This window comes from Suncus etruscus, chromosome 3 (genome assembly GCF_024139225.1).
Source record: "Suncus etruscus isolate mSunEtr1 chromosome 3, mSunEtr1.pri.cur, whole genome shotgun sequence".
In the NCBI taxonomy this organism is placed as follows: Eukaryota; Metazoa; Chordata; class Mammalia; order Eulipotyphla; family Soricidae; genus Suncus; species Suncus etruscus.
Window position 1 is genome coordinate 159,453,442 of NC_064850.1, and position 68,182 is coordinate 159,521,623.

The window sequence follows — 68,182 nt, forward strand, 5'->3', positions numbered from 1 at the left end:
TCTGAGGTACAATTTTTCAGTTTCTGTCAAAAAGAAAATCTATGGCAAGAGAGATAATAAATACACCTGGTAAGTAGTCTTGCACACTGCAAATCCGGGTTCAATCTACAGCCCCACATGATTCCTGAATGTAGAGTCAGGAGCAAAAAAAATTAAAATAAATAAAAGTAAAAAGAAAAAAAAATCTCGAAGATGAGGTATGCGAATTTAATCTCCTTCAAGAGAGCAAAATCAAGCCACCAAGAGTTAGGCAGTCTGTGTGAGGCCAAAAAGAAACGAATGGCATGAACCAAGCCCAGTTCGTGGCCAGAAGTAATTAAAAGTCTCTGCAGAAACAAGGACAATCAACAGCCACTTATAATACTAGGAATATATTTTCTTTGGTCTTTTAATACTGTTTCCTGTCCTCTAAGCATTCACCTGCTACATCTAGGTGTGTTTAGAAGGTGTGTTGTTTCTCTTCTAATGTGCAAGGTCAGAACCCTCAGACAACACAGATTAATCAGGGATGACTCTCTGGACTTTAATCATCCCACCCAAGTCACCCCACAAACTCCTATTCAAGGCCAGGTGATTCCCCGTAGTCTAAGGCTTCATTGAAACTCAGAGATTTTATCACTCAAACACTAATTTCCCACTCCCGTTGGTGACACTTTTAAACCACTCGATAGAAAATCTGTCTCAGCTCTGCAGGTCTATCTGCCTGGAAGAGTTCATCAGTATCAAAAAAAAAGTCCTCCTGACTTGAGGCATTCCTATTATTCCACCTGCCTTCTTCCAAGTCTTCACCCTCATCTAGTCCCTTGGCAAAGGATTCTAAGTCTTTAGGCATGGAAGCACAGTGGATCCTGGCATTTTCTTAACATTGACTATTCTAAGAGCTGAATTGCATTTCATCAAATTTCATATGTTGAAGGCTCACACTCCCAATATGATTATGATGGCATTGGAACAGATAATATCCAATGATCACAATCCTTGACTTTGGGCTACATAACTATGAATATAAAGCAGAATGAGATGAAGAGGCAGATTAAAGTCACTTAGGAACATTAAGGGAGGAGCTTGGGCAAGTTGGTGGCATGAGTATGGCAACTGTACATTAAAATAATAAACTTTAACATTATTTTAAAACAGATCCCTCAAACTACAAAGACACTACTAAAAGCAAATGCACAAGAGTGGGAAATAAAGTTGCTTTGCCTTGGTTATACTGTTAACATGATGGGTATGAGGAACAGTAACAAAGAATAGAAAACGGAAAGTGTTGTTAAGCTAATGTACATCCTTCACGAATATGGGTATTTCCCTAAAGACTTGGAAAATTTACAAAAGTAATTTAAAATCATTAAGAAAAAAAATTCTCTCTTCCAGGAAGACTGATGTTCATAGAGAGTGGAGAGAGTCACGAATGGCTGGAGGAGGTGGGACTGACTCTGACCTACTGAGAAAGTAGCCTTGCACAAAGCAGGCTATGCAGGTGCTCCTCTCACACGCCTACACACTTCAGTGGCTTCCCTGGGTAGAGGCCTGGCAAGTGTAGAGCTCCTTACACAGGCATATTAAATACAAGCTCTAAGGAAAGAGGAACTTAGAAAAAGAAGTTTAAACTAAAACTACAGGGGGAAAAAAAACATTGGTTCTGAAGAGTTAATTCTTGTTTCACAGAATGATTTCTACCCTTTTAAATGTTATTTAAGAACTATTGTTACAGTCATAAACAGTAAGAGAATAAATGTTTGAATCATCAGCGAAGAATAACAAGTAAACATGTCCACACATGCCTAGAGTTCTCTCAGAAAATAGTTTTAGTGTAGTTGCTGGTTTGAATGTATCCACTTGCTCTTTTTGAGACTTGCTCTTTCAGGACTGGGAGTCTGGTGGGCAGATTCTCTCACCACAACTACCATTTTCCAACCTGGTCATTCATTTCTGCTATGTCCACTCTGGCCAAAGAAGGACACTGCTCTTCCCAAATGCCCTTCCCAACCCATGACTAGAGATCTTCCACTCATTTCCCAGAGTTACTCTGAGACAGGAATTTATTTATTGTTCACTTAGAAAGGCTACATGGGATCTGGAAATAATCGAGTTGAAAAATATATATAGCAGTGCACAGCTGCACAGAACAAGAGCCACACACAAAATCTCTACCTATTTTTTTCTCCAGTCTTCTGCAGGCAGCATGGAGGAATTCTCTACTTCCACACCCATTGAAATGTTCCAAAGATAAAAGAGTGCCACAAGTCTGGACCAAGACAACTTCAGAACTCCTCAAAAAAATTATCTTTCCCTCTATCTCCATTCTCACCCTAGCATTAAGTTTAATTTAGAAAGATTAGCAGGAGGACCACCCAAGCTCCTCAAAAGAATAATTACTCTCACTTATAAAGGTGTAATCTGTATTTAGTGTGGCAATGACCATACAAACTTCTACTTGTGTACTTTTCCAAATCCAGAATGGTCAATGTTAAATAACAACATAATAATATTCCCAATCCAGACTGAAAAACTCAACTCAGGTGTTGATTCCAACACCTTTTATTTCTTATTACGATACAGGGATTATAAGTTTTAATATAGTTACACTAAAATATTCATCTGCTCTTATAAATATACATTTTTGCAACTTCACCTCTTAAGGAGTAAAGAATGTAATTATAGGAATGCTTAAAAGTTAGAGGAATAGTAATTTCTACACAGAAAACAAAATCCCATTGTGTGAGTAATCATACCTTACAATAACTGGGGGTGGGGGGAAAGCAGTATAACAAAACCCTGATACAGTATGAACTTTTAGTCCCTCTCATTTTGAAACTATACCATAATCTTTCACACAATTTCCTCCCACTGGGTGAGACAGTAGCTTCTTTGAATGTTCTCATGTCCCCAGTAACTCATTGTGTATATCTGTCTATTCCAAAAGCATTGCTCAAGCTGAACGTTACAGGTGTTGAGTAGGCTGATTTCCAGATTCCATGTGTCATTTAGTCTGTCAGTCTGATTCACCATCCCATCAAACTTCCTCTTTCCCGGAATTTTAAAGGACCACCCTTCAGCTTCAGGTTTTGGTACCACACATTATCCCCTGACGACCTCCAGAAGTGATCCTTGAGCACAGACAGTAAGTAAGAAGCATTAATCAATGCTGGGTTGACCCAAACAAAGCCCTTCTCCGTCCCACTCTTCCTCCCACAAATGACCTGAGGCTTTTTTAAAAAAAGGAACTTGTAAGTAATTGAAGGTCAGATACATACACAGACAAAAAATACAAAGGAATACATCATAAGTACCATGGGTGTGACAGAGACCTGTGCATTCATCTCTGTGTCATGTTTTCAAGACTGCTTACCAGTTTCCTATAGGTATGAAACTGACTTTAATTCAATGACCTTTGTCCTGCACTTGAGATGCAACCCTATGCACCACTGACAGTTTAGGCACATAACTTTGAAAACTTAAGAAAACTTGGAAGTCAAGTAAGATTGTTTAATCTTACTAATACTAAATTACTATTAAATTCGCACTTACAATATATAATCATGGACAATTATAACAGAAAGTGACTCTATACTCAATCTGATCTAACTCCTCTTTTGAATTGGTGAAGGGGGGGTGTTCTTTTTATGATTGAAACTCAACTACAATCATGTTTGTAATCACAGTGTTAAAATAAAGGTATTATTTTTTTAAAAAATTCCACAATCTCAAAAATAATGTTGACAGAAGTATACATCATTAAATAAAATATATTTTGAAAAGAAAGAAAAGTTTACACTCAAATTAGAAATTTGGTATATTTAAAAGGCAGAACTGAGTTATAAGAAAGTTGAAATAAACCCCAAACTTTTATACCCCTTTCTCTCTTAAAAACTTAGGAGGTACATTGGGGCCGGGCGGTGGCGCTGGAGGTAAGGTGCCTGCCTTACAAGCGCTAGCCAAGGAACGGACAGCAGTTCGACCCCCCGGCGTCCCATATGGTTCCCCCAAGCCAGGGGCGATTTCTGAGCACATAGCCAGGAGTAACCCCTGAGCGTCAAACGGGTGTGGCCCAAAAACCAAAAAAAAAAAAAAAAAATAGGAGGTACATTAATCTGTTAGAAACAAAATGGTTAAATTAAATAAGGCTGGTGCTTTTCTTCCCTGCTGAAACCAAATTATACTGAGAGGATTTAAATTCTCCTTTGAAGAACTATCACACAGATTTGTAATCATATTAAACAAAACTGTGCCTACAAGTTAATTAATCCTATTATGATTTATAGGAAATTATCCAAATTCTTTCATTGTCCTGCCCGAGTTCTTTTATTGCAAAGACTCAATGAACAATATAGAAAGTTTTAGAAATACTTTTATTATGTATTAATTTAAAAATATTTCATATTTATGATAGCTGATGAACTAAAATTAATATTTTAGTTCATATAAAATCTTCATTAGATAAAGGATACATTAAAATTAGAAAATGATTATCTTTATTTTTAAAAAAATTCAGATTTTAGGGGCCATAGTAATAGTACATTGAGGAATATGCTTCCCTTGCACATGGCCAAACCAGATTGGATCCATTGGCATCTCAAGTGATCCCATCAGCATCACCAGGAGTGATCCATAAGCACAGAGTCTGGAGTAAGTCCTGAGCACCTGCTGGGTGTGGCCCAAAAAACAAACAAATAAAAGTTTCAGCACTCAGACAAGACTACAATGTCACTACAGTGACATTGGAAAGAGAAATAATGGAGGCTGGGCACAGCATTCAACAATGGTAGACTCGCTTTGATTGTGTCTGACAGGAAATATAAACAGAAAGGTTTGGTTTTCTGCAAAGTGAACAATTCACTTGGCTCGAATCATGAAGATATAGTTTGAAATGTTTAATTTGGTATTTCTAAAAGTTTTTTTTTATCTAGAGCAATACAAATATTTACTGATAAAAATTTGTGTTAAAGTAAAAAAAAATCTAAGAAAAGTACGACTACACTCAAATAAAGATTGATAAAATATATTTTCTATTATTTTGCTCCAAGTTAATAATTTACTATAAATATCATGTGATCATTAATTTAACTTATATAAAGCTTAATATTTTTCTCATAAGTCTTTGGGAGGCTTAATTTACATAAATTATTTAACTTACAAAAAATTCCATGTTTTTTTCTTCACAGGTATGTTTTTTGTTTGTTTGGTGGCTACACTCAGCAGTGCTCAGGAATTACTCTGGGCTCTTGAGTCTAGGGATCACACCTACCAAGTTCTGGAGACCTCATGATGTGTGAAGGTTGAACCCCGGTTAGCTTCATGAAAGGCAAGCTTCTTATCCATTATACTATCCCCACCCAACCCTGACAGTTTAAACATCTTCTTACTCTTTATTTTACTTCATTGATTTCCTCCTAATTTTATAAGTGAAGGTTCATCACAAAATAAAACCATTAAAACACATAAAGAAAAAATATTTTCATCATCAGATATTACTACTTCATATTTTACTATATAATTCATACTATACTATATAACTATATATAATATATAACTTCATATTTTACTATATAAGTTTGCTACATAAACTATAAGTTTACTATGTAAACTACATTTACTTATATTTCCATACTTTTGAGTTTATAATGAGTAGGAACATTTTCTAATAACAAACTGAATATTCTATACCTCTTCTTAATTAATTTTCAAAGTAAGATGATGCACAATATTCCATGATCATTCGTACAATAACAGTAGCTGCTACCATGACATGTTTATGTGACAGGCACTCCACTGAGATTTTATATGCATGATCTCATTTATTCCTATTTTGTTTATATTTTTTTTTTTTTTTTTTGGTTTTTGGGCCACACCCGGTGACGCTCAGGGGTTACTCCTGGCTATGCGCTCAGAAGTCGCTCCTGGCTTGGGGGACCATATGGGACGCCGGGGAATCGAACCGCGGTCCGTCTCCTAGGCTAGCGCAGGTAAGGCAGGCACCTTACCTCCAGCGCCACCACCCGGCCCCTTTGTTTATATTTTTATAGATGCCTCCCCAAGAGTGGGGATCACTATCTGTGTGTCTTTCTTTGTGGTCCTTTGCCCACTCCTGCATGTGAACCTGACTTTAGGCTTCAGATCCAGAGTCCTTTTGTTACCCTAGAGTTTCTGACACTTTCTTGACGTGACTACCCTCTGACCTTAAGTCTCATGCCATACTCTCAACCCTCAGCCCTTTTTATAATTTTCACATACCCCACTTTGTATCTCCCAGAAACCCACCAAGGTCTGTAACTAGAACTGAGGTCAGGAGCATCTCTGCCAGATAAAGAACTATGGTGTCACGCTTTATGCTTAAATTCCTTCACCCTGACACTATTTGTAGGAAAGAAATTTGAGGCTTATGTGATTTGACAAGGTTACTTTGTAAGAATAAAACTACAATTTGAAAATAAATATGCATCTTTCAGATTACCAAATGAAGTCCATAATCATTATATCTATTATCCTCAATTATGTATCATGATTATGAATAATTAAGTGACTGTTCTACCATAGAATACTTAATTTACACTAGTTATATTTATATTTTTGGGGTCACACTTGATTGTGCTCAGGAATAATTCCTGGTTGGACTCCCCAAAGAGTTATATAAAGTATAGGTGATCAAACACATGTAGCCTGCTAGCATAAGCATCTACATGAGTAGAGTCTTTGCACCTTTCCTTTGGATAAAACATGGGTAATTTCTTGCACTTTACTTAATATTTCTTACATAAAGTAAGCTTAAAATACTTGTTTTAAAACATGCAAGTAACCATATAATAATCATACAATTCCTATAATTCCTATCAGTGGTTCTCAAACTAGAGAACATAAAAGTGGCCAAGGACGATTAAAACTGAAGACACAACACTTTTCGCTGTAGCCTGTCCTTCCCAAGCTTCAGTCAATGTTATCTTTATTTTATGCAAATTATCTGCAAACAATACACTAAAAATTATTGCAAACAAATCTCAGCAATTTTAAATGTACATTTTAGTAATATTTGCAATATAAGTTCTGAACCATTAGATGCTTTCTGTTCAACTTTATATAGATATATTTTCTCAATTGACAACTTTCTGATAACAACTTTTCATTAACCTGTTTCCATAATTAAATTTTGTTAATAAGAAGGGGTTGTAGGTGTTGTTTAGTTAAATGTAAATTTTATTATTACTAAAATTATCTTCAGTGTATGACTATAATTTTCATGTTTAAAAAATTGTATTCAAATGTTTTACAGCCACATTTAAAGAGCAGTTCTGTCATGCACCACTTTATGATAAAAAGAGAAAGTATGAAACTTTAACAATATCCCATAGCTTCACAATACTTAGAATAATACAAGTATATACAAATGTGATAAAAGCAATAGTGGTTTAATGATCTTAGTCAAACTAGAAAATAGTCAAATATGTAGGACAGGATTCTGAAGAGAATCACTTCTTCTAGTAAGAAAAATATATTCCCATTAGCTCAAACCAGGAGCTTGATCAATAAAGAGATTTCATTTTTAAAAATATTAATTTTCTTTATCATAACTAGCAATATACAAGGATTCTGTACATAATGTATTAAAAATAACTTTGAAATAGATTTTTGAACAGTAATGAAACTATGAAAATGTTCGTTTTAAGTAATTTTCCAATGCTAATTCTTAATAATTGTTACAAACCAACCTCTAAATTAAGATAAGCATATTAATAACAAATTAATAATAAATATTAAAATATTTAAATATGAATATAGTTGTATATGCAGAAAATAAAATCATTGATTATATTTAATTATTATTAAATTCAGGAATTAGGCTGGCTATTATGTTGAAATTTTTTATTGTTTCAAAATGTAAAGAGTAAGGCCCACCTCTATATTTGTTAATATATATAAACATAAAAATAATTTACTATCTAAAGTAAAGTTACAAATACAAATGAGTAGCCATCTCATTTCATTTCTTGTTCTTGTTTTTTGATTTTGGGACCATGCCTGGTAATGTTCAAAGCCAACTCCTGTCTCTGCATTCAGAAATCATGCCTGGCAGTGCAAAGGCATTGGGAGAATGCAAGATAAGACCATTACTAACTGGACTATGTCTCCATAGTCTGTAGCCATCTCCTTTTAAAAGTTACATAATAATGGGACCAGAGTGAAAGAACAGTGGTAGGGCATTTGCCTTGCACGAAACTGACCCAAGATGGAACTGAGTTTGATCCCTGGTGTCCCATATGGTCCCCGAAGCCAGGAGCAATTTCCTAGCACAGAGCCAGGAGTAACCACTGAATGTCACTGGGTATGACCCCAAAACAAAACAAAACAAAAAGTTACTCTATAGTTAATTCTAGGATACTCCTATAATCTCTGTTTCCAAGCTAATATATATAAAAACATTATAATTTTGCCTTTATAAACTGCACTAAAGATCTGATTTATGAATTTGTATGTAGTAAATATCTAGACTCCAACTTCAGTTCACAATTTCTTTTGCTAAAAATGTGTTCCTGTACAGTCATAAAGCCAAAGTTACATTGTGTCACCAAAATTTTAAAATAAAATATTGCATTGATCTTATGAAAAACTAGAAATATATATAGTTACATGAAGCAAAAAGAAAATAAACTCACTTTAAGGGAAAAATACAGTATTTAGATACACAAGAGTATTTAGATTCTCAAATCCAAATAGGAATGTTAAGAGGAGAGAAAAAGAAAAGAAGAGGGGAAATAGTGAAAATAAGAGGAGAGAAAAATAAGGAAGAGGGAAGGAGAAGGTGGGAGAGAAAAATAAAAAGGAGACACTAAAACCCAAAATTCTGCAGGAGTAGCACATTCTCAGAGAATTATTTGATCCTAAATTACATCAACACGAAAGCTAAAAGAGGAAATACAGATTCAGTGCAGGACTTAATACAGGGTATAACCTAGAAACTATACAAGACCAAATGGAATTGTAATAATAGACAATACTTGTTCGGCAATCCATCTCTTTGCATTAAGAATAAAGGTAATTTATAGGAATATGACAATATTAATATGAACATCTTAAAAAGTTTAGAACAACAGTTTTCAAGCACCACTTCATCAACTGATTGGGTAATTGGCAAAAATGTTTAAGCATGTTAATGTTCTACAGTTTTCTCATGTGTTGCACTTCAAGTTTGTATAATATAGACTCAAACATTTTCATTGCATTACAAATTGGCTGTTACCATCATACCCAATACAAACAATAATGCAGATTAACCTAATTTTCTTTTTTTTTTTTTTTTTGGTTTTTGGGCCACAGCCGGCAGTGCTCAGGGTTACTCCTGGCTGTCTGCTCAGAAATAGCTCCTGGCAGGCACGAGGGACCATATGGGACACCGGGATTTGAACCAACCACCTTTGGTCCTGGATCGGCTGCTTGCAAGGCAAACGCCGCTGTGCTATCTCTCCGGGCCCTAACCTAATTTTCTATTTGTAGAAGTAGAAGGCAAGTTATTAAAAAATAGGTTGAAATTGGGGGAAATTGTTTAATTACTTAAAACATCTCCTTTTACATATGCATTTTTGACTAAGAGATCTTATCAAATTTCTGGGGGGATCCCTAAGTATAACATTTTCTTTATAAAAACAAAGCAAAAAAATACTAGATTGTCGTTTAATAAAAACAGAAGGCAGAAAAGTCACTTGTTTTTGTAGACTTAGTCTAGCATGCACTCATCTTTTTATGCATACTTGTGCTAGTGTACTAAATTTGGGCTCCAAATGATCCAAAAATTCAAGTCCTTCTTCTTCTTGTCGTTCATTGCAACAATCTACAGAACCAGCAACCGATCCACCTCCTTCGTAGTTGTACTTGAGCACATAGTCTTGAGCAGGTTGTTGGTTGGCATCTTGATTGCAGAGCTGCACCTTCTGCCAGGAAAAACACACATATTTTATTCTTATTTAAACACCAAGACTTACTAACATAAAAGTAATGGCTTTCATTTACCTTTCATTGTTTAATTTTTAATCAGTGTGTCCTCTAATGGATTCCTACATATAAAAAATGCACATGATTGGTCTGATCACAAATCACACTATAAAATCACTATACAGCATATTTCCAAATGTCACACATGGGGCAGCATATATACACATGTTTCAGTGTTTCCTTTCAAAATGATGGCTGAAGTGAAATGAAGTCAAACTGAAGTGCCCTCATCCTTCACGTAAGCCATCAGAATTGTGTGACTAGAATTACCTATTCCATACATTTGGTTTCAGACTGACAGGATTTGTCATATCAGATAGGAAATATTTAAAAAGTCAGATTAAAGATAATTTATATATCAGATTTTATTAAGAATTTAAAAACCATACAATATATGAGGAAGAGTAAATGTCTACTTAAGATCTAAAAAGAATGAAGTCAAAATTAAGGAAAACAATGTTCTTGTTAGAATACTAATAATGAATTTGAAATAAAGATCTGATTACTAAACTTAATTAAATTGTTTAGAAAGTTAAAATAAAATAAAAATAGATTTGTATGCCACTTAGTAAACTCACCTCACCAAGACGGTGCTCAGTGAAATTGTGCCACTCGGAATAATTGTATCTGCAGTTGTCTCTCTCCACGTGTCCTCCCCTGCAGGAATCCAGGTTCTGCTGCCCCCCAACCCTACAGGAATCTAGGGTATGATGATGTCCAAGACCCTGGCAAGATTCCAGGGTCGGATGTCTTCCTTTCACCATTTCAATTGTCTCCTGTCCTCCATTTTTCACACCTGATCCTAAGGTGCCACCCATTCCTTGAGCTGAACTGCCCAAAGTATGAGTTGTACAAACAAAGCCATTTGCTGAAAACTGAAATAAGAGGAATGCATTGGGTAAATACAGAAAGAAAAAGCAACAACACAATAATTAAAGGACAATGCCATACAAAAAATATCAACAATTTTTGAGCTAAAATGTTGTTTTCTGAGAGTAGGAACTAAATGAGTATTAGCAATCCTGTGTTTCTAACCTAGATAATCACAGTACTTCATGCAGTATCATTAAGAGAAAATTCCAGAAATTGCGTGTGTTGTATTTTGAGACAAATCAGAGAGATTAATGTGCATTCCTTCTTTAAAAACATCTTAGACTACTGGGAACTAGAGAGATAGCACAGTAGGGAAGGTCTTTGCCTTGAGTGTCATGAGCCCATGTTTGATCCTCAGCTCCCAATCTGGGAGCTAGAGCCCTACTGGGAGTGAGCCATGAGAACAACATGGTATGGCTCAAAATCAAAAAATCAAATAAAAGGAAAACTACACAACTTCATTCACTATGACTTTCCAGTCATCTCAAACTTCAACATGGTATTATTGTTCCACATTATTTACTCTGCTCAAAATTGAGTTCTCTCACCTGACTGGAGTGAAAATAGAAACAAATCAGTTATTTTATTAATGTCTAATAAAATAAATAAAAATTTAAAAATTTAAAAGAATTAAATATATTATCTGCAATAAAATATTTAAAATGTGAATAACTATAAATATCAGGCTGAGAAACTAAGAACACTAAAGATTTGATCCCCCATTTTTAATTTCATGTTTTTTAATAACTTTGCTTTTCCCAATACCTTCCTAAATGCCAGATAATATTGTTTTCTAAATCATTCCTTCCTAATCCTTCATTGTGGCTTTTGTTTGTTTGTTTGTTTTGTTTTTGGGGGTCACATTCGGCGGTGCTCAGGGTTTACTCCTGGCTCTATGCTTAGAAATCGCTCCTGGCAGGCACGGGGGACCATATGGGATGCCGGCATTCGAACCACCGTCCTTCTGCATGCAAGGCAAACACCTTACCTCCATGCTATCTCTCCGACCCCATTTGTGTTTTATATATATATATATATATATATATATATATATATATATATATATATATATATACACATATATACATATGCCTATATTTTGAGACAGGCATTCTACTTCTCTCACTCAAGGAAGTCAATTCTTATATATATATAATATATGATATATAAGATATATATAAGTGAGAGAAGTAGAATGCCTGTATCAAATATAGGCAGGGGGTGGGGGAGAAGGAAGATGGGGGGCATTGGGGGTGGGAATGTTGCACTGGTAAAGGAGTGTTCTTTTTATGACTGAAACCCAACTACAATCATGTTTGTAATCATGGTCTTTAGATAAAGATATTATTTTTAAAAAGAATTGACTTCGTTTTCATCTATACACTGAATTTGAACTCCAAGTTAGAGTAATACCTTCACATGTTAGCCTTGTAGTTTCATACAGTTGACCACAGGCTTCTTTCTACTCCATATATATTAACTAAGGAACTTCATGAAAGTTCGTTGCACACTGATTAAAGCTTGCAGACATTTCATTGCTAACTTCAGGGAAAAATTAAAATAATTATGTTGATGACAGATGAGTAGTTAAATGGAATATTTTTTTAATATAATTTTTATTTTGATCATAGTGGCTTGCATATTGTTGACAATAATATTTTAGGTACATATTTACATAAAATCAGGGGGGATTCCCATCGCCAAATTGTCCTCCCTACATCTCCGTTTCTGTCCTACCTCCCATTTCCTTTTCCCTCCCCCCAGGGCGGCTAGAATATGTGGTCCCCTCTGTATCCAACCCACTACTTAGTAATGTCTTGCACCTGTTTGGTCTTGATGCCTCCCTTATTTCCCCCTCTAACTGGAGGCAGGACTAGCTAGTTCAAGTTGCGTGGTTTTGTTTGAAAAAGAGAAAAGTGATAAACTGGGGTAAGAGTCTAATACCCCGAAAATGGGCGGAGTCCTTCTAAAGGCTCTCATCATCAATTTGGGAGATGGAGAAAAAGAAGGTGAAACACTCCACTAAATGGAATATTTTTATAGCACAAAGAGTAATTTTAGCATGCATAAAGACCTCAACTTGAAGCTAAGAAACATTTGAAGTACAGAATGATATGCTGAAGCTCTTTGACTATTATAATACTATATCACTAGCATGCAATGCCGTCTATATCACCATGCAAGCTAATGCCACTTCATGTGTTCCATGGAATTGATGACATTTTATGTCTGTTACTTGATATTAAAACTATGTCAAAAGAATATTTATACTTGGATATACCCTTTTGCTCTTTTTATTTTAAAATGAGATAGCACTTACCAGTTTGTCATCACCAGGAGCTTCAGTATTTGACACAATGAGATTTTGCTGGGCTAAATCATCTGGAAATACTGCTGCTTTTTCAGTGCTCTGAGTGGCACTACAGACTATTGTAAATAAGATACCTGAAGCATGAGAATAAGAAATTCAGCTTATTTTAAAAATGGGAAGTTATGAATTTCAAATGACTAATACAAAGACAGTTTTCAAGAAAACACAAACATGGTGGCCTATGTCAACGTATACAACAGAATCAGATTTGCCACTGTTTGATTTCCGTACTGAATTTAATTTTCACGCTGAGATAATACAAGTATAAAAAATAAAATCACTTGCAATATATAATTACATATATTGAATAGAATATGGAAAAGTATATTTCTTTTTTAAAACTGGTGGGTTTTAATGGTATTATCCTTTCTTTTAGTTAATTGTTACATAGATAAAATTCTCTATATATATATACCCTGAAGAACGAGGATTATGTGATAAACCTGATAATGATGATTCCTAAAAACAAAATTAAAAATATACTCTAAAAATTATCTTCAGTCAAGGGTTTTGTATTTATTTAATTTATATTTGGGGGCCACACATCCGGCAGTGTTCCAGGACATAATGCTGCCCTTGCATTCAGCGATCACTTCTGGCAGGCTCTGGATCAAAAGTGGTGTCAAGATCTAATAATATGGTACATCTGTGTGCACTCTAACTAATGTGCTATCTCTCCATCCCAAAGGACACTATTAAAAACCAAAAAACTAAATCCCTTCTCAACCTAAGTTTTACCACTAGACTGTATATGGCCCCCTGAACACTACCAGAAATGACCTTTGAGCTGAGTCAGGAATAAACCCAGAGTACCACCCAGGTGATTCAAAAACAATCAAACAGAAACATTTCAACCCAATTCCTTGGGCAAGAGTTTAAACACTGACATTTTGTTGCTGTTGTTCGGAGGCTACCACATTGTTCCTAATGTCATATCAGAAGTAACAAATGTTGGCATAAGAGATATAGACAGGAAATGCAGAGAACTGATAGAAAACTTTGAATTTAGTATGCTCTGAACATTAATGCTGCTTGTCATTGTTTCTTGATCTTTTATCATTGTGTGTATAAAAAATTAACTGTTTGGGGCCGGCAAGGTGGCACTAGAGGTAAGGTGTCTGCCTTGCAAGCGCTAGCCAAGGAAAGACCGCAGTTTGATCCCCCAGCGTCCCATATGGTCCCCCCAAGCCAGGGGCAATTTCTGAGCGTTTAGCCAGGAGTAACCCCTGAGCATCAAACGGGCGTGACCCGAAAAACCAAAAAAAAAAAAAATTAACTGTTGAATTATCAAAGCTATCTTGGTTCAATAACTAAAATAAATAGAACTACATATAACTTAATCATAGTTTAGAACTGTGCTTCTCCACATTTTCCCTTTATACATGAACTCTGAAGCATTGTGCTAAAAGGGAAATATCAATAAAATACTTAGATTCATAAACCAAAGTGTTAGTAAGCAGGGCATTTGCCTTGCACATAGCCAACATAGCTGAATTCCTTTCACCCCCATATGGTCCCCTGAACACTGCCAGGAATTTCCCTGAACACAGAGTCAGAAGTAAGCCCTGAGCATCACTGGTTATGAATGTCTTAATTGGCCTCATGAATATTAATTTTGTTTACTTTACTTGAATATAAAACAGTTGAAATATTAAAAATATCTACAGGTATATACAAATATCTATTATTAACAGTATTGATTCTCTGACTGTATCTCAACAATTATTCAAAAGCTCCCAATGGCATTTGTGATAGGACTTACAAAATAGCAATGCTATTCCCAACAGTATGGCAAGGATGGCCCACTTTCCAAGTCTTGTTTCTACATTTCCGGTCCTTGCATCTGAGCGAAGCGTGCATTCATTTTCCACCACACAGTCACATAACTTCACATTTACTGCACTGATCTGTGACAGGCCATGGGTATCTGTAACTCGGATAGATACTGGATATGTTCCAAACGAGGCATCTCTTCTTTCTAAGGAAATACGTGCTGCTGTATCTAAAAAACAAAACAGAACAAAAATAAAACAAAGTCAAACACTATGAAATGTCACTGATCTCTTCTTTGATATGTAACTATTAATAATCATCAGATTCTCATATGAGCAGATATTCATGATGCTACACAAGATTGTAAAGGTGAACAAATTGAATAGTTCTGAACCTTAGCTAACTGAAAAAGGTCTTTTGACTTTTGTTATACTGTATTTAACATAAATAAATCCTTCTAGTTATCAAGTGATTAATGCAACTTTAGAAATTGGTTGGGAACGGGGGCCGGGCGGTGGCGCTAAAGGTAAGGTGCCTGCCTTGCCTGCGCTAGCCTTGGATGGACCGCGGTTTGATTCCCCAGTGTCCCATATGGTCCCCCAAGCCAGGAGCAACTTCTGAGCACATAGCCAGGAGTAACCCCTGAGCGTTACTGGGTGTGGCCCAAAAACCAAAAAAAAAAAAAAAAAAGAAATTGGTTGGGAAGTATTTGGGCCATCCCCACTGGTAATTATGGTTGACTGCTGGTGCTATGCTAAATGACCACTCCTGGTAGGATTCAGGGGATCATATGGGTTGCCAGGGCATGAACCAAAATGGCTGCTTATAAGGAAAGTGCCCTGGCAACTGTACTATCTCTGTGTCCCCACAAGTTTAGAATTTTAATAGAACCATTCAGAGTAATATTTTCTTTCATGTAAGATTTATCATGAACAAAATGAGATAATAGTATGAACTTCTTAATTTTTCCCCTTACATTGTTTTTATACATTGAGAAAACAATTACACTTGTACCTTTTCTCAGAGCCATTTCTGACCACTTAGAACATCATTGGCTTAAGGTAGACCTAAGACCTGAGTTATGGTAGAAAATTACTAGAATAGGACACTGACGTGAACTATTTTTCTTGGTTGTGATTTTTTTGGGGGTCAAAGTTAGAAAATTCTTAGGCCAATCTCCTGAATAGCCTAGGGCACAGAAAGATAATATGAAGATGGGGTCCAGGCCACATGCCCGCACTTAGGATAAACCTTCCCCACTTAACTGGTCCAGTATGACATGCTGATTTCTATGTCATTTGATGTTCCAAATATAAAATTTGGATAAGGAAATCTTTGAACAGGGTTTTTAAAAAAATGTATGGTAAACTAGATAAGTCAGTTATATTAAACAAAACCATTAAGACATAATATGCTATGGTATATTGCATTCATTATCACATTTATCTCTCCAAATAACAAAATTTAAACGTGCATAAATTGAAACAGTAAATGAATAACACTAACAATTACATAACTTATAAGAAAAGTTGCTAGAATTTGCCACTGAGCCTATATGATTTCCAAGACTTCATAAAGTATGTACTTATGCTACTGTTTCCCAGGTTTTGACTTACTTCACAGGCCCCTAAAATTTAAAAAAAAATAAAACTTTGACTAACAAAATATTGTAAACATTTTATTTTGCTAAATAGAGATATTAAAATTTTTATTACATCCTGGAGCCAGGTGATAGCACAGCAGTAGGACATTTGCCTTGCACACAACTGGCCCAGAATCAACCTGGGTTATATCCCTGGTGTCCCATATGCATATTCAATACTATTTGAAAAGAATCAGCATATAACATCAGATCAGTAGAAATTACAAACCTGAAAATAAGATTAGTTCTTCCCAAGTAAAAAACAATTGATAAACTACATACACAAACATGTATCTCAGAATACTGTTGTTAAAAAAACTCAAAATGCAGTCATCTCACAAAGCAAAATTCATAGTATACCATAGTACACTGATGTTATCACTCCCCCCAAATTCCTGCTTAGTTCACCTGGAGAGGGAGATCCTCCCACTGCAGGGAGGGGTCTGTAGTTGGTAATTAAGGCCTGGGTGGGTAAAAGAAGATTGGGGAAATTCAACAAGAAGCCTCAGAAGAAAGGAGACAGAATAGAGAGATGAGAGATGGTTGGGTTCACAGAGGCTGTTTAGATTAAAAGCCTCACATGGTGGTTAGAACCTTGTAACAAAGCTTCATGTCTCCTGACTTCTACTGAATGCTTGTGGATCATTTCCTTGCTGTTATCCTGAACCCTCAGACCTGCCAGGCCAAAGAAGCTGCAGGCGACAGGCTGGTCCAGAAAGGCCTCACCATCCATCCATCCACCATCATCCACCACCATCAAGAAATTCTAGTAATTTAATTAATTCAACACACCATAACTACCGGAAATCCTAATTCCCCACCCCATCCCAGCCTAGTTTCTCTTTCCTTTCCATCTGAATCTTTGCTTTCTAACTTACCAGAGTTGAAAATAGAGAAATATTCATTGATGAGCATTCTTTAATGGTACTGAGGAACATTCAGTACATTTAGAGACAAAATGCATTCAGTTTGCTACAGATTCTATCTGTAGCAGTGGACATGCAGAGACTGAGACACTGTGGTCCATTATCCATGAGTTTTAGCAGTGTGAAGATGACATGTGCTAAATAAATATTTAGGACCCCAAATCCCTTTACTTCTGTTATTATAATCAACCTTAGATTCTTTCCAGAGTAAAGTGTGAAGAACAAAGTAGGACTCCGAATGCAGAGAATTCCAAGAAAACAATAGAAATAAAATGCTCAGAAGCCAATGCAGAAACAGAGGGAAGCATAAAATGGTGGATCCACATTATTTTGCAATCAAGGACCAGCAGTGTGGAAAGATAGCAGAGCTGCCTTTAGTGATTATGCCTTAGTGACAAAGGTCATGTTTTCAGGACAGCTTAATCCACTTACAACATGGGAGCACAGAGAAGGTGCCTTATGAGGATACTCTGAAGTGCAGGTTAGCTCTAATTCTCTGTGGGGTTTCTGGGTGCCCTTTGGCCTGAGTTGCAGCTATTCTATTTTTGACTAAACACATCTATCTCTCAGTCTTGTACACCTGCTCATGTAAAACAAGCCCCTTAATATTCCGCCTGATAAAGTCTACTTCCTGGGAGACAGAACTCTGCATGTAGGTATGCTCTTTGTGACTTAAAATACTACTAGGGTATGAAGCATTAATGTAGGTAAGAGGTTCCCAATACAGAAACCTGATCTTTCTCTCTTTCTTTCTCTCCCCCTTCACTCTCTCTCACCCCCATCTCTCTCTCTCTCTCTCTCTCTCTCTCTCTCTCTCTCTCTCTCTCTCATTCACACACACACACTTCATACACTCTAACCACATCCCTATGTGGGTGTGGAGTGAGAATGTACACAACATTAAATGAAATCCTAGCACAAATTGAATTCTAAGTAAGTACTAAAGATATCTACCTTCCATCACTTCAAAAACATAGAAACCTGTTTTCTTTTATTGGTGATTCCAACCTAATAATACATATATAATCGGGGGGAAAGGAGTATTTTAGACATTCTGATGCTGAAAAGAACAAAGTAACAATGAGAAATACATACCATTCAACCTTGCCAGGCTCCACATTCTTGGTGTTTCAGAATCAGAAATATCTTCAAAACTAAATTTAAAGGGTGGACCATTTGTAATATCATCTGGATCGACAGCAACAATTTCAGCACTTGACATGACAGGTTTACAGATGACCACTGTCTCTTTAGGTATGAGTGGGCCATTATCATTCACATCTTCAAGTATAATTCCCAAAGTCCCAGTACAAGACCGTCCATCTAGGAAAATTAGATATGAGTACATTTTTTTAATTTTTCACATCAGTAAATTATAAAGAAACATATTAAAACACTTACTATAGAAAGAATACATTCATTAAAAGTGCCAACACATCAGTAAATTATAAAGAAACATATTAAAACACTTACTATAGAAAGAATACATTCATTAAAAGTGCCAACAACAGTAACAAGCATATACAATCTTATGTATATGTTAAATATACATAATGTTAAAACGTTAAATGTTAAAAAATATTACCACTTTCAAGTGTACAAATAATAATTATTCTTTTATTTATAATGAATTACTAAAATACTGGAATGGACAGGAAAAATTTTACAAAGCTGACCTCTGACAAAGAAAGAAACAAGTTTTTCCCCAATGTAGGATGAGGTTACTGCCTTTATCTCAACTACAGTTGTGTACACTTAACTTTCCACTTCTGAATCTACCGTATTTGCCACGTATAAGATGGCCAGGTGTATTAGACGACCCCTTATTTTACAGTGAAAACATAGGGTTAGGCCTATATTCACTGTATAAGACAGAACGTTCCTGTGCTGCAACTGTACCACAGTGAGCCAATCACAACAAGCAAAGGTTCAAAGGTTCTACTGTCATAGACTTCCTCTCTGACTCTGGCCAACTTGAGCAGGCTTTTGACAGTGTAGATTCGGGTCCAGAACATTGTCTAATTTGCATGCATCAAAAGCCTGCTTGGATTGGTTGAGTTAGAGAGGTGGTCCGAGCAGCCTGGCAGTGATTGGTGCAGGATCCAGTTGGAAAATTCGTTTCGTGGCAATATCCAGATGATTTTCCTTTAGCGGCATATCGAGACATTTTTTGGGATATACTCGGCATATAAGACGACTCCTGATTTTTGGTTGACTTTTTTTCATTTCAAAAGTCGTCTTATATGCTGGCAAATATGGTATCTCCTTCCTCAAAATCTATGATTAAAGATTTACAAGAAAGTTGAAGAAAGAAAAGGAAGGAAGGAAGGAAGGAAGGAAGGAAGGAAGGAAGGAAGGAAGGAAGGAAGGAAGGAGGGAGGGAGGGAGGGAGGGAGGGAGGGAGGGAGGGAGGGAGGGAGGGAGGGAGGGAGGGAGGGAGGGAGGGAGGGAAGGAAGGAAGGAAGGAAGGAGGGAGGGAGGGAGGGAGGGAGGGAGGGAGGGAGGGAGGGAGGGAGGGAGGGAGGGAAGGGAGGGAGGGAGGGAGGGAGGGAGGAAGGAAGGAAGGAAGGAAGGAAGGAAGGAAGGAAGGAAGGAAGGAAGGAAGGAAGGAAGGAAGGAAGGAAGGAAGGAAGGAAGGAAGGAAGGAAGGAAGGAAGGAAGGAAGGAAGGAAGGAAGGAAGGAAGGAAGGAAGGGAGAGAAGCCAGCCTGGGTCCCAAGGTGAAGGTTCAAGAGAGAGTATTTCTATTGCAGGAGGTCCCAGAGGAAACTAGTTCAGATTTTAGGAAAAGGCAGACAAAACCAAAGAAAACAAAAATTTTGAATGATCTGTTTACAAAATTTAAAACAAATAAACATAAATTTCTTATACATTTCCCTCTGCAAATGAAGTGAATGAAAAAGGCTCATTAAAAGGCTTATTACACAGATATTCTAAACTGAAAGTAAACTTATTTAGCCAACTGCTTCCTTTTCAGAATAAAAAAAAATCACTCAGAGGCCCATGAAAATCTATTATTTTTAAGGGAACAACCAAGAGGCCATTCAAAACAACCCTCTCTTCACTTACTATATTGGATGCTACCCTCCTTCACTGGTAAATATCCCCAGGGGGAAAAAAGCACCCATTTTCAGAAATACTGCTTTAGAGCACAAAGAAAGTTAATATGAAACTCAAACAAATATCTAATCTCTTGATTATTTTATTCTCTACCATAGAGGAATGCTGATATAAAATTATTACCCAACTCATCTAATTTCAGACAATTTTCATTTGATCTATAAAGAAACTACCAAGTGCTATTAAATATGTAAAATATATGCATTTTCCTCTATTTTCCTTATTTTCATTTTTATTTGACAAAAATGTGTATGTCTTTAATTAAGGATAATGAAAAAATGTGGAATTAAAGAATAGCTGTTTAACTGGCTAGTAGTATGCTTCTAAAATTTCTTCCCAATTCTGTTTAAGGTAATTAGCATATTTATGATAACTAGCATATTTATTTTAATGTGACACAAAGGTCAAATGTATGTATGGAAAATTCTATGCAGCAAATAATTTTAATGCAGGTATTATTTTAATATTTATTATTAAATAATATTTAATAGCTAAGGATATTACATGCAAATAAAATACTTAATCATAACTATAAAATTACATTCATATAGCATCCTTAGTCAGAATTAGACTTACTTTTGCCAAAAATCTGATAAAACTATTTCCTAGTTCTATTTTTCTACAACTAAACTACTTTATAAATCAACTTAAAGTAAGATGCTATACAAAAGTAGGCTAATTTTAAAAGTAGTAGTTAAACATGAATAACTGTTTCTCAGTTTTATTAATGGAGATATTTGAAAGTTGAGAATGTATGGATCTGACAAAAATATATGTTGTTCATTGAAAAAGGGATTATGCATGTATTATGTAGCCACTTCAAAAACAAAGTTCTTACCTTTATCTGATGCCAGGATAGTAATATTATAAATACCATTTCTTATGTTCTCAGCCTCCCTATCCAGATTCCTGAAAACCGTGATTGATCCTGAATTTTCTTCCACAGTTACCCACCCTTTGGGATCAATTACTTTCTTATACCTGTTAATAATAATAAAATAGTTCATAGTCCAATTCAAAATAATGGTAACAGAAGAAATACTAAGTTTTTAAAACATGATAAATTTGAACTTGACTGAAAAAAAAAAAGTAAAAATACCTTATGCCACTGCCACTTTTTGTTTCTGGGTCATATGCCTTATATCCATTTATCTTTGTTCCCACTGGACTATTTTCCTTAATTCGTATGTTTTGCACAAGAGGACTACACTCAGGACCCTCATCCTGGTTTTGGATGTTAATGGTAACTGTTGCTGTACTCATGGTTGAACGGAATCCTGTCTCTTTTGTATATGGAGCTTCATTAACAACACCAATTTGTAGGCTCACCTGCTGGCGCTCCTCATAATTTAATGCCTGTAAAAACAAATAAGTTGAAATCAGATCAAGACATTTAATATTCTGACATTCTCTATTAGTATACATAGAACTAGTTAAATTTGAAACATAAGTTCTGTGTTGAAAACAATCATGAGAATATTAACTACATATCCAAAATGTAGTAATGGGAAAAGAGGAATCATTCAAGTAACTGTGTATTTGGGTGAGGCCATCTAACAAACAAAATCAACTGTTCCTTAACAAACAGTATCACAATCATTTTTATTGTTCAGTTAAGTCAGTGCTTCTCAAATAGTGGAGCGCATATATATGTGTGTGTGTGTGTGTGTGTGTGTGTGTGTGTGTGTGTGTGTGTATACATACATATGTACTTTGAGTAGCTGATGGTTCCAATTCTGTGCCAGAAATCTAAGGATATTCTGGATATTATTAAACAGATGTACTAATTGTCTAACAAAGAATAACTTATCCTTTAAAAAAATTCAATGATTAAACTGGGGCCCTGAACCAGTTATAGAAATTTTATAAATTATAAATTGGCATCAAAATATTATTAATTTTTGATAGGCTAGTTATAAATTACATACTATAGCACACTAATTGAGCACAATGCTATTCTTAAGCTTTGAAGTATAAAAATGGCTCCTCAAAATAGACACATTATGCTGTCATATAACTGAAGCAGAATTTACATTTATTTATGTTTTATTTTGCTTAACTATACATACTTATATTTACCTATATTTGTCAGAATTTCTTTGTTTTTCTCATTCTCTATTGTGCTACCTTATGGCACTCTAAGATTCAAATAGCTACTCACCTTAACCACACATAAAACTCCCTCATTGGTATTGGGATCCGTTACAATTTTAAAGTTTCCATTTTCATTGCCCTTTAAAATGGTGTAATTTGCTCTCCAATTAGCAGTATGAATTAAATCCTTATCTTCTACGGAAACTCGTAAGATTTCTACATTATATCTATTTTCTTCCACTGATGCCACATACTAAAATGATAAATAGAAAGTTTGATTAGCAAATCACAAACACAAAATGTCATAGAAGTATTTTCAATTCTTCAAATTATGAGAGTATTATGTTTACATGATCTTAAACCAACCCTAAGTTGAAATGGCTGTCATATGACTTGGAAAACTTCATCTAAAACCACAGACCACAGATGGAGATGAAAATATTTAGCAACTAACACTGAATGCACATCTTTCTCTTATTAATGTCATATACTTACAGAAGTTTTGGTAAATGTTGGCAAGTTATCATTCACATCTTCAATATGAATGACACAATTAGAAGTAGTATGCAAACCAAAATACTGGCCATTCATGTCTTGTACCTTTATCTTTAAATAGTATTTATCGATTACCTGATAGGAAAATAAAAGTATAATTATTAAGAGAAAGCAGTTAGTCAGGCATTTCTGCCACTAAGTCATACTTTGCCTGCTTACTTTGACCCCAATGAGATTTTTAATTAACCAATTCTGCCAAAGTGACCCACCTATGATAACTATAAAAGAATAGTTGTCTGATAATCTGCTTTTCCTAAGCACATATATCCCTTATTTATTTGATAAAATATGTAGAATTAATAGCATTTCATGCAGTAATGCATCAAATTATTTTGTACTGTTCACCATAAAAATAAATGAATTTATTAAAAAAAGTAAACATCAATTTCACTTAAGGAAGTCCTTGCAAATACAGAAACATGATTATGCTAAAGTTTGTTAAAATGCAAGCTACAATATTTGTAAAAACAAATGAAAAAGAGGCATGGGGCTGGAGTGATAGTGCAGCAGCAGGGTATTTGCCTTGCACACGGCTGACCTAAGATGGACCTATTTTGATCCCAAGCGAGGAGCAATTTCTGAGCGAATAGCCAGGAGTAACCCTTGAGCATCATCAGGTGTGGCCAAAAAACAAAAACAAAAAAAAAATATATAGGAGGCAAGCATAAAATACTGCTGCAAAATAGTATATTTTGTACATATATATTGTTATTTTCAAATAAAATTATTTTCACATGAAAGACACCTAAGGCTATTCAGACTATTTACTTGGAAGACGTTTTATCCAGCAAAGAGCAAAAAATGTGTTACTTCAAAAAGGGAAATTTTTCTGGTTTCCAAAAATAAATTAGAGCTTCAAACAAAATTTAAACATTTGGAGAATTTCTGGGGCCGGAGAGGTGGCGCAAGCGGTAAGGCATCTGCCTTGCCCATGCTAGTCTAGGACGGACTACAGTTTGATCCTCTGGCTTCCCATATGGTCCCCCAAGCCAGGAGCGATTTCTAAGCACATAGCCAAGAGTAACTCCTGAGTGTCACCAAGTGTAGCCCAAAAACAAAAACAAAAAATTGGGGAGAATTTTTATCAACCTTTATTATATTGATGGAGGTGAAAAGGTGATTTTTATTATTTCTTGATGAAATGGGCTAATTTATTCCAAAGTTCTATATAACTTATTGATCTACTTTCCAATGGTCAATGCATGCACATACAAAAGTAAACATGGGTAAACTATTCATATAGTTCATAGACTATATGGGTATTAAATACAGTGCTGTACTTTAATGTAGAAAAAAAAGATCTTTGATTAAGCTTGAAAATGCAAATTGAAGAAAACAATCAGAAAATGATCACTGGTCAAGGTTTAGTATCAAAACTTTAGTATCAAAGAATATCCATAAAAAGGGCTGGAGAGATAGCATGGAGGTAAGGCGTTTGCCTTTCATGTAGAAGGTCGGTGGTTCAAATCCCGGCATCCCATAGGATCCCCCGAGCCTGCCAGGAGTGATTTTTGAGCATAGAGCCAGGAGTAACCCCTGAGCGCTGCCGGGTGTGACCCAAAAAATATTCCTATCAAAATACTCTTTTATTTTTATTTACTTATTTATTTATTTATTTATTTATTTATTAAATCACATCTAGCAGGGCTCAGGACTTACTCCTGGTCTGCTCTCAGGTTTCACTCCTGTTGGGCTTAGTTGACCAAAATGGGTGGTGGTATCAAACAGTGTCAGCCACATGCACAGCAAGCACCCTACCTGCTCCTTATTACTCTAGTCCCAGTTCTCCTCTCTTTTAAATCTTCATATAATGAAAAAAAAATTTGTTTTTGTTTTGGGCTATACTCAGTAGCACTCAGCGGTTACTTCTGACTTTGCACTCAGAAATCACTCATGGAAGGCTCAGGGGACTATATGGCATGCTGGGGATCAAACCCAGGCGGGTCCTAGGTTGGCCGCGTGCAAGACAAATGCCCTACCTGCTGTGCTATTGCTTCGGCTTTGTCCCATTGAGTGGATTTTTTCTACACATCACTAAATCTATGTCATAACAAACTGAATTCAGAATATGTAAGAATACACTTCTGGGGCTGGAGAGATAGTACAGCAGGTAAAGTGTTTGCCTTGCATGCAGCAAACCCAGGTTCAATCCCTGATATAGTCCCATGAACAATGCCAGGAGTGATCCCTGAACACAGAGCAAGGAGGCCCCTGAGCATCACCAAGTGTGGTCCGAAAGTAAAAAAAGAAAAGAATTGGCTTGCTTTGAAATAAATCAAGTACTAAAAAATATTGGAAAATACATAATGCTCTTCTCACTAAACAATTTACATATAAATTAGAAAAAATTAATTATTATGCTATTTGTTAATATATAGTATATTTGTTATTTTCAATGGAAAAGACTAAATTTTTATCACTTTTACATATTAATAAAATAATTAATATTAATAAAAATAATTCATATAAATAATTTAGATTACTCAAATCTATTTGCACATAAAGAAGTTCCCGATGATCACTGCTCATGAGGAATAAAAAAAAGAAAAGAAAAAAGAATGTTTTAGTCCTCAAAGTAATATGTTAAACCTATGTTACTACATTGTGACCTTAGAGATTATAGATTATATAACCCAGATAAACTGCTATGAGAATTCAGATTGAAGAAATGCTTGGTAGAATGGGTAATATTAAATAATCAAAGTGAAAGAATTACCATGTAGAATAGATGAAGTCAAATGAATAAACATACATGTAACAAAATTCTGGAGATAATATCCACATACTTTGGATAGTAATGATCTCAAAAGAAATCAATTGATTTTCTAAACTTAAATCCAAGAAGACAACAGAAAAGTTATTTGTGAAAAACTAAATCATACCAATTATAAAACAAGGAAAGGAGAGCATTTTAGAAAGAAAAATGAGTTCAATTTTAGATGTGTTCACCTTAGATATCCATGAAATAGTCCAAATAAATATTTATAATAAGCAATTGAAACGTTAAACTCAATATTAGAGAAATATAAACTATCTTTAAACTATATAAGGTGAAGAAAGTGCATGTAATTATTTAGAAAGACACACAAAAAAGAAAGTTATATGTAGATAATAAATTTTTGTACATTTTTTAGAAAGCTTCCCTTCACATATTTAACTTTCTTGGTCTCCTTTTTTGTTTTTGTTTTTGTTTTCTGGGGGTGACAACTAGCAGAGTTCATGTCTTATTCTTGCAAGGCTTGGGGGACCATATGGAGTGTGAGGGATCAAATTGGGGTCAGCCACGTGGAAGCCAAGTGCCCTTCCCACTATAATATATAATATCTTTCCAGTCCCTACATCTTACCTTTAATGCAATATATATATATATATATATATATATATATTATACATACACACACGGTTATACAGAAACTGCTTTGTATTTTATAAGACATGCTAACAAGAGAGCAATTAACAATAAAAAAATAGTACCCTGAAAGATTAATGACTTCTACTAGTATTTTAAATAATTTTTCTAAAATTATACTCAAAAATATAATTTTTCACTTCAAAAGACATCTATAGGTGATATACAGAGATATCAACATTATACAATAACCAGGGTTAATCAACTTTATTAGTGACAATTTCTACTACCTCTCTGTCTAACTGAGATGATGTAGTGGTGATCACTCCTGTAGCTGGATGCATGGAGAACAGGGTTGGAGCTTTCGGGATCTGCTCGATAATAGTGTACTTCAGTAGTGTGTGCAATGTATCAGGTTCATCTTTGTCAGTTGCACAGACTTGTCCCACAGTAGTACCTAAATATCAAAATAACTTCTTTAGCTTTCAGAACTTTGATATTTTCAAAATTTCTTTTATTTCATTCCTGTCCATCTATCTCAGAAAAAATGATTCAATGACCAATTTTATAGCTAGTATTAGTTTGTGGGCTCTCATATAAATTGTACTTTCCTTTTAAATAATCCCAGAATTCTACAATTTTAGAATCTGATGACCATATTTATATTTACTGTCTAATTTTATAAATTTGCATATTATTCCCTCATGGCTATCATATTTCAAGACTGAAGATACTAAAATATTCTTTGTCCTTTTCTATTCTACACTTAAATAGCCCATATGGGGTGGTTTTCTCTGAAAATGCTTCATTTAATTAGTTTTCTACAAGATTCAAAAACTTTTCTAGATCTAATGCTTAGTTTTCATATGATTAAAAAATATTTCTGTAATTTCTGGCAATGTCTTTATGAAAATATCAGAAATATTGCAGTATATTAATCATAACAATCTTCAATATATCTCTTCAAAGCTAAGATTTCAGTTGTAAAATACTTATTCTTTTAAAAATGTGTTTTCTTTAAAGTATTTATTTACTCTAATACAGAAAGTCACAAAGTACAATTTAGGCACTGTGTATTGCCATTCTTTGTAAAGTATGTTTCGCTGAATTGTTATAATAATATTGGCATACTCATGTTTATATCCCATTTTATAGATAAAGAAGCTAAGGCTTGTCAAAAAAAAAAAAAAAGAAAATTTCCCAGGAAAAGTGCACCAAGTAAAAAGAAAAATAAAATTCTATCAGTGACCTAATTAATAAACCCCTGGTTTTGCTCATATAAAATAGTACCTCCCAATGACAATGAGAAATTCATTACTTAAAACAGTAAGAATCTAGGGAATATTGAATTGTGAATTGGGGAACAACAACAAAAAAAATAATCTAGGGAGCCAGAGACATAGCATAGTGGGCAGAGTTTTTGCAGTGCACACAGATAACCTAGGTTCAATCCTGGCACCTCATATGGTCCCCAGAACCTGCCAGGAGCAATTTCTGAGGGCAGAGTCGAAATTAATCCCTGAGCACCAATGGATGTGGCTCCAAAATAAAAAATACTACCAACAACAACAACAACCAAAGAACAGTATGATTCTCTATATAATTAAGATAGGAACTCACCGATTCTGCAATTTTCCTGAACAGTAAAATTAAACATTTTTTCTGTAAATATTGGGGAGTTATCATTTTCATCTTCAATTTTGATTACTAGGGTGAGAGGAAGCTCTGGAGTATATCCATCTGGGGTTGTTGCAAAGGCAGTTAGCTAGAAAGAGGGGAGAGAGGATCAAATAATAAAAATAAAACTATTCCATAAAAGAATGATTCAAACTAGTTTTTATTCTAACTTAGAGATTGTTCAATATTGTAATGTGAATCTCACCACTTGACAATATTGTAAATACAGACAAAACCTTAAGGTAAAAAATGGTGGCTAACTTTATGATGTAATATATTTTATTTACATTTATTTAATTTAATTAAAATAATTTGTTTCTGGGGCCAGAGCGATTGCACAGTGGTAGAGCATTTGCCTTGCACATGACTAACCTAGGACGAGGACGGACCTGGGTTTGATCCCCTGGCATCCCATATGGTCCCCAAAGCCAGGAATAATTTCTGACTGCATAGCCAGTAGTAACCCCTGAGTGTCACTGGGTGTGGCCCAAAAACTAAAAGTTAAGTAAATAAATAAAAAAATAAAATAAAACAGTTTGCTTCTTCACCATGCTATATTGTTCACTGGTGTAATGGTTTTATTATTTTCTCAAAATAGTGTTAGTATTATTCTGAGGATTCTTTCAGAATTGATTCAAAAACTTGAGATATGTATCTAAAGTTTAAAAATATTTTCTAAGTATTCTGGAATCTAACCTAATATTTAAATTCTTAATTCCAAGAAGCTAAGATATTATTTTGTACTAATTAAGATTGTAGACATATTCAGTTATATTTATATAATTATTTTCATAAAATCTTTTTTAAAAGTTAAGAATAGGTAGACATAATGAAATGGCTATAAATTGTGTGGAAGGGAGGGTAGGAAAAAGTATAAAAGCGGGTAGGGCATTTGTCTTGCATTTTAGCTGACCTATGTTTCATCTATAGCATCCTATATAGTACTCTAAGTCCTATCAGAAAGGACTAAACCCTGATTATTATCCAAAATTCCACTTCCCAAAATAATTGTATAGTGTGTTTCTGTGATGTTTTATTTATTGGTTTGTTTATTTTGGTTTATAGGCCCCACCAAGTGGTGCTAAGTGCATGCTGCTTAGCAATCACATTAGATGTTGCTCTGGGACAATATTGAGGCAGAAATTAAACCTGAACCCATCAAAAAATGGGGAGACAGTGCCTCAGAGAAGAAATACAAATGGCCAAAAGACACATAAAAAATGCTCCATAGGGGCCGGAGAGATAGCACAGCGGCGTTTGCCTTGCAAGCAGCCGACCCAGGACCTAAGGTGGTTGGTTCGAATCCCGGTGTCCCATATGGTCCTCCGTGCCTGCCAGGAGCTATTTCTGAGCAGACAGCCAGGAGTAACCCCTGAGCACCGCCGGGTGTGGCCCAAAAACAAAAACAAACAAAAAAAAATGCTCCATATCACTAATACGGAGATGCAAACCAAAACAACAATGAAGTACTATCTCATACCACAGAGACTGGCACACATCAAAAAATCAAGAACAATCAGTGCTGGTGGGGATGTGGGGAGAAAGGAACTCTCATTCACTGCTGGTGGAAATGCCTTCTAGCCTGTTCTTTATGGAAAACAATATGCATATTCCTCAAAAACCTGGAAATTGATGGGGCCGGAATGATCGATAGCACAACTTTAGGTCATTTGCCTTGCATGTGGCTGACACAGGATGGTTCAATCCCGGCATCCCATATGGTCCCCAAGCCAGGAGCTATTTCTGAACACATAGCCAGAAGTAACCCCTGAGTGTCACTGGGCAGGGCTCCAAAACAAAAACAAAAACAAACAAACAAAAACCATGGAAATTGAGCTCCCATATGATTCAGCAATACCACTCCTAGGGATACACCGGGATAAACTGTAGGAACACAAAAACACAATACAAAAATGCCTTCCTCACACCTATATTTTTTGCAGTGCTACTAACAATATCAATAATCTGCAAACAACTCAGGTGCTCAACAACAGATGAGTGGCTAAATAAACTGTGGTACATATACACAAAAGAATACTATGGAGCCATCAGAAGAAATGAGGTCATGAAATTTTCCTATACATGGATGGACATATATAGGTTTTAAGAAAAGTTTTAAGAAAAGTAAAAAACATTATTGTAATAATCACAGACAATAGAGATGAGGGCTGAAGGTTTGACTCACAATATGAAGCCTGACACAAAGAGTGATGAGTTCAGTTGGAGAAATGACTACACTGACAACTACCATAACAATGGTAGTGAGTGAGGGTAAAAAAGAACATTGACTGCCCAAAACATCTGTATTTTGAATGATTTTGTAAATCACGATGTTAAAATAAAGGTTTTTTGGTTTTGTGTTTTGTTTATATTTTTGCCTTTTTGGGCCACACCCAGTGATGCTCAGGGGTTACTCCTGGCTCTGTGCTCACAAATCGTTCCTGGCTTGGGGGATCATATAGGATGCTGGGGATGAGTCTGCAGTCCATCTTAGGTTAGCATGTGCAAGGCAAATGCCCTACTGCTTGCACCACCACTATAGGCCCTAAAATAAAGTTTTATACAAGGATAAAAAAGTAAATTAAACCTGGGCTTTTCACATGTAAATTATATGTACTACCTCTTTAAATTATCTACCCAGCTCTACTGATTTTTTGTTTATATGATTGTTTTTGGTTTTGATTTTTTTGCACACCTGGTTGTGCTTAGGGGTTACTTCTATCTGTATGCTCAAGTATCACTCCTAGTAGTGCTCAAAAGACTATATGCAATGCCAGAGAGTGGCCCATGTAGACTTGAGTACAGTTCAGTGACAAACATAGTGTATTATTTCTTCAACTCTGTTATTTTCATAAACTGAATTTTAGTTCTAATTTTATTTATAGAAGAAAAAAACAAATGATCACAGATACTTACGAAGTCATATCACATCAATTCCACTGCTAAATATTTAATTTCAAAGTTTGCACAACTATTCATTTAATTTGATAAAATGATACAAAATTAAAGAAACCCAAATAAATATATAATAATAAAAATACAGATAAGCAAGAAATATCTAGAATCAAGAAAATAAAACAAAATTAAGGATCTAGAGAGACATAATAAAGTTCCCCCAGCACTGCCAAGAGAATCCCTAAGCACAAAGACAGGAGTATTGCCCTGAACAACAAAGATGTTGTCCCCAAACCAAATAAAAATAAATAAATATATCAAGTTAAATTAGTAAATACTAATTCTTACAGCACAAAGAGAAACATTCAGATGATAAAATGAACACATAATCTCAGTTAAATAATATCGACATGCTGTTTGCCACAGTTAACTATATCTCCTACTGCAAAGATAACATCACCTAATTTCAGAATTTTACTTAACAGCTCTAGTATCTTGCTTACTTAAATAATTACTCTTCAAAAGTCAACTCTTCTTTTTTGTTTTGTTTTGTTTTGTTTTGGTTTGTTTTTTGGGTCACACCTGGCAATGCTCAGGGGTTATTCCTGGCCTGACGTTCAGAAATTGCCCCCGGCAGGCTTGGGGGGCCATATGGGAAGCCAGGATTTGAACCACCAGCCTTTCTCATGCAAGGCAAATGCCTTACGCTGTGCTATCTCTCCGGCCCCGCAACTCTTCTTTTTTAAATAAATAGAAAACGTATAATTTCAAGAATAATCTAACGTAAATGTTATTTACTCCACAAAGGTTTTTTTAAGCAAATCTATATTTGATAAAGTCAGAACATCAACAGAAATTTAAGCAAAAATATGGTAAACAAAAACATTTAGAGACAAAGTAGCAAAATTTAATAATTTTCAATATAATATAAAAACTTTACCTCAAAAGACGGGTACTGTTCCCGATCTACAGAACGAGTACAATACAGGTTTCCAGTGTCTCTATGTATATAAAACAAATTTTTAGGTTCTCTGTCAACTCCAATTCCCTTTAAAGAATAGTATATAGTGTAGTTTTGTGCTGTGTCAGATTGAACCTAGAAAGTATATTATGATATATATGAGAGAAATATTGATTTTAGCAAAACTTTTATCTATGCACTTAAGTGATGACATTGTCTTTTTTACTATGTTAAACATATATTTTCTTTAATTGCCATATGTAAATAAAAGTAGTAATAGAATAAAAAAGCCTTAACAGAAAAAAAATTATAGAGCAATATATAAGGAAAATGAGTTGATAATGTCTTAGATTTCTAGATCAAGAGAGATTTTTAAAGTTACATGGTATGAACCAAATGTTATTTCTAAATTTTTATGACTTTTCCTGTCTTGGAAAACAGAAAAAATCCTGAGTGATAAATAGTTTCTTGATCAATTTCTTAATGTGAATTTCAGTTTTATATAACATATTTGAAGTAGGACATGAAAACTGCAACTACAGTATACAAAAATTTAAAATATTTTCCACATTGTTTTAGCTGGAATTTTATTTATAATATTATTGTTTGCAATAATTTTTTCTTTGTTTTCAATAAATCTCTTATTTTAATAAGAATGGTAAAAACAAATATGACAGATTGGTGGCCAATCTGAACTTTTGGTGCTTGATTAAATATTTTGGCAAGTATAAATTTTTGGTACTTATATAAAGATGCATATTCCCCCAAAAAATGTTTAAGCCATCTCCAGAAGATTTTATCTATATCATTATGGTTAACACTATTGTTTTCTAACAACTCATCTCAGTTTTCTTCTGCTATTCATTATATTATCCTGTAAACATTGCATTTTTTTGAATATAGAGAAGAGGGTTTCCTTCATCATTTTAAAAAGTGAGGGAAATTAAAAAAAAATGGTAAGTCATAGACTAAATGTCAGTGGCCACTCATGGCTGGGAGAAGACAAACAGGTTGGCATGGTTCTTCCACTAAATACTAAAAAAGAGTAAACATAGATCCACTTCTATGTAACTAGTAGAGTTAAATGTACATGTCTCATATCATGCCATTTAGTTCTTTTCTAATGAAAATTATTTTGGGGGTTTTGAGACTGCACTCGCTTTATAAAACACTGATATAAAAGCTTGTATAATTTATATAAGGCTTATATAAAAACTCATGAAGCAACCAAATGATTGAGAGTGCTAGATGGGTTTTACATTTTTTAAACAGACTTCAAAGAGTAAACTAAATTATATTGTATATAATCATAAAAAATATTTGTACTCATTACTGTAAGCTAAGATACACATTTATTCAATCACATATTAGTGCACACCCATTTTATAAATAACCGCATGTTCAGTATTCAAATCAATGGAATAGAAACCACAGATTTTCATAGTGGAAGGAATGTGAACCGTACCTGTTGAAGGAAAAGTGGGAAAGGACCCAAGGAATTCTCTACCATTGAACAAGGAATAGGTGCCCATCTTCTCTTGGCACGACTTAGAACTTTTTCTTTAGGGTGACTTTGTTTCAGTACCTCAATTTGAAAAGAGAAAAAAAAAATACAGACATTAGAAATTGAATGAATCACTTTTCCTCTAATGAAGATGAATGTGAAGACTGTGATAATGCTTGGTAATCTAGCTAAATGTCTACATTAGAAAAAAAAGAAAGAACTTCACTACACTCACAGAAATCCTCACTTAAATATGGCAGTAATATGGGGAAAATAAAATAAAATCAGAAGCCTACAAGAAAATTAAAAAAATAAATAAATAAAAAGGCTATTGCCACATTGCCATGCCAAAAAAAAAAAAAAAAAAAAAAACACGAACCATAAGGGGTGAAATATGCAAAGAAAGTAGAGCATTTTAAAATTTAGGTTAAGTGCCTTCTGGCTCCCTTCCCTCACCAGCAAATAGGAAGAGCCAAGGGATCAATAAAGAAATCTATGTCAGAACAAGAAAGGAAACATGGTGACAATTCTTTAACTGCTACAGTACACAATGGCTCATTCAGAAGTTATTTTTAGCCCAGAATTATGATATAACCAGCACAGCTTGGGGTTCTATTTGCAGCCAAAAATAATCATCAGGGCAGGAAAGATAACACAGCAATAGGGCATTTGCCTTGCACGCAGATAATCCAGGAATGAGGGTGGTTCAAATCCCAGCATCCCATAAGGTCCTCAGAGCCTGCCAGGAGCGATTTCCGAGTGCAGAGCCAGGTGTAATCCCTGAGTGCTGCCTAGTGTAACCCAAAACAAAACAAAAAAAAAAAAGAAGAATCTGTATTCAAAGACTACCCGAAAAATGCCACCTTACATACATGAGTGCTCCAAGACACATTTAAAATCTAGTCTATAGTCAAGATCAATAAATGTTTCATTCTATATAGATTCAACTTTCCCTAAGTACTCCTAGTTTCTCCTTTATGTCTCAAACAATAAGAGAAAAAAAAATCTGCATTAACCTATCCCTTTCTGTCTGAACACTGTCACACTCTATATTGGTTTTCAATTGTCTTTAAGCCATGCAGATTCCTTTCGGATTCAACTGCCAGGCATTATTTCTCAATCTTCCTTGGTAATGTTACAATGTGTAAAGAACATGTTTCATTATACTTATTTTATAATTTAGTATACCATTGCTTGGTTCTCTAAAAGGACCAGTATTTGCTTCTGTTCCTGGTTATGGGTGTTGGAAAGTATTATGGTAAAATTTCTCTTCTCTGAGGATGAAAAAACAGCATGTCTTGTATAGACTGAACCATCTTCAAAGACTTGGAAATCTGGATCACTTGATTGAATTCGATTTGCAGATCTAAAGCACTCCTTCAGGTTAACTGTGTAAAATATATATAGCATTTACATATAATACGTTTGTAAGACAAAACATACAACTCTATAGTCTTAAAGGTATATTTTGCAATCTGCAAGAATAGCCGTAAACAAAATTACTTATACTCACACTTACAAATTTCCCATTTTTTAAAAGGATTTATAAAATGATATAATTTAGTAAGTTCTGAAACATGCATAACACTTCTAATAAGTAATTTATATCCTTTTAAAGAGGAGATATTTCCCCTCAAATAAATTCATGGAATGCCTGTCTAGCCTGTCACTAAAAAGGCTTTTCTTTATTAACTGAAACTAGCTATAGAATAAAATATCAGAGGGCTGAAATAATAGTACAGAAGGTATGGGGCTTGCCTTAATTGCAGCCAATTAGGGTCTGATCCCCAACAAACCACAAGGTGCCTAGAAACTGCCAGGAGTGACCCCTGAGTCACAGAGCCAGTAGTAAGCCCTGAGACCACTGGGTTGGACAAAAATAAATTTAAGGAAAAGAAGATAAAACATTAGAATGATCAAAGATAGAAGACAAAGGACTAATATGGCCAGTTATTTAATTAAAATATTACTGAACTCTATATCTTTTCTTTTTTTTTTGTTTTTGTTTTTGGTTTTTTGGGCTGATGCTCAGGGGTTACTCCTGGCTAAGCGCTCAGAAATTGCCCCTGGCTTGGGGGGACTATATGGGACGCCGGGGCGTCGCGCTCTTTCCTTGGCTAGCGCTTGCAATACAGACACCTTACCTCTAGCGCCACCTCGCCGGTGAACTCTATATTTTTTCTAAGAGAGCATAGTATGTTGTCATTAGTGTGATCTTTTCTCACTCATTTAAATTATATGGATTGATTTTAAAAGGGGGAATAATATTAAAAATAGGTCAAGTATTTAATTATAAAAATTAAAAAGTAAAACTCTGTAAAATCAGGAATAAGGGGCCAGGGAGATAATTTAGATGGTAAAGCACTTGCTTCGCTTGTAATACAGGTTCCATCCCTAATACTGCATGAGGTCCCTGAGCACCACCCTAATGAGCTGTGAGCACAGATTGAGGAGTCAGCTCTGACCACAGTTAAGTGTAGCCCAACAAAAAACAACAACAACAACAACAAACAAGAAAAAGCTATGCAAATATTTATTTCGTAGAAACGTATTCTATACACTTTACCTAAGATAACTATTATTTATTAAATACATTTCAAATAAAGTATCAACTTCAATCATGTGTATATAAAAGAATAATATTCCTTTCACTGGAATGATACCATATGGATTACAAATGACAATGTAGGTTAAAACGTTAAAAATACAGTTTTCTTTTCAAAATTACATTAACTTTAAAAGATCAGACTACGGGGCGGTGAGGTAGCGCTAGAGGTAAGGTGTCTGCCTTGCAAGCGCTAGCCAAGGAAGGACTGCGATTAGATCCCCCAGCATCCCATATGGTCTCCCCCAAGCCAGAGGCAATTTCTGAGCGCTTAGCCGGGAGTAACCCCTGAGCATCAAACAGGGTGTGACCCAAAAACCAAAAAAAAAAATCAGACTGCATATAATTTATTACATTATTCAGCAGTTTCTTACCTCTACCAACAAGTTTTCCAGCATCTAGTTTAGATGGAACATACAGAGTTACCTGCTGACAAGCATCACAGGCAAATGCTAGGATCTACAAAAAAGAAATCAAAGTCATAAAATATATCTATTGCTAGTTTATAACTGTACATTTCTATAAGTATATATCACTATATAATTTACAAATTAAAATTAAAAATACAGACTTAAATAAAAAATTTAAAAACTGAACTGAGGGGAAAGTAAAATGATAAGCTAATAAACAAGTGAATTAAGTAAACAAACTCATTTCTTCATGAAGCATAAAAATGTGGAATTCTTTATTACTATTTTAGTGGATAACTTGAGGAACCAGTGACAAACTATCTGGATATAGGTCTATAAGTAAAAGAGACAAAAATAAATTTGATGACTGGTGAATTTTTTTCCACAAACTTTCACTTGCTTTTGAGCTATAGTGTCATTTTAATAAGTCCCTAATATTTTCATTTAGAAAATATTTTACTTAAATTTTTTAATGAATGAGTGATTTACAGTGAACCAATTCCAATGCAACCAATATATTAAATATTCTTGAATTCAGCTCAGTTTTCTCTAAAACAACTGACTTTTTGAAAATATCTATTATTATTTGTTTGGCCAAAAGAAAAAGTTAATTATAATTTGCATAATCATTTATATATATTAAAAACATAGATTTACATATTAAACTTTGGGTTAAAGTTTTATTTCCAATCCATGTAAAGACCTGTTAGTTATACAATTTAAATTAGATGCCAAAGATCAGGTATAACAGCTTATATTTCATTTGGAAACTGGAGATGAACATAATAGTTGAACTGCATTAGAACTAAAAATTAAGATAAGAACATTTTTCATTAGATGGATGGATGGAGCAAAGAGAAAAGGAGTAGAATCAGACTAAAATTGTAATAAATCACAACCAACCAACCAACCAACATTTATTGGATATTTTGCAATATGCTAAGCAATATAAAAGGTATATTTTATACAGAATATACAAAAGTGAGCAAATGACTCATGGGGTTATTTAATAAAAGATTTAATAAATGTACAACTGCATAAAATCCAAATAAGGCAAGAAAGAGATGTTAGGTGAAAAAATCAAATAAAAATAATGACAAATTAGGGGCCAGAGCAACAGCACAGTAGTAGGGCATTTGCCTTGCATGCGACTAACCCAGGACAGACCTGGGTTCAATCCATGGCATCCCATATGGTTCTCAGAGCCAGAAGTTTTTTTCTGAGTAACCCCTAAGCATCACTGGGTGTAGCCCAAAATCCAAACAAACAAATACAAACAAAAAACAAAACAAAAGAATGACAAAATGAAGACCTGAAGTCCAAATAATATGAGAGGAAAACCAGCTCATTAGCTGGTAAAGTGTTTTCTAGGGGAAACAAAAAATTTACAGAAACCGAAATGAGGGTGAAAACTCAAATGGCTGAAACACATGTTCAAGACCCAATTTCTACCCCTGGTCCAATTCAGTTGGACCAAGTATTAGAAGTTCCTTTGACAACTGGGCATTGCTTTCTAAAAACAATTTAAAAGAAATGCATAGTAGTAGACTACTACTAGTAGTAGACTAGTAAAGAAAAAATAATAAAGGATAATATCCAAAGAATACCCAGGAAAAAATTACATAAATTGCGCAAGGTCACACCTAAGGAGTGCAATTTTTTTCAAGATGCAAAGAGAAGCAACATCTGTGTGTGAAGCTGCTATTTTTTATAGCATAATTAGCATTAGCATTTGTTTGTAATTATTTCAGTAGTCATGTGAGAATAGACCCTACATGTGCAAGTGTGAGAGCACACTGGAAGCTACAGCAACGTCTTAGAGGAAAAATGGAGATGAAATAAAAGATAATAAGAGTGGAAACATGAAATGGCTAAATTAAGGTAAAACTTTCTTTTCTTTTTTTAAATTTGTTAAAGACTACTCAAGTGAAGCAGTGGGAGTGGAGAAGGAACAAAGAAATCTGTAACTGGCTGTGATCAATTAATTGTAAACACCACTGCACTCAGACCAGCCTAAGGTAATACTTTCAACAACAGTATTCTAGACTTCCATTCATAAATAAATTTAACAAATATTTGTTTAATAACTATTGTGAAACAGGTAGGGAAACATAAACCTAATTATTACTAAAACTGGTAGTCTCTTCTCAGAGCCAGGTGAAGTCACATAAAGAATAGGCACAAATTGCCATGTTTAAAAGGAGGCAGAACATATATAATCCAAATAGAAATAGCACTTGTAAAGACCCAGAGATGGCAAAGACCTAAATCTGAAATCTGGCAGAGTTGGTTTATATAAGAACAACAGAAGCATAATATGAATTCAGAAAAGTAAATATGGCACAGCTTCTGAAAGCATCAAAGAAGTATGTGGAACTACTTTCCTAGGATAATGAGATTTGTTTTAGGCAGATAAATTACATAAACTAGGTAAATTCTGTCACGTCTGTTCATCAAAGGTGTTCATTCAGAATAAGTCCCAAGCCAAAACTAAAAATGTAGGTGCATCTATTGTATCTATCCTAAAGCAGATAGCTAGTAAGGCCTAAGCATAATAAATAAATAAAAATAAAATAACTCCATGCTAATGCCAGACACTATTGCCAAAGGAACCAAGGAATCCAGAAATAATTGCTGAGCTATAAGTTTTAGCCCTGTGTTTTGGGTCTTAACATGTTGAGAGTAATACCAGATCATGGGCACACAAAGAGCTGAGAAAAGCCTCCTGAATAATTCTTGAAATTGGAACCCAAGAGCAAAACCTTCATAATAAAGGCATATAAAATGTAACTTAACTCTAAGGGCCTGAGCGATAACTCAGCAGTAGGGTGCTTGCCTTGCAGGTAGCTGACCCAAAACGGACCTGGATTGGACCCTCGGCGGTGTCCCATATGGTCCCCCAAGACAGGAGCAATTTTTGAGTGCATAGCCAAGAGTAACTAACCCCTGAGCATCACCAGGTGTGGCCCAAAAAACAAAAGAACCAAAAAAATAAATAAATAAAAGAAGTAACTAACTCTATATGGGCTTGAGATCATTGTCATAACACTTGCTTTTTTTGACGCTTCAAGCCATTAACTAATTTTGGAAGTCCTAGCATGTTCACAAACATATACACTGAAAGATAGTTGACAGTATTTAATAATTATTCTAGTATTTTAATAAGTCTGATAATAATTGATACTAATTATTCAGTCTGACTTTTAAAGTAAAATGACATAATTGAGAGGACACTAAAGGCAGTCTAACTAGTTCAGAAGCCATAAACTTTCCAAAGTCAACAGTCATTTAGAGCAAACACTACACTAAGCTATGTTAGACAAAAGGAGGATCTTAGATGACACATAGATTGCAAGGAAGAGGTGAAAAAAAATCTCTATGTGCACTTGATATGATTTTGTTTCAATACGTAAAATAAATAAATCAAGCAGTAAATAACTGCCAAATAGTGAATGTAGTAAGGTAGCAGAAAAAAAGTTACACATAGAAATCATTTAATCTTCATATACATAAATAAAATTGGTGAAATAATATAATGTCAATAAAACATTTATAAAAGGAATAAAAATTACAATACCAAAAAGAAACAATAAAATACATGTAAAGAGAAAAACTGAAACAAGGTTTGAATAACACAAAAGTAATTGCACAATGTCTTGTGCAAAGGCATTACCATAGGGAAAGTCAACAACCTAAACACAAAATTATTATTAGATTATATTAAAATTTTATGATTCCAATAAAATTCTCAAGTATTTACTCTGGAACTAGACAAGTTTATTTAATGTATCATTAGGAAAAATAAATCATTAGGGATAGCATGAAAAATTACAAAACAAATACAATTATAAAATCTTAATAATTAAAGTAAATCTTAATAATTAAAGTAATGCAGTATTGACATATTAAAGATGATATTTACATGTGAATTGGAAAAAATAATAACAATTTTCATTTTTATTTAATACAACTGAATACAGTCCATAAGGCTGCAAGTTTTGTTTATCAACAGAATATGAGAATTTCTGTTTCTGTTTTTGCTTAGTAGCATGTTGTTAATCTCTGGATGTTTGCCAAATGTGAAATGACACTTAACTCATTTGTTATATTTTATATAGTTATATTTTATATATTATATTTATATATAATTTTGGGAATTTATACCCATTTCCAAGTTAAACTATATCTTGATTTACTTTTTTTTTTTTTTTTGTGGTTTTTGGGTCACACCCGGCAGTGCTCAGGGGTTACTCCTGGCTCCATGCTCAGAAATTGCTCCTGGCAGGCACGGGGGACCATATGGGACGCTGGGATTCGAACCGATGACCTCTTGCATGAAAGGCAAACGTCTTACCTCCATGCTATCTCTCCAGTCCTTGATTTACTTTTTTATATTAGTGATTTACTTTTTATATTAGTATATTAGATTAAAATTTTTTGTTTATTAATATCTTTATTTAAGCACCATGGTTACAAACATGTTTGTACTTGGGATTCAGTTATAAAAAGTCCATCCCCATTCACTAGTGCAACCTTCCCACCATCAATGCCCCCGTTTTCCTCCTCTCCCACATGCTATTTCTATTTCTCTCAAGCACTACCATTGTCATGATAGATGATAGTTGTTGGTGTAGTTATTTCTCTAACTGCACTGACCAATCTTTGTGGTAAGGTTCATATCATGGGCTGGTCCTTTCAAATCTCATCTCTTATTGTCACTGGGTATTATTCATACTAAATATTTTTCTTAAATCCCACATATAAGTGAGACTATTCTGTGTTTATCTCTCTCCCTCTGACTCGTTTCACTCACTCACCATAATAGTTTCCATGTCTATTCATGTATAGAAAAGTTTCATGACTTCATTTTTCCTGACAGCTGCATATTACTCCATTGTGTACATATACTTTTAAAATTATATTAGCAAATATTTTTTAATTTATCAGCTTATGTTTTGACTTTGCTTATAATACTTAATTTAGCTTAAGATTTTATTTGGGGTTTTTTATTGGGGGGGTCATATCAGGTGTTGCACAGGGCTTACTCCTGACTCTATATGCAGGGATTACTGCTGGTAGTGCTCAGGAGAACATTTGTGGCAGACAAGCAGCTTTTTCTTTGTACTATGTCTCCAGCAACTGTTTTACCTTTTTATCACAGAGAAGTATGTGTGTGAATTCTAAAATAATTTATTTTCTCAATTTTAATAGTTAATTAAACTGTAAGCCAATAGTAAATCTTAAATTCATCTTTAAATAAGCATTTATTATGTTTTCTTTTTTATTGGAATATATCTCGTGACATTTAAATCTTGCATTTGTAGTTTAAGTGTTCTGAATAAATTATAGATTCAATTTTGTCTTTTGACTCATGACTGCCTATGTTGAGTAGTCAAACAGTTCCTTTATGATGTGTTAATGCTATCTATCAAAATTTGAATCTAATCATGTACTATCTCCATGGGAGAGTGTGGATGCAATTAATTGATATCCACCAAAATTATAGTGACATAATAGATTTAAATGGCAATCCATTTTAGTAGTCTATTCATCCATTCTACTTATCTATATATCAATACATTAAAATTCAAATTGTGATGTTATTTGTATCTCTTGCTTTGTTTATTTGGGGCTTTGACCACATTCTGTGGTGCTCTAGGGTTGCTCCTGGCTTTGCATTCAAGATCACTCCTAACTGTGGGGGATGCATATGGGGTGCTTGGAATCAAATTCAGGTCATCCACTTGGAAGGCAAGTTTCTTACTTGCTGTACTGTGTTCCAGTCACTGAGAAGTTATTTGTAACAGCAAAAAGAAATAGCCTAGCTGATGGGCAGAAGCAAAAGAAGCAAAGTAGTTATTTACACATGTGGATTTCCTGGGAACTTAGAGGAGCGTGAAACTATAAAAAAGGAAAAACAGCTTCCAGAATTGTTGAGGAATACATATATATATATATATATAGTATATAGTAGTGCCACACTTAAACAAATGGGACACTAAAAGAAAACCAATGTTAATGGATAAGATAATAGCGCTGTGTCACAAATCATATAGGTAGAGAGATACAAAGATGTATCTATTGAATAGATTTCTGAAGATGTAATATAAGTGGAGTCTAATATAAATTAAGTAGTAATATAAATTGAGTGCTAACAAGTTGAAAATACAATTTTAAATGATCAAAATTTGAGAATAAAGGCACAATCTATAGATAGATTTTTCACAAGAATGATTTGGATCCTTGATCATGTCAGAAAGAGTATTTTATCAGGGGCTTAAACAGAAGTCAGAACTAAATTACTTAAGATTCCTGGCATGGGGCAATAGAAAGAATTCAGGAGAGGCTAATATGTATGGATTACTTGTGATATGAGAAGCAGGAAACAGAAAGGGTGTCTCCCAAGTATTCCTGTTTAACATCATCTTTATAAATCTATAAATCAAATAGTCATTATAAATCTACCCCTACTGAGTCACACAACCAGCAAGCCATCTGAGGCTGACTGAGATTTGCAGGGACATGCACCAGAGCCTGAAAACAACTAGAGAGAATCACAGCCAGCCTTCCAGCCAGAATGCAACAGGGTGACAAGAACTGAGAGGGACCTCCTGTTCTCTCTCCACTTCCAGTCTATCCAGTGCTTTAGGTAAAAATAAGGTCATGAAGTGGAGAATAATCAATTTCCATTTAGTCATTTTGCTCTCTTCTAAAGACCTGAGATGGCCATGCAAGGAAATGCTATTTACTAAATACGACTATTATTGCCAGGTGTCTTCTGAGATCTCTTCATAAATGTCAACCTAACAGAAACCCATTTATTTGGGCCGCTACTTATTCTACATTGGCTCTCTCCACTGTAAAATATTAATTGCTGTGTACTTAGCACTCTATGTGATTAATGTGCCCCAGGTACTTGACTAAGAGATTGAAGCCCATTGAGACCTCTAAGAAAGGTATTCTAATAATAGTGACAACTGCAATTGATTTCTTTTTTTAGGAGACCATTAGAAAAGTAGAACAATAAAGACGAGGCAATTATCTGACTAGTTCAACTCCAAAGTTCCAAGATCCCAGGTGGCATCTTGGTGCTGTCTATCTTCTGGGGGTGTGTCCCCTGTGGATTATGAACATCTGAGGTTTCATGAGAAAGAGATCACCATGTAGAGGGCACTAATGTCTACTGAGCCTCTGTTGAGAACCAAGAGAATTGCTTTGTGATGGAGCAGCTAGCGCCCCCCCCCCCCTTTGATTTCTAGTGTTACGTCTTCTCCCAAAGAAACCCACTTTTGCCCTTGAGGAAGTCTGGCCTGGCCTACATAAGGCCACCTTTAGTGCTCTGGGATCTAGAAGTGTATGTTGGTGTTATCGCGTTCCTAAACATGGAAAGGAAAGAATGTTGAAATGTTCTATGCATGAAACCCCAGCATTAACAGCTCGGTAAATAAACTCACGGTGGCCAAAATATAATTGAATAAGTAAATAAAATATTCAACATACACATCCAAAACGGGGTTGGGAGTAGGGGACAGAGAGAGAGCAGACTCCGGATACCTCCGGAAAAGGAGGATGATCATTTCCCAACGATGCAGAGAAACAAAACGTCACAAGGTAATAAAGAGGAGAAAGGAGACAAAGGTTACTCTTTAGTCCCCAATACAGGCTTTAAGTTCAGGGGCTGCAAACCACACCCAGAGAGAGTCCAACCAAGTCCGGGAAAGGCGACCAAGTTCCCTCTCTCACCCAAAGACTCCTGCAGCCCTTCGGGTGCCCAGAAAAGATTCCCTTTTCTGAATCGGGCCTAACTAAAGAAAGCCCAAGGGGCCCCGCAACCTCCTCAGGAATTCCAATCAGCAAGGTAGGAACCGAGCTGGAGCATGCAACGTCCCCAGAGGCCACGGTTTTGCAAGGGCGTCAGCAGCTCGCGCCTCCGCGTCCCGGTGCCAGCTCAGATTACATCTCCCATCTGCAGGTAGAGCCACCCTTCTCCTCCGGGGCTCCCCGCGCCCGGGGTCACCCGCTCCCCGCCCGTCCGTCGGTCCTTCCTCCCCACCCCCGCACCCACTCGCCACGCCACCAACTCCTTCCCTCCTTCCCCTTTCCAGGTGCCCGTTCACCCCAACCTAGCCCTGCACCTGGGGCTCTCCTCCTTGCCCCCCAATTCTCTCCGATCGCTCGGAGTCCCCTTCCAGGGTTGCCCCCGCCACTCACCGCGACTGTCAGCAGCAGCAGCTGTGGCCAGAGGGTCGAGGTGCCCCGGGAGCTGGGGGTGCGCGCGGGCGCCATGGGAGAGCTGGGGGACAAGGGGCTTGCCGTGCGCCGGGACGCGCGGGTGGAAGGCTCGACGGGCGAAACGCAAGCGACACCGGCGGCTCCGAACTGCGGGGCGCGGAACGCAGAGCCTGGACGCGAGAGGTTTTCTTCTGGCTTAGTCTGCAGCTCCAACCTCACCCAAGGGGCTTTTTCCTCCGGCCCAGGGTGGGGCCCCAAAGACCGAGCGACTCCTCCTAGCCACTTTCTTAAGTCTCCGTTTCTTTGCGAACGCTACAGGGGGGCACTCCCTCGGGCCGACACCCCGGAACCTGCGCCGGGCGTTTCTCACCGGCGGGCTCCACCTCTATGCCCCATCTCCGCCCGCCCCGCTGGACGCGGGCAGGATTAGCCACTGGCCCTGCCCCGCAGAAGCCTGACTGTGTCGAGGCCGCGGGAAGGGGTGCGGGCCTGGGCGCTTTTCCGGGCCCGGCTCCGCCCTGCCCTGCGCGCTGACCTCTCCTCTCCGGTGCGCCCGGTGCGCCTAGAGGCCCTAAGAGCGCTGGAGAAGGCGGGTTTATTTTACTTCTTTCTTTGTTTTTCTTTCTAAAATATCTTTATTTAAACACCTGGATTACAAACATGATGGTAGTTGGGTTTCAGTCATGTAAAGAACACCCCCCTTCACCAGTGCAACATTCCCAGCACCGAAGTCCCCAATCTCCCTCCTCCCCACCCCACCCCACCCCCTGCCTGTCCTCTAGACAGGTTTTCTACTTCCCTCATTCATTCACTTTGTTATGATAGCTCTCAGGATAGTTATTTCTCTAACCGCACTCATCACTCTTTTTTAATTCTTTTTTTACTTTAATAAGTTATTTTTGATGATATCTTTACTTAAACACCTTGATTACAAATATGATTGTACTTGGATGTCAGTCATGTAAAGAACACCCCCCCCTTCACCAGTGCAACATTCCCATCACCAAAGTCCCCAATTTTCCTCTTCCCCACCCCACCCCCTGCCTTTACTCTAGACAGGTTTTCTACTTCCCTCATTCATTCACATTGTTATGGTAGTTGTCAGTGTAGTTATTTTTCTAACTGCACTCATCACTCTTTGTGGTGAGCTTCATGTCGTGAGCTGGACCTTCAGAGACAAAAGAGAAGTCGGTTTTAAGTCTAAAAGCCCACCTGTTATAAAGGGAGAGGATTTTACACCTTTCCTGGAGCCACTTAGTGCCCACATTCCAAGAGCTGTTTAAACCTGGCTTTCCAGTATGGCACTTTCTTTTCCTTGGGTTCTTGGATTCCTTGGGATTTGGCTTTGCATTTAGGTAGTGCATGTCCAAAATGATATTGATTTAATAACAACAACAACAACTAAACAATAACAACAAAAATTACCTACCATGAATTAAAGATCATAATTTGTTAGGATCATCCAGATCACAGAAATACAAAGATCAAGTAGAAGTTGCTTTAAAAAAATAAAATAAAACACCACCGCCATTTTAGCTCTTAGAAATTGGGAAAATGTGCACCACTGATTTAAACCAAAACTCTTTTCTCATAAAATCAACCACTAGCATTCTTTTTTTTTTAAATAAATCTTTATTTAAGCACCATGATTACAAGCTTGTTTGTAGTTGGGTTTCAGTCATAAACAGAATACCCCCCTTCACCAGTGCAACATTCCCAACACAAATGCCCCCCCTCCTTCCACCACCCTCACCTGTATTCATGGGTTACTCCTGACTGACTCTGCTCTCAGAAGTCTTTCCCCGCAGGCTGGGGGACCATATGGGATGCAGGGAATCGAACCTGAGTACATCTGGGGTTGACCACATGCAAGGCAAACGCCCTACCGCTATGCTACTGCTTATTGCTCCGCCAGCCTAACCACTAGCATTTGGGGGGGGCACACCCAGTGATGCTCAGGGATTACTTCTGGCTATGCACTCATAAAACGCTCCTGGTTTGTGGGACCATGTGGAACACCAGGTACAGAACCGAGAACTGTCCTAGGCTAGCGCTGGCACAAATGCCTTACCACTTGCACCACAGCTCCGGCACCAGCCACTAGCATTCTTAATCCTTTTTATTTCATTTTTGTCTGCATTGGATGCCTGGGAACCTAGTAAAGCATTCATTCCTTCACACTTCTTTCTGACTGCCAAAACCAGAGTTGGTGATGTGAACCGAAAAAGAATGGAATTAAATTTACTTTGATTTAAATGCAGCACTTAACCTGAAAGATTAAAATACAAAAGCACATCAGAAAGGAATGACAGAGCCTTCTGACTCATTCTTCTGAACTTCTTTTTAGCTACTGGCTTAAACCATGAAAATCTAACCACAAAAAAAGAAACTTGTCTTTTTCACTTTATTTGTTTTGTCTCTAGGATGCTTGGAGAAACCTGTTTGAAAATCAACCTGGGACATTCACACCATTTCCATTTTCATACATGTAGCATCCAGTGGCATAGAGTCAAAACTAATGCAATATTAGTCAAAACTAGTGCAAAACTAGTACATACTCTAACACCCAAAAGTCAACCAGTACATGCCTTCCAACCTATGTGTTAGCACCACACTCTATTTTATTAGTCAGTGACACATAATGAGCTATTGTTGCCTCCATATTTAAACAACTTATCATTGAACTTTTGCTCATAAAATAAGCCGTGATCATCAGCACAAGACTAGAGGTACCATCCTTATTTTCTAACTCTCATGTTTTTCCAGCAATGATTTCATGAACACACCTCATCAAACTAATGATGACTTCATGACCTATCATGCAGCTTTCCAGAGTACAACCAAACAAGCTAGTTTCATGCAAGTCTTGAAATCTACTCAGTCTATCATCATAGTCCTTGACAATAGAGCTTTCCCACACTTGTCTACTCGTTCACTTAAAATGACAGAAGGATAAGTTTTATGTCTTTCCTCATTCCAGCAAAGGGTGGAAAGACAATTTAAAAAGACTTCATCTTGTATCTTTACTTTACTTTTATCTTTAATACTTAGTTACTGGTGATGGCTATACAATGATTATTTCCCTTGTGTTTGTTTGTAAAATTTTTTAAACAATAAAATTAAATATATACTGAACTAAATGCTCTAAATAAGTGGCCAAATTTACCTGAATATATGCTGAAGTAATAGCATATTGTTGCTGAAGATAATTGCTGAGACAATGTAATGTGTTAAGAGAAATCTTTTATCTTTCAATAAAGTCTTGGTTATGAAGATGATTCTGGTCACATGACCTGGCTTCCCATTGTACTGTAGGAAAGAGTTTATGGGTCAAAATTAATGAACAAACCTTTCTTAGGAGCTCAAATAACCCCTCAGGCTTTTTGCTATGAATTGCCTCATGTGAAGTAAGTTAAGACTAGACAGTACCCAGGTGTCTCAGAGTACCTCAAATCTCAAACTGAACTGTTTTGTTTGTTTTGTTTTGGGCCATGCCCAGTGGCAGAGTTCGAGGGCTACTCCTGGTACTGTGCTCAGAAATCACTCTTGGCATGCTCAGAGGGCCATAATGAATGCCAGGAATCAAATCCAAGTTCATCTCAGGTTGGCTGTGTGCAAGGCAAACTCGGTATCGCAGTGCTATCACTCCAGCCCCTCAAATTGAACTTTTTTATATTTATTCTGTCTGATGTGTGAGCTTAAATCTTGGCTGGAGTATGTGATTATCTCTTGATTGAATGACAGAAAATCATAACCAAGGTCTAATAGGCAAGTCTATGTAACCAATCTTTACAAATTTCTAATTTCAGAAACTAAACATATTAGCAACAACAACAGAATTTCACTGAGTGCCTAGAGATGGTCCTCCTGAGCTACATGGCATCTGTCTGTCCTATGCCAGCTGGAGCTTAGGGGAACCTGGATGACATTTAGAATGGAATGAAAGCCAGAGGCCTAAAAGTAAAGGGTGTTGTCAATCTACATTATAGGTGAGAGTAGAACTATAATATCTGCTGAAAACAATAAAATGAACACATATTGAGTGGATAACCAGTTCTGCCAACACCACTTGTTGAAGAGGCTTTCCTTGATGCATTTTGAATTTCTTGCTCCTTTATAAAAGATTAGTTGATTATATGCTTGGAGAACATTCTCTGAATACTCAAGACTGTTCCACTGATGTGAGGATCTGTTTTTATTCCAATACCATGCTGTTTTAATAACTATTGCTTTGTAATACAACTTAAAATTAGGGAAAGTAATACTCTTATATTCCTTTACACAAGGATTGCTTTAGCTATTCATTGGATTTTTTGTTCCAAATGAATTTCAGGAGTGTTTGACCCACTTCTTTATTTTTTTTTTGAATTTCCAATTTTTAATTAAATATATTTATTTTAATCACAGTGGCTTATGTATCATTGACAATAACATTTTAGGTACATATTAACATAAAATCAAGGGAATTCCCATCACTGAACTGTCCTCCCTCCACCTCCGTTCCCATCCTTCTTCCCATAACCTCTTCCCTTACCCCTGGGGCTGCTAGAATAAGTGGTCCCCTCTGTGCCTAGCTTACTACTTAGTGGTCTTACACCTGTTTGGTCTTGTTACTTCCCTTATTTACCTGCCCCAATTGGGAGGCGGGACTAGATAGTTCAAGTTATGCGGTTTTGTTTGAAGAAGAGAAAAGTAATGACCTGGAGAAAAAAAGAAAAAAAGAATCAGATACTCCGGAAATGGGCGGAGTCATTCTAGAGGCTTTCATCCTTGGTTTGAGAGATGAAGGGGAAAAAGAAGGTGAAACACCACAACAGTACATAAAGAACTGTCAAATAAAATATCCAGTGAGCATACCAAAAAACAAACAAACCATCAAACAAAACAAAACAAAAGGGTAAGCACCATATAAAAGTCATGGTATTGAGATAAAAAAAATGTGGCAGGCACATAAGAAAAGAAAAGAAGAAAATAAATAAATAAATATATATGGAGACATCCACTTCAATAGCCAAACCACAAAAATGCAATCAACAAAAAAAATGGATAAGTAAATAATAATAAGAAAATTGTTTTGTGGAAACTACGCCTGCCCAGTGGGGTCCTAATGTGAAAAATTGTGAGTGCTGCCTGTGTTTGTCTACTGTCCTGTTGCGTGAACCTCTTGGGAATGGGCCAAAAGAGGCTCCAGAAGAGCACTTAGCTCCCTGTGCACTCTTTCTAAGAAAAGAACACAATTGCAACAAGAAGAAAAAAATCACACTAAGAACTGTGCTGGATCTCTGAAGCCCAGCATTTCTCTCCGGACTGTCTTCTCTGCTGCGTTCTCAGGCCTAAGATTTGATCCTATGTGAGGCTTCATCCACAGAGGACTCCCCTCACTTGGAGGCAAGTCAACCCATCCAGAAAGGGCAGAGCCAGAGGAGTGTGGCTACCTGATTCATTTAGCCAATGAATACCACCACAACATGTAGAAAAACCCACAATACAAGTGTGACAATGGGGAAACAACGCAGGCCAGAAACAGACATAGAGAATGAATATGACAATTCTGATGACCAGATAATGACCAACAAACTAATCAACCTCTCAGATAAGAACTTTAGACTACCAATATAGAAGATGCTCAACGAACTCAAAGAAACCATGGATCAAGTTGAACAGAACACTAATAAGAAACAAGACAATATGAAGGCAGAAATCAAAAAACTCCAAACTGAAATAACATGTCAACTAACAGGCCTGAAAAAGTCAGTAAACAAAGTGAATGACAAAATGGATAAGCTCTGGGACAGGGTATCAGAAGCTGAGAATAGACGGCGCTGTGGAAGATGAGATAAATAACAATTCCATACAGCGGGAGAGATTGGAAAAAAAAAACTTAAAGCAAATAAACAGACAATGGAAAAATTAGTCAAAGAATGGGAACAGATAAAAATAGAAGTCTATGATAAGCGCAACAGAAACAGCTTAAGAATCATTGGAGTCACAGAGACCCAGGAAGAAAATTTCCAGGAAGAATCAATGGTCAAGAACATCATTAAAGAGAAACTTCCAGAGCTAAAGAATATATGTGATCAAATCCTGATTGCTCGAAGACTACCAACCAAAAGAGACCCCGGAAAAAATACCCCAAGACACATCCTAGTCACAATGATGAATCCCACAGATAGAGACAAAATTCTGAAAACAGCAAGACCAAAAAGGAAAATTACATTCAAGGGAGCATCCTTGAGATTTACAGCAGACCTGTCACCAAAAACACTCAAGGCCAGAAAGCAGTGGTGGGATATTGTGACAAGACTGAATGAAATGAATGCTTCACCTAGAATACTCTACCCAGCAAAACTCAATTTTCGGTTTGAGGGAAGAATACATGGTTTCACAGACGAAAAGCAGCTCAGAAACTTTACAGACTCAAATCCAGTCTTAAGAGAAAAACTGAAAGACCTAATTTAAGACAAGACTAACCAAAATACACACCAAATTTCGATATAAAGATGGCATTAAATCCCAGGACAATTCTTTCTCTCAATGTCAATGGACTAAATGCACCAGTTAAGAGACACAGAGTGGCTAAATGGATCAAAAAACTCAATCCAACCTTCTGCTGCCTACAAGAAACGCACCTGAATAGTCAGAACAAACATGAACTCAAAATAAAAGGCTGGAGAAAAATTATCCAAGCAAACAACACCCATAAAAATGCTGGAGTGGCCATACTAATATCAGATAATGCAAACCTTATACTCAGAAAAGTTGTAAGGGACAAAGATGGACATTTTATATTAATCACGGGGTATGTAGAGCAGGAAGAAATAACTCTCCTAAACATATATGCACTGAATGAGGGGTCAGCAAAATATTTAATACAACTGTTGACAAATCTGAAAAATAATATCAATAACAACACAATAATTGTGAGTGACCTCAACACGGCTTTGTCAACACTGGATAGGTCAACCAGACTGTAACCCAACAAGAATATACTAGACCTGAAAAGATAATTGGAAGAAAGAAGCCTAGTGGATATATATAGGACACTCTATCCCCAGAAACCTGGATACACATTCTTCTCCAATGTACATGGGACATTCTCCAGGATAGACTACATGCTGGCACACAATACATACCTCCATAATATCAAGAGGATAGAAATTTTGCAGAATACCTTCGCTGACCACAAGGCTCTAAAATTATTTGTGAATTCCAAAGGGACACAGAAGAAAATCTTTAACACCTGGAAGTTAAACAGCCTCATATTGAATAACAAGTGGGTCCAAGATGAAATCAAAGAGGAAATCAAAAGATTCCTGGAAAAAATGACAATAAAGACACAAACTATCAGAACTTATGGGACACAGCAAAAGCAGTACTGAGAGGAAAATTTATAGCTTTGCAAGCACACATCAGGAAGGAAGAAGGAGCTTACCTGAGTAGCTTAATGACACAGCTAATAGAACTAGAAAGTGCTCAACAAAAGGACCAAAAAGTAGGGAGACAGAAGGAAATAACAAAGCTGAGAGCAGAATTCAACGAAGTGGAAACCCAAAGAACAATCTGAAAGATCAACAAAAGCAGAAGTTGGTTCTTTAAAAAATAAACAAGATTGATAGACCACTGGCAAACCTAACAAAGAAAGAGAGAGAGAAACTTGATAACTCGTATTAGGAATGAAAAAGGAGAGATCACTACTGATATGACAGAGATTCAAACAGTAATCAGAAACTACTTTGAGAAACTCTACATACTAAAAATGAGAACCTGGAATAAATGGATAAATTCACTTATAATCTTCCACAGTTGAAGGAAGAGGATGTAGCATATCTAAACACCCCCATCACCATTGATGAAATTAAAATGGTAATCAAATGCCTGCCCAAAAAGAAAAGCCCAGCACCAGATGGATACACTAATGAATTCTTTCAAACTTTCCAAGAGGAACTACTACCAATACTGGCAAGACTCTTTCATGAAATCGAAAAAACGGAAACACTGCCAAATAGCTTTTATAAAGTCAACATCACCTTGATACCTAAACCAGACACAGATGCTACGAAAAAAGAAAATTACAGACCAATATTGCTGATGAATACAAATGCAAAGATCCTCAACAAAATCCTGGCAAATACGATTCAATGCCTCATTAAGAAGATCATCCACTATGATCAAGTAGGTTTCATCCCAGGAATGCAAGGATGGTTTAACATCCGTAAATCTATCAACATAATACACAACATCAACAACAAGAATAATAAAAACCACATGATCATATCAATAGATGCAGAGAAAGCATTTGATAAGGTCCAAAACCATTCTTGATCAAAACTCTCAGCAAGATGGAAATGGAAGGAACCTTTCTCACTATAGTTAAGGCCATCTACCACAGCAAGTGGCAAATATTATCCTCAATGGAGAAAAACTAAAAGCCTTCCCTCTAAAATCTGGTACAAGACAAGGCTGTCCTCTCTCACCAATCCTATTCAATATTGCACTGGAAGTACTTGCTATAGTGATTAGGCAAGAAAAAGATATCAAGGGAATCCAGATAGGAAAGGAAGAAGTCAAGCTCTCGCTGTTTCCAGATGACATGATATTCTACTGAGAAAACCCTAAAAACTCTACCAAAAAGCTTCTATAAACAAAAGACTCATATAGCAAGGTGGAAGGCTACAAAATTAACACACAAAAATCAATGCCCTTTCTATACACCAATAGTAATAAGAAAGAAATGGACATTAAGAAAACAACCCCATTCAAAATAGTGCCACACAAACTCAGATATCTTGGAATCAACTTGACTAAAAATGTGAAGGACCTATACAAAGAAAACTATAAAATTCTGCTCCAAGAAATAAGAGAGGACATGCGGAAATGGAAACACATACCCTGCTCATGGATTGACAGGATTAACATCATCAAAATGGCAATACTCCCCAAAGCATTATACAAATTTAGTGAGATCCCTCTAAAGATACCCATGACATTCTTCAAAGAAGTGGATCAGGCACTTTTGAAATTCATTGAGAACAATAAACACCCTAGAATAGCTAAAGCAATCATTGGGAAAAAGAATATGGGAGGAATTACTTTTCCCATCCTTAAACGTTACTACAAAGCAATAGTTATCAAAACAGCATGGTATTGGAATAAGAACAGGCCCTCAGATCAGTGGAATAAGCTTGAATACTCAGAAAATGTTCCCCAGACATACAATCACCTAATGTTTGATAAAGGAGCAAGAAATCCTAAATGGAGCAAAGAAAGCCTCTTCAGCAATTGGTGTTGGCACAACTGGCTAGCCACTTGCAAAAAAATTGAACTTAGAACCCCAGCAAACATCATGTACGAAGGTTAATTCCAAATGATGAAAAACCTCGATATCATACCCAAAACCATAAGATATATAGAGCAACACATCAGCAAAACACTCCAAGACATTGAGACTACAGGCATCTTCAAGGAGGAAACTGCACTCTCCAAGCAAGTGAAAGCAGAGATTAACAGATCAAAATATATTAAGCTGAGAAACTTCTGCACCTAAAGGAAATAGTGCCCAGGATAAAAGAGCCACCCACTGAGAGGGAGAAACTATTCACCCAATACCCATCAGATAAGGGGCTTATTTCCAAAATATACAAGGCACTGACAGAAGTTCACATGAAAAAAACATCTAATCCCATAAAAAAAAATGGGGAGAAGAAATGGACAGACACTTTGACAAAGAAGAAATGCAAATGGCCAAAAGAAACATGAAAAAGTGCTCCACATCACTAATCAGGGAGATGCAAATCAAAATAACGATGAGATACCACCTCACACCACAGAGAATGGCACACATCACAAAGAATGAGAATAAACAATGTTGGCGGGGATGTGGAGAGAAAGGAACTCTTATCCACTGCTGGTGAGAATGCCGTCTAGTTCAACCTTTATGGAAAGCCATATGGAGATTCCTCCAAAAACTGGAAATCGAGCTCCCATACTATCCAGCTATACCATTTCTAGGAATATACCCTAGGAACACAAAAATACAATACAAAAACCCCTACTTACACCTATATTCATTGCAGCACTATTTACCATAGCAAGACTCTGGAAATAACCAAGATGCCCTTCAACAGACGAATTGCTAAAGAAAGTGGTACATATACTCAATGGAATATTATGCAGCTGTCAGGAGAGATGAAGTCATGAAATTTTCCTATACATGGATGTACACGGAATCTATTATGCTGAGTGAAATAAGTCGGAGAGAGAGAGAGAGAGAGAAACGCAGAATGATCTCACTCATCTATGAGTTTTAAGAAAAATGAAAGACATTCTTGCAATAATAATTTTCAGACACAAAAGAGAAAAGAGCTGGATGTTCCAGCTCACCTCAGGAAGCTCACCACAAAGAGTGATGTGTTTAGTTAGAGAAATAACTACATTTTGAACTGTCCTAATAATAAGAATGTATGAGGGAAATGGAAAGCCTGTGTAGAGTACAGTCAGGGGTCGGGTGGGAAGGAGGGAGATTTGGGACATTGGTGATGGAATGTTGCACTGGTGATGGGAGGTGTTCTTTATATGACTGAAACCCAAACACAATCATGTATGTAATGAAGGTGTTTAAATCAAATATATATATATATATATATATATATATATATTAAAAAAAGAAAATAGTTTTGTGATTTTTTTTTCCCTCCTGCAGATGCACAGTAACTATTGGGTCATTCGAAAAGGAATTTCCTTTGCCTAAGAGATACACAGTTTCTCCACCCTTGAACTATATTGTCATGGGATTAACCATAGACTCCTTTCAGGTTCATTTACTCTCCCCTTGGTGCTTTTGTGGTGTATGGAAGACTTCTGCTCCGTCCTGGGTGATAACATCAGACCTCTGTATCTAGAGGTCTCGGTATCTGCACGAGTCAAGGAGTTGTACTTATGATTATGTCTTTCTTTATGGGTCTAGAAGTTCTGTTCCCTTGGTGTCATTTTAATCCATCTTCTGTGGTTTGCGGTCCTAGTCTTTGCGCTGATCCTAGGATGGGCCTGGGATAGCGTCTTCCGTTATGTTTCCAGAGGTCCCCTTCTGTTGCAATAGTCTCAGATAGACCTCTGGAACTAGGGATCATAGTTGTATGCAGGTCGTAGCTCACACCCTAGACTAGGGCTTTTTTATTGGTCCCAGTATACATACAGTCTGGCCATGGTTCTGTCAGCCAGTCATCTGTAAATCGCAATCTTGGCATTTGGACAGACCAAAGGGTGACAAGTCTTCTGATTTTGTCTTATCATTAGCTGCTGAGGTAGGATAACTTACTCTTAGGTCAAGTTGTTCACATTTTCTTCATTGTCAGTGTATCATATTAGGGCTGGCAATTGTTGGTGTCCGAGCACTGTTAAGGATGTCCCGGTTGGGATTTGTTTCCTGTGGCTGTTGTGAAGAAGTGTGTCATTTCTATGTCTGTGGTCCAGGGTTCAAGGCTGGAAGGTTGGTGTCTAATCACCTGGGGTCTAATTTGGGTCCACGTGACATATTTTCAAGTTGGGAGATACCCCTGTATTGTAAACAAGTATGAGTTCTTATCCCTAATAAATAAGAGCTTGTTTTTATACATGATCTTTCCCCTTTTTTTAGTGTGCCTTTGCAGGGAGAAATGGTGCTACATTATATTGCCGGTGCATTTTAGGGTGGAGAGAGAAGAAAACAAAAACATGTCAAACACCCAAAAAAGATAAAAATAGAAATAAAAAATATGTGCTCACGTATATATATATGACAAGAAAAAAGATTTTTTTTTTTGGTTTTTGGGCCACACCCGTTTGATGCTCAGGGGTTACTCCTGGCTAAGTGCTCAGAAATTGCCCCTGGCTTGGGGGGACCATATGGGACGCCGGGGGATCGAACCGCGGTCCGTTCCTTGGCTAGCACTTACAAGGCAAGACACCTTATCTCTAGAGCCACCTTCCCGGCCCCAAGAAAAAAGATTTTTAAGAAATAAAGTAAAAAATTAATTAAAGGAACAAGGTGATGCAAGAAAGTATCTTGCATTTTGGGAAAAGCAGGTAAAGAGGTAGTGTAATACAGGTCTTATACTTATGATGGTAATATAGGTTTCCTCATTGTCTTTTGAGATTTTCTTGTGGTGTTTGGGTTCCCGGGCACCTTTCCATCTCCCAACCTGACCTCCTTGAGATTGGCAAAAAATTTGCGGTAGGGAGGACTTGGGAAGAGTTCATGCATTGGGGGATATTTGTAGAGCTAAGTCTGGTTTCAAATAACAGTCCATGTTAGGAAAGGTTGGTAATGAGGACCATGCAGCATGAGTCAGCAGGGGAGTTGTTTGCCTTTTCTTGTAGGGGGCGAGGTGTGGATTTGACTGGTTGTCCCTTCGCTTGGGTGCTGGGTACTGGCTCGCTGGGGAAGGAGGTCATTCTTGATGCCTAATGAAATAGGAACTAAGGGTGAAGAGTTTTAATGTGGGGAATCTGGATGGGATTGCGGGGTGAAGGGATAGTCGAATTTTCAAAGGGGTGAAAGGGGAAAGTATATGAAAGGGGCAAGAAAGAAAAGAGAAAATAATTAGAAAGAAATGGAGAGAAAAAGAAAAAAAGAATAAAAAAAAACAGTAGTGAGAAGAGTAGAGAAAAGAGCGAAGGAATGCTAGTTTGTTTGAGTGTGTTCGATGAGTAGGGCCTGTAGTATAAGTCTATAGGTCACAGTTGCTGCTTCGGTGGTTTGGGTGGTCACATGCTTCAAGTCCTAAATGAAGGTATTACCTAGGGATAAAGGGAAAGTTAAAGAGTTTTATTGGGACATTCTCATAGTGCAAGCTGGGTATGGTATCTCGTGTGATTGAGCCCCGAGATGCAATCTTAGTTTGTCCACCCTTTGTATCCAAAAACACCTGTACACAGAAAAGCTGAGAGGTTATTTTAAGTATAGAAAGATTAAGGCATTCAAACATATTTTTATGGCATGCTTCCATTGGAGTCAGTGGTTTTCCCATGGTATCCTTTGCCTGTAATCCTGTTTAAGATCCCTAAAGGCTTATTATGGGCCTTTGTAGTAGAAGGCTGATTACTTACCTGGTCTTTCTATGCTGCTGTTTCTGCTGCTGCTGCTGTGGGGTTTTTTTGTTTTTGTTTTTTGTTGTTGTTGTTTTTTTATGGTATAGTGTATAGTCAAGAGTTTGTGTTTTTCCTCTTTAATGTGTTTTGGGCACTGCTCTCTGGTATATGTTGACTGTTACAGTGTTTGGGGTTTCTACCCTGTTAAACCCTATTGTTTGATTGTTGAGTATTAGTTGTATATAAGGTGTATGTTCTAGGTGCTTCAGAATAGTGCTATCATTCTGTGTTTATCTTTCATCTTCTGGCTTTCTTCATTTAACATAATATGTTCTAGGTCCATCCACGTTGCTGCAAAGTCTGTGATTGTATCATTTCTGACTGCCATGTAGTATTCCATTGTGTATAGATACCACATCTTAATGATCCATTCATCTGTTGTTGTACATTGAGGTTGGTTCCAAGACTTGGCTATTATACTGAGTGCTGCGATAGTGGGGTGCACACATACTTTGGAATAAATGTCCTTCCAACTTGGCAGTAGACACCTAGGAGAGCAATTTCTGGGTCAAATTGTAGCTCAATTCTGAGTTCTTTGAGCACTCTCCAGACTGTTCTCCATAGGTGTTGGACTAGGGGGCATTCCCACCAGAAGTGGATGAGAGTGCCTTTTATGCCACATCCCCGCCAACATAGATTGTTCTTATTATTTTTGATGTGAGCCATCTTCACTAGTGTAAGGTGGTACCTCATTGTTGTCTTTATTTGGATTTCCCTAATGATGAGTGAAGGTGAGCATGTTTTCATGTGTTTGTTGGCCATCTTTCGGTCTTCCTCAGAGAAGTGTCTATTCATTTCATCTTCCCATTTTTTATGGCTTTATTTGGTTTGGGGGTGCTCAGCTTTCTGAGTGTTTTGTATATTCTGGATATCAGCCCTTTATTTGATATGATGGGTGAAAAGATTTTTTTCCCAGTCAGGTAACTGTCTTCTTGTGTTAAGTAGGGTTTCTTTTGCCATGCAGAAGCTTTTTAGTTTGATGTAGTCCCATTTGGGTAGGATGGTCATTTTGACTATGTTGATTCTACCTACCCATGAGCATGGGATGTTCTTTCATTTCCCAAGATCCTCTTCAATTTCTTTCTGAAGTGTTTTGAAGTTTGCCAGGTATAAGTCCTTCAATTCCCTGGTAAGGTTGATTCCTAGGTACTTGATGTTTTTTGATACTATTTTAAATGGAGTTGTATTCTTAATCCCTCTCTCTTCTACTTCATTATTTGTATAAAGAAATGCTACTGTCTTTTGTGTATTGACTTTGTAACCAGCCACTTTGCTGTATTGGTTTATTGTTTCTAGGAGTTTTACTGTGGACTCTTTAGGGTTTTCCATGTATATCATCAGGTCATCTGCAAAAAGAAATAGTTTTAATTCCTCTTTCCTTATTTCAATTCCTTTGATTCCCTTTTCTTGTCTGATTGCTATTGTTAGGACTTCTAAGATTATGTTGAATAAGAGTGGAGAGAGTGGACATCCTTGCCTAGTACCTGACCTTAGTGGGAATGCTTTCAGTTTTTCACCATTAAGGATAACATTAACTGTAGGCTTTTCATAGATAGCTGTAACTATGTTGAGAAAGGTTCCTTCCAGACCTATTTTGCTTAGTGTTTTCAACATGAATGGGTGTTGAATTTTGTCAAATGCCTTCTCTGCATCGATTGATATGATCATGTGGTTTTTGTCTTTTTTATTATTGATGTGGTGTATGATGTTGATTGATTTGCGTATGTTGAACCAGTCTTGCATCCCCGGGATGAAACCCACTTGGTCATGGTGTATAATCTTTTTTATGTAGTGCTGGATTCGGTTCGCTAAGATTTTGTTGAGTATTTTTGCATCTATGTTCATTAGTGAGATTGGTCTGTAGTTTTCTTTCTTGGTGGTATCTTTGCCCTCTTTGGGAATCCGAGTGATATTGGCCTCATAAAAAGGAATTGGGGGGGGGGGGGATTCCTGTCTTTTCAATGGTTTGGAAGAGCCTGTGGATCAGTGGAAGTAATTCTTCTTGGAATGTTTGATAGAATTCACCTGTAAAATCATCTGGGCCTGGAATTTTGTTCTTGGGGAGTTTCTTAATTACTGTTTCAATTTTCTCCGACGTGATTTGCCTGTTTAGGCTTTCTAAGTCCTCCTTTTCTAGTCTTGGAAGCTGGTATTTTTCCAAAAATCTATCACTCTCTTCTGGGTTCTCTAGCCTAACTGAGTATAGTTGTTCATAATATGTCCTCATGATGTGTTGGATTTCTTGGGGTTCTGTTGTAATCTCTCCCCTTTCATTTGTGATCCTGCTTATTTGGGTGTTTTTCCGCTTTTTTTTTGGTGAGTCTTGCTAGTGGTTTGTCTGTCTCGTTTATTCTTTCAAAAAACCAACTCCTGGTCTCATTGATTTTCTGTATTGTTTTCTTAGTTTCTATGTTGTTTATTTCTGCTCTGTTTTTTTATTATTTCCTGTCTTCTGGTTGTGTTTGGGTTTCTTTGTGCTGTTGTTCCAGCTCCTTAAGATGGTCCTTTAAGCTGCTAATTTTCCTCTTTCCTGACATAGGATTGTATTGCTATGAGTTTCCCCGTGATTACTGCTTTTGCTGTGCTCCACAAGTTTTGACAAGTTGCGTCTTTATTGTCGTTTGTCTCAAGGAATCTTTTTATTTCTTCCTTGAGTATCACTTTGATCCAGCTGTTTTTGAGCAGCATGTTGTTTAATCTCCAGGTGTTGGATTTTCTCCATTGCTTCTTCTTGAATCAAATTTGACTTCTATTGCATAGTGATCTGACAGGGTGCTTCTAATGATCCTTACCTTTGTGATTTTATGCAGGCTAGATTTGTATCCTAAGGCATGGTCTATTCTGGAGAAGGTTACATGTGGACTTGAGAAGAATGTTTATTCTGCTTTCTGGGGGTGGAGGGCTCTATATAAGTCTATGAGCCCTAGTTCTTCTAATTTTTCATTTAGGGTTCTTATTTCTTTGTTGGTTTTCTGTCTGGTGGATCTGTCCAGTGGTGATAGTGGAGTATTAAGGTCTCCCACTAGTATCACATTTCCCTTCATGTGTTTCTCCAGTTTTGCAAGCAGTTGCCATACATATTTTGCTGGCTTTGCATTAGGTGCGTAGATGTTAACCAGCATTAGCACTTCTTGGTCTAGTGTTCTCCTGAACCCTCTTTGTACCTGATCATTTTTTTGAGGTTGAATGCAATTTGGTCTGATATAAGAATGGTTGTCCCTGCTTTTTTTTATTTCCATTGGCCTGGATAATTGATTTCCATCCTTTTATTCTAAGCCTGTGCCTATCTTGTACTTGTAGGTGTGTTTCTTGTAGGCAGCAAAAATCTGGTTTATGTTTTCTATCCAGTTCTCTATTATGTGTCTTTTAATGGGGGAGTTTAGTCCATTAACATTTATTGAGATTATTGACAGAGAAGGCTGTTGTGCAGTTGTGTTGTTTAGGGTGGTTGTTACAATCAGGGGTTTGGATTGTATAATTCGTCTCTGAGTAGGTCATTTAGGGTCGGTTTTGTTTGCACAAATAGTGCAAGTTCATTTTTGTTTGAGAATGATTTTAGTCTTCCCTCCCATATGAATGAGAGTTTTGCTGAATAGTGGACTCTAGGTTGAAAATTTCTTTCATTCAGTTGTTTAAATATGTCATTCCACTGTCTTCTTGTTTGAAGTATTTCATATGGGAGATCTGGTTTGATTCTAATGTTTCTTCCTTTGTATGTGAGGGGTTTTTTCTTCCTTATTGCTTTAAGTAGGTCGCCTTTGTCTTTGTTTCTTACCATTTGAATTACTATGTGTCTTGGAGTTGGTTTGTTAGGGTCTATTTTGTTGGGGACTCTTTTAACCTCCTGGATCTGCTCAGATGTGTCTTTCCAGAGGGTGGGAAAATTTTCTGCGATTATCTCCCTGACTAATTGTTCTTCCCCTTTCCCTGTTTCCTCCCCTTCTGATATACCTACAATTCTTAGGTTGTTTCTTTTGTCTTTGTTCATTAAATAGTGGACTTTTATATCCAGTGCTTTTTCTTCTAATTCTTTGTTGACTTCTTTGTTGTCTTTTGATTGCAGTTTATCTTTGAGTTGTTCTATGTGATTCTTGAGCTGTGTGATTCTGCTTTTCTGGTTTTCTACGGTTTTATGTATTTCATTTAATTCTGTTTGTATGGAGTCTTTCGTATTTTGTAGGAGTTCTTCTTTAAATTGGTTCATTTGTTCATCTATTGATTTATTGTAGTCTCTGGCCAGTGTGTCTTTTATTTCTTATAGCATGGCTTGGAATTCTATTCTCATGGCTGCTTTAGGTCTTCCTCTCTTGGGTCTGCGTATTTTGGTGGACTTGGGAAATTTTTCTGATTTCTCTCCATCTCCCCTGTTGTTAATGTTTTCCTTGGTTTACCCATCTTTCTTTGCATTTATTGGCTTGGCTTGGAGTGCAGTGCCTTCAGGTTTCAGCCCGCTTTTGCCACCTGTGGTGTGGGTCTGTGTCTCTTCTCAGGATGTGGCTCTACATGAGTATGTTGGGTGATGTCACTGAGTTTTGGACCCTCCCTCGTCCTCAGTCCAGCCTGACCAATCACCACTCCCTTTAAGCCAGACAGTGCAGGTTCACTCTTTGTCCTGTCTCTGTTCCCTTGAATGGCCGCTTTTCACCGGCCCTAGTCAGCGACCTCCTGCACCCACTCTGGCCTGTTCCAGGAGCTCAAGGTTCCCTAGAATGGCTGCTTTCCACCCGCCCTGCACTCACTCTGGCCTCTTCCGGGCAAGTTCCCTTGAATGGCTGCTTTCCACTCGCTCCAGTCGGCAATCTCCTGTACTCACTCTGGCCTGTTCCAGGAGTTCAGGGTTCCCTAGAATGGCCGCCGTTGATCCACTTCTTTGAAGAATGTCATGGATATCTTTAGAGGAATTTAAATTCAATTAAATTTTATTATTATTCATTTTTATTATTAAATTATTAAATTTTATTATTAAATCTGTACAGTGCTTTGGGAAGTATTGCCATTTTAATGATATTAATCCTGCCAATTCATCAGCAGGGTCTGTGTCTCTACTTCCTTGTGTCCTCTCTCATTTCATGAAGCAAGATTTTGTAGTTTTCTTTCTATATGTCCTTCACCTCTTTAGTTAAGTTGACTCCAAGATATTTGAGTTTGTGTGGCACTAATGTTAATGGAATTCTTTTTTTAATGTCAATTTCTTCTCTCTCATTATTAGTATTAAGAAGGCCATTGACTTTTGCGTGTTAATTCTGTAGCCTGCCACTTTGCTATATGAATCTATTGTTTCTAGAAGCTTTTTGGGAGCATCTTTAGGGTTTTCTAAATATAGTATCATGTCATCTGCAAACAGAGAAAGCTTGACTTCTTCCTTTACTATCTGAATGCTTTGATATATTTTTCTTGCCTAATTGCTAGGGCAAGTACTTCCAGTGCTATGTTGAATAGGAGTGGTGAGAGAGGGCAGCCTTGTCTTGTACCAGATCAACACCCAGTGTTGATCAGGGGTTACTCCTGGCTATGTACTCAGAAATTGCTCCTGGCTTGAGGGACCATATGGGACACCAGGGGATCGAACCGCGATCCATCCTAGGCTAGCACACGCAAGGCAGATGCCTTATGCCCTGCACCACAGCTCCTGCCCCTGTACCAGATTTTAAAGGAAAGGCTTTTAGTTTATATCCACTGAGAATAATATATGCCATTGGCTTGTGGTAGATGGCCTTTGACTATAATGAGAAAAGTTCCTTTCATTTCCATCTTGATGAGGGTTTTTTTTTTTATCAAGAATGGGTGTTGGACATTATCGAATGCTTTTTCTGCATCATATTGAGTATTTAACTCTCAGTGCTATTGTAAAAATTGAATAATATGGGGCCGGCGAGGTGGCGCTAGAGGTAAGGTGTCTGCCTTGCAAGCGCTAGCCAAGGAAAGGACCACGGTTTGATCCCTCGGTGTCCCATATGGTCCCCCCAAGCCAGTGGCAATTTCTGAGTGCATAGCCAGGAGTAACCCCTGAGCATCTAACGGGTGTGGCCTGAAAAAACAAAACAAAAAAAAATTGAATAATATTATGCAAGAAAAAATATTCAGAGTAGAGGCCACCTGGAGAGAGATAACCTACAGTGATTACAGTGTCTGCCTTGCATACATCTGACTAAGATTCAATCTCTGGCACCTGGCACCCCATATGATTCATTAAGCTCACTAGGAATGATGCCTGAGCACAGAGCCAGAAGGAAGCCCAGGGAATCATTGGGTATAGCCCCAAAACAAACCATCATATTATACTATGTTTTCTAAATGCTTGTATGGGCCTCATTTCCCCCAACCACCAATGCACTCAACTACCACCACTCTACTATCAACCCAGTTACCCTCATCCCTCATGTCTATACAGTTCCCTGATTTCTTTTCTTCCAGTACCCCTTCTCAACTTCCAATCTAGAGTTTCCTCTAGTGAGAATTCATTTACTATTTCTACATCTTTTAAACTATGAGGAACCACAAATCTGTGTGATTCAAATGGCTAAACACAGAGAAAGAGAGAAAAAAAGATAGAGAGTTGCCACAATTAATCTTAATAGAATTCATTTTGAAAATTTTGACAAATATTTTAAAATTAGTTTTCTATGGTAAAGAAAATAATTTCATCCTAGGTGCTTGAGAGGTAGTTCATGGGATAAGCACTTATGAGGCCTGACATTCTTTCTTCAGTGATCTTTGGCTAACCCAGCTAGTCCAAGAATTGATGCTCCTTAGGTCTTGCTGTGCCTGAAATACTAATCTGGTGGTACTCCAGAACTGCACTTGGCTTTAGTCCTAGGCACCACCATGAGTTCTGGGAAACTAGAGCCAGCTTCGTGTAAAGCATGAATGAGCCTTAACCTCTGTATTATCTTTCCAACACCTAAATATAATTTTAGATCTAAGTAAGGAATGGCATGTGAAAAAGCATAAATCCACTTATTACAATACTTTTCACTTAATTTGCCCTCAATAAAAATAAGTCATGCACAGGGCTGGAGCAATGGCACAAGCAGTAGAGCCTTTGCCTTGCATGTGCTAACCTAGGACAGACTGCGGTTCAATCCCCCTATGTCCAATATGGTCCCCCAAGCTAGGAGTGATTTCTGAGAGCATAGCCAGGAATAACCCCTGAGCATCACAGGTTGTGGCCCAAAAAAGCAATAAAGAAAGAAAGAAAGAAATTGATATATCTACACAATGAAATACACTGCAGGCATTAGGAAAAATGAAGTCATGAAATTTGCTTATACATGGATAGATATGAAGACTGAATAATCTCACTCATTTGTGGGACTTAAGAAAAACAAGATATAGTATGGTAATAATATCTAGAGAGACTATAAGAGCTAAGGGTCAGGAGATCAAGCTCAGTGTAAAAAGCTCACCACAAATAGCGCTGCTGAGTGTGGCTAGAGTAAAGAAGGATCTACTAGGACAATGATAGTTGGAACTGATTGCTCTGGACAAGAACTTGGTGCTGAAAGTGGAGAAAGTGACATGCAAGGCACCCCTCCATCAACAGTAGTGCAAGCCATCTCATAAAAAGGAGAGAGAGAAAGAGAGAAAAGCAAATTGCTTGCCCTAAAGACAGGTGGGGTTGGGGGTTGGGGGTCGGGGGTGAGAGGGAAATGGTGACTGTGACTTGACAAGAAGAGTGCACTTGTAAAAGAAGGTATACATTATATGACTGAAACTCAAGAATGAACAATTTTGTAACTAAGGTGCTTAAATAAAGCAATTTGAAAAATTAAAATAAACTACAAAAACTGATGTTTATTTCCTTTACACATGAGCTAATTTAGCAGGCATTTGTTGAGCACTTACTGGGTGTCAAACATTGTTTTTGGCAAGATAATATGCTGACGAACAAGACAGAAGGCATAAGCTCAAAGGAACTATCTAAGAAGCAGAAGAATCTGAGTAGGACAGTCGTATTCTTAGGTGGAAGTTACATCAAGCCAACTTTTTTATAAAATAAAAGAGATTGATCTCAAATGTAAAATGAAATAAAATAATCATACAAAGGTAAGAAATTATGAATATAAAGTCATTTATTAAGTATGTTCAGGACTGTAAAAAATTGTCTTAAATGGAGTTGAGACAATAAACTCACTGTTGTCTGAGGTAATCTCCTGCCAGAACATTTGCTCTTGGCTCTTTGACAGCCACACCTCCTGCTTTCTTCTGTTGGAGGCTCTAAGTGCATTCTCATTGGCTGGCAACCTTTTCCCTGAATTCTAAATATTGCTGCACACAAACACATCTGTGTTTTTTCAGACCTTTGTACTTGGGAGGATACTTCTACCATAGGTGCTTTATAAATGCTCTTTACTTTGCCCAGAACATTCTTCGCCTCTCTGGTCTGATTAATTGCCACTATTCCAATAAATATCCACTTTCTTTTTTTCTTTTTTCTTTTTTCTTTCTCCCTTGCCTTGTTAAATCCTCTTCGATCAGGTCAAACCTTCCTCACAACTGTCACCTGTTTGGAATTCTTATCACTAAATTAAACAAAACAAAAATAGAGTATGATCAAGCATTTTATAATAGAGCTACCCCCTTGCCTAATAATATCTGCTTTGAGAAATCAGAGGTGAACACATTAAATCATAAAATATTCTTTTATTTTGTAGAAATAATAAAAATTAAGCATCTTTCCCTTGTTTAAATCTAACTCTTGCCTTCACAGCTGTTCAGCCTTCATAAGTGAACACTAAAATGGCACACGGTAAACTCCTATTCAAGTTGATGGTTACTTTAAGATCATGATCAGCATTATTTAAAGAATGTAACCCTCCACTAGATGTTGGACCTTTGTTCTAGTTCATTCTACCCTATCTCCTTTGTTTATCTCATTCAGATTTCTAACTTTGAACATTCCATGTGGATGACCAGCAAATCTTAAAAAAAAAAGTTAAAGTAAAATAAAAAACCTCTGACTCAGATCTTTCTCTAGAAAGATATTTCTCTATAGAACTTTTCTCTAGAATTCTAGAAATTACCAACCATTCAATATTTTTGCTTTTATTTTGACAAGGCATTGAAAAATCAATCTTTCCACTTCTAGGTCCCTGAAAGGATGATTCATTTTACTCCATGAAAAATCCCTACTCCAGAGTCTTTCCCTTTCAATGAATGAATAATCCATATCCCCTTTTATTTAGGAAAAGACTTGCTTGGTTCATCTCCAATACTTACATTCTCAATCCAGTTTTCATTAAAGTGCATGAATTTCATCTTTAAAGCTGAGTTGGGAGCTGGAGTATATCAGGTAATGTGTTTGCCTTGGAGCTAGCTGAGCTTGGTTCAATCCCAAGATCCCATATAATTCCCCAAGCATGACCAGGAGTCATACCTTAGTGTTAAGTCAGGAGTAAGTCCTGAGCATCATTGGATGTGACCCCCCCCCCCATTTTTTTTATTTTCAGAAATAAAATTGGTTTGGGAGACAACTAAATGGTAGTCAAGGACACTTGCTTTGAATAAACAGACCTAAGTTTAAATCCTTCCTCATCACTGCACGGGCCCACCATCTTCTGGGAACAGCACTTGAGTGCTGCCTATGCTAACCTGGTAGATCCTAGAACTGTTGGCTTAAGCACTGAACCACTGGCACAATTTTTCAGAATACCAGTGGAGTAACATCTGAACATGTAAGCATTTATTGAAAGTCCCAACTTTCCACTATCACCTCTTATTCAAAGAAACACAGCTACAAGCACATTCACCCTAATTGGTCTTTCTATTGCTTATTTTGTCATTTAATTCTATTTTTAATTCAAAAACAAGATTGTTCCTGACAATAGGTAAGTTGGATCATGACATTGTTCTATCCAAATTTCTACAGAATGACTGCAAAAAATACAAAAGATTAAAAAACATGACTCAGAAGTTTCTTGTTTTCTAAGTCCAAATCCGAAGCATTTTCAGGGCCGCATAAGGCCTTACATAGCCTATTGAGTATCCCTCATTCTTGTTACTTTCCCCTCAACCTAGCTCCATGGACAAGGTTACCCTCTGCTGTTCCTTGAGCATGTGGGGTTCCCCTTGTCTAGCTTCCTTTATCTTC

The 68,182-nt window shown here is 36.6% G+C and overlaps 1 protein-coding gene across 1 annotated transcript; it reads right to left on the reverse strand.

The window, feature by feature from the left end:
* Nucleotides 1-9,671: 9,671 nt before the first annotated feature.
* On the reverse strand, nt 9,672-45,028 carry LOC126003873 (desmocollin-2-like). The gene is made up of 16 exons (XM_049770219.1): nt 44,947-45,028; nt 36,700-36,784; nt 34,909-35,108; nt 33,682-33,801; nt 32,196-32,351; nt 28,304-28,448; nt 26,974-27,140; nt 23,275-23,409; nt 22,847-23,032; nt 21,785-22,041; nt 21,524-21,666; nt 18,662-18,889; nt 14,988-15,227; nt 13,175-13,299; nt 10,560-10,856; nt 9,672-9,920 (listed from the first exon to the last, which is right to left on the reverse strand). Exons 1-16 carry the CDS (start codon nt 45,019-45,021, stop codon nt 9,723-9,725), a joined length of 2,757 nt encoding a protein of 918 aa, XP_049626176.1. The 5' UTR covers nt 45,022-45,028; the 3' UTR covers nt 9,672-9,722.
* Nucleotides 45,029-68,182: the final 23,154 nt, after the last annotated feature.

Coding starts and splice junctions, on each gene's coding strand:
- LOC126003873 (XM_049770219.1), bottom strand. CDS start 45,021: ATGGCGCCCGCGCGCACCCCCAGCTCCCGGGGCACCTCGACCCTCTGG. Junction 33,802..34,908: donor TTTTAGAGAACCAAGCAATG/GTATACTAAATT, acceptor TTTCAAATTGAG/GTACTGAAACAAAGTCACCC. Junction 13,300..14,987: donor GGGAATAGCATTGCTATTTT/GTAAGTCCTATC, acceptor CTCATGCTTCAG/GTATCTTATTTACAATAGTC.